Genomic DNA, 50897 nt, shown 5'->3' with positions numbered 1-50897 from the left:
TGAACAAAAGTGTCCAGAAGCAACTCTAGGACCCAACAGTAAGAGGTTAGAAACCCCATGAGAAGCTAGGCATGTGGGGGGGGGGGCGGGGCACGGCATGACAATAACCCCAGCACTCAGGAGGCTGAGGCAGGAGCAAGATTTTGTCTCAAAGGAAGGAAGGAGAGGAAAGGACAGGAGAGGAGGGGCTGGCAGAGAAAGGAGAGGGGAGGGCAAGGATTTCATAAGAGCAAAGACTACAGCTGCCTTGTTCACCATTATATCCCCAGTGCCTAAGGCAATCTCTGGCACACAGTAGGTGCTCAGGAAAAATCTGTGGAAGAGAGAGAGGGAAAAGGGGAGGGGGGGGAAAAACTTGAGAAGTTTTCTCCAGAAGCCCAGAAAGCAAAGCTTTTTCCTCTTTAGCTGAGCTGGAGAAGATATACATTGGGGGGGGAGGGGCTGTTATTGTTCATTTCATTTTTTAAACTTTCATCAAATGACTCCAAAATTCAATTCCACCCTGAATGTTTTTCTTATTTCATTTCCATCTTCCACCGCCTTTTGAACACTGTGTTGAGTTTCCCGTTCAGAGAGGCTGATTGAATCGCGGCTCCCAGGACTTGCCACCGTCATGTTAGACACTTAAGAGTTCCAATCACGCAGCTGCCACCCTGCTCTTGGAGAGAGAGAAACCATCTCTTATGAGAGCAGATTACATCTTTACAGCCCAGATCGTTACTCTCTAAAACATGGACTGTAAAAATCAGAATTCTCTAGGACTAATGTAAATCATGGAGATAATATAAAATGCCTCAAACTGCCTATTTAATGGGCAAAGGCTGATTAGAAAATTCCATGCAAAGCCAGATGCTGGTGGCTAATGCTTCTTATCCTAGTTACTCAGGAGAATGAGACCTGAGAATCCTCAGTTCAAAGCCAGCCCAAGCAGGAAAGTCCATGAGATTATCTCCAATTAACCACCAGAAAACTGGAAGTGGCACTGTGTCTCAAAGTGGTAGAGTGCTAACCTTGAGCAAAAGAGCTCAGGGACAGTGCCTAGGCCCTGAATTCAAGCCTTGGGCTGGTTTTGAACTGTGATCTTTAGATCTCAGCCCCCTGAGTAGCTAGGATAATAGGCATGAGCCACCAGTACCCAGTTTTCATGGAATCCTTTGACCAACCCAGGTGGGTATAACTATTTTCATCCTTTTGTTTTCTGTAGGCGTCTCAAAAGATGAAGAGTTAGACAGGAGAAGTGGAGGGTGCTGGAAGGACATTGCATGACAAAGGCACGGCATGTGCAAACTCACGAGATGAGACGCAAAACAAGAAGTTCTCGCATTGCTGCAGCTTCAGATGCCAAGAGGGAGGAATTAAGAACTAGCTCTAGAAAAGTGTACAGAAGTTAAGTCACTAGGGTTTGTGAACCTTAGCCCAAACCTGGAGGCAGGAGAGGTAAGAGTAGCTCACAGTCATGGGGAAAAGAAGATAGAGACTGGAGAAATGGGTCCTGGGGACAAAGTTAGCAGGATTGGGTGGCCAATAAGATGCCCATGGAGGCAGAGGGGAAGAGAAGCCCCAAGGGTGGTATCAAGGGTCCAGGGGAAGCCAAGGGAGGCCTTGGGAGGCAGAGGGGACCCAGGGAGGCCAAGGTGCTGTTGTACATGGGAAGCTGTGGGTGGGGGGCCTTGGGGTGTCCTTTCACTGGCCCAATACACAGGATCAATGTGGCCTGCCCAGTGTTTCATCAATTTCCCAGTCACGATCACTTAATAATGCAGACCTCTGGCATGGAAAACTGGAAGATCTGATGATCAAACCCTTAGGACAACCATCAGGGAAGAGGGAGCCCTCAGACAGGCCCCGTGCTCTGCTGCTCACCACAATCCGCACCCCTCCCCATCACCTCTGGAAGCCGGAGCCAAGTCCTGAGTGGGTGACCACTGCCCTTGCCACGACTCCTGGAATCCCTGGGACATGCAATGTGGCTTTGGGAACACCAAGTTGCATGTTTCAAGCAATATGCAGAAAGCATGTACCTTCACAGAGGCCAAGACAAGTCCTTTGCCTTTAACATGCAAAATAAACCTGAGTCCAAAGCCTGGGCCAGGCCTGGCCCTCTACTGTGACTCCCGGGACGGGATGTGCTGCCCTAGTCTTAGAGATGCGAGTGGGACACACAGAGATGAGATGGGAGGAGGGTGACATGGAAGGCTGCCAGGGACTTTGCAGGGATATCAGGAACAGCTAAGAAGTTAAATTAGGTGAGGGAGCAAGGTTTGGGACATGCAAGTACACTCTAGGCCATGTGTATCCTGACAGAGCGCAGACACACGTGCACACCCATGCACAAAACACACATGCAAGCTGGGTGCTGGTGGCTCACATCTGTAATCCTAGCTACTCAGGAGGCTGAGATCTGAGGACAGTGGTTCAAAGCCAGCCTGGGCAGAAAAGTCCATGAGACTCTTATCTCCAAGTAAGCACCAAGAAGCCAAAAGTGGAGTTATGGCTCAAGTGGTAGAGGGCTAGCCTGGAGCAAAAAAAAAAAAAAAGAGCCCAGGCTCTGATCTCCAGCTCTAGGACCGGTACCCTCCCCCCCAAAAAGTACAGGCCCAATTACGCTCATGTGTGTGCATGCCTTTGCACATACAGAGGTACATGTGTGAGACCAAGAAGAGGGGAGACAGGTGTGTGCACTCACAAACACACAGACTCATCCAAACACATTGCTGAGACAAGGCATACAGGTCTGAGACCACCAATGTGTGTGTGTGTGTGCACGCGTGCGTGCGCGCGCACGCCTCCCAGGGAACCCACTCACCAACTCTGCCTGTTCCAACCCAGCAACTCGTAACTAAATAAATATTATAAACAGCCCCTCCAGATGGCTCTGCACGCACCCTCACTCCTCATGCTCCGAGAGATGGCACATTCTATGCCAATAAATCCTTCTGTTTGAAAACATTTGCCTTCTTAATTGGCCCGTTTATGGGTAAAATATGTTTCTAGAGAGTGCTCTGCCGGAGAGGATGCTGAGCACGGGCTGTGGCGGTGCCCTGTCCTCTGCCCAGGGAGCCAAACCTGAGCCACAGCCACAGCCCAGGCCTCAGCAGGAGTGCCCAGCATGGCCAGGGAAGACGCCCCCAGCGCCTCCTCCCCATGCCTCTGTGTCTCTCTGAGGGTTCATTTGCTGAGCTGTGTGTGGCACTGTCTCCGGTCCTGGAAGGTTCCTTTAGCCCTCACAGTGGTGACTCTGAGAGGCATAGATGATTGGGACACCCCTGGAGTGGGTTGAAGGGCGTCTCCCCCCAAAATACATAGCCACATGCCTGCACCTGTGAATGCACTGTTCCTGGGAAAAAGGCTCTTTGCAGACAGAACTGAAGATTTCATCATCCTGGATTGCCCAGTAGTCATAAAAAACTAGAGCAGCCGGGCACTGGTGACTCGTGCTTATCATCCTAGCTACTCAGAAGGCCAAGATCTGGAGGACTGAGCTTCAAAGATAGCCCAGGCAGAAATATCCGTGAGACTCTTATATCCAATTAACCAGCAAAAAGCCAGAAGCAGAAGTGTGGCTTAAGTGACAGAGCACCAGCTTTGAGGAAAGAAAAAAAAAAAGTCAAATGAAAGTATGAGGCCTGAATTCAAGCCCCAGTACCAGCACAGAAGTAAACATAAAGAGTAAGAGCTGGGAGGGGTTGTTGTGGGGACTGATGAAGTGCAAGCCAGAAAGCCCCGTGTAGCATGCTGGGCACCCAGGAAGTGCTTAATAAGTGCTGGCTGGTCTTAACGGGCCTTTAGAGGCCAATGGCCGGGGAGCACATAGCCTCTGACCTTCAGAAGGTCACTTGGCCAAAGGGAGGCCAGAATGACCACGGAGTGGGGGTCAGGCTGGCTGTGCTGACAAGGCTGGGTGCAGCAGGACCTTAAATCCCCTGCTGTGACTCAGCTCAGACATTGCTGGTGGCCAATGGTGGCCAAGGGTGACCTGCGGAAGGGAGGGGAGCACCAGCTGCATTCGAAAGTTTCAAGGTTGGTTGATACGAACACAAATTACTTCTAACATTAGCCAGGAGGAAATGGAACTGGGAAAGGGGCAATTTTGTCCCCAAACCTTTCAGTTTTGAGTGTGTATGGTATTAGATATGAACTTGAGATTGCTAGGCAAGCATTTTACCACCTGAGCCAAGTCCCCAGTCTTTTTGCTTTTTTTAGTTTCGTTTTTGAGATGAGGGTTTCTCTAACTTCTGGCTGGCCTTGAACCACAAACCCCATCTCTATCTCCCAAACAGCTGGGATTTCTGGTGTGAGTCATCATAGCTGGTTCTGAAAACTTTTCCAGGTCTACAGAGGCACTGACTCCATGGGGTCAGAGGTCCAGACTCTCGTTCCCCCAGCCTAATGACAGGCTACACCCATTTATGTCCCCAGATTTCCTGTAAGACTCAGCTGACCAAAAAGGTCTCTCTCTTGGTCTGATTGTCCTTTTCATTGTTTTCTTCTCAGTAGGTACTAAGTGAGGCTCACACTGCTGCTAAACGCAAGAACATAATGGCTGTTGCTCTCCTGTAACTTAAGGTCTGCAAGGAGAGATAACTATTTGAGAAAAGTTAAGTTTTAGCCTGGAATTGGTGGCTCATGCCTGTAATTCTAGCCATTCAGGAGGCTGAGAGCTGAGGATCGTGGTTCAAAGCCAGCCTGGGTAGGAAAAAAAATCTATGAGACCCTTATCACTAATGAACCATCAAAAAGCCACAAAACAAGCTGTGGCTCAAGTGATAGAAAATGAGCCTTGAGCAAAAAGGCTTAAGGAACAGCACCTAGGCCCTGTGTTTAAGCCCTAGTATTGGCACATGTACACACACACACATACAGGCTGCTTGGCTGCTCAAAATAGCTTGTAAGAATCTGGGACACGTTTAGGGAATAGGTCATAACTTTCACGACCAGGAAATAATGCTGGTGCACTGGTCTAGAGCTAAAGCATGTGGCAAGGGTATACAAACTATGCCACAACAGTCACTCAGGACTCATACTTGGTTTAAGACTCTAGGATCATTGTCTTGAAACTCTTTTGTGCTGATCCTAGGGCTTGAACTCAGGGCCTGGGCACTGTCCCTGAGCTTTTGTGCTCAAGGCTAGTGCTCTACCACATTGAGCCACAGCTCCGCTACTGTTTTTTAAGTGGTTAATTGGAGATGAGTCTCATGGACTTTCCTGCCCAGGCTGGCTTTGAACCACGATCCTGAGATCTTGGCCCCCTGAGTTGCTATGTCCAGCTTTGAAATTCTTAATCATGTTTGAACGCAGGGGCTGTTTTCATTGTGGACTGGGTCTTTCAAGTGAGGTGGCTTCAGCCCATGATCTTAACTAAAGCAGAGGGGTCTCATTTCAACAAAAGTTGCAAGCAGACCTTTTTCCATTCCCTGACCTAACAGCTCCACTTTGAGGAGCTTCGATGACATCTTGGTGGTCTGTCCATGTGGGAGTATTTTCCCTTCAGTATGCCAAGGCAAGGCACACATTGGCTGTTTATCTGGGCACTCTGTCCTGGCCTGCCGAGTTTGCCTGTAGGATGCAGGCAGGGGGAAGGGGCAAAGTAGGAAGGTCAAGGCTCAACCCTGGGCCCATAGACTTTACAAGAGAAAGTGGTTTTGTAGGTTTGGAAAAGCACATTGTCTGAGGTATGGAAAACAGAGAGCAGCAGTTTGGGGTCTATACCTTTGGGGACCCAGCCCCAAGGCACAGCCTCAGTCCTGACAGGAGCTAGGGCAGTGATCCTCCCTCCGCTCTTGGGGGCCATTATGTGTGAGTACGCAGAAGTGAGGGTAGAGGAACAGGGAGGAGGGATCCTGAATAGATACCCTGCTCCTGCTCCAGTCACAAGCAGATGGGAGAAGCCACCCTCTACCCTCCCCCACCTGGCACAGCCAGGGCCTCACTGCCTGGGCGATGGCGCCACCTTCGGGACTCCTGCAGTACTGCAGCCTTGACCGCTCAAGTCCTGGCCCTCCCTTGCTGGACCACACACATCCAAAAGGCAGTTTGGGAAATGCCTGGCTTGAGTTAACCCTTCAGTTCTCTGAATTCAACCTCCTGAGTAGTTAGGATTATAAACCTGACCTACAATGCCTGGCCAAGGATTGGCATTAACATATATATTTACTTAATATTATATTAATAATATGTTAATATATTTAAGTCATTGTACAAAGGATTACTATTCAACAGTTTATAAGTACAAGGCATCTTGATCGATGTCACCCCTCTCATTATTCTCCCTCATCCCTCCTAACTCAACCCTTCCCCTCAACTGTCCTACTTTCATAGGCTGACATCTTGTGAAAGGGAAACGGCTGTGGCTCTGTGAACCTGCCTCTCCCCCCATCATGGTAGCAGGGAAGCACTAAACAGGAGAAGCTGGATTATTTTTATTTTTTAATCCTTGCCAGTCCTGGGGCCTGAACTCAGTCTGGGCACTGTCCCTAAGCTTCTTTTTTGCTCAAGGCTAGCACTCTACCACTTGAGGCACAGTGCTACTTCTGGCCTTTCCTGTTTATGTGGTGCTGAGGAATTGAACCCAGGGCTTTATGCATGCTAGGCAAGCACTCTACCACTAAGCCAAACTCCTGGCCCAAGGCAGGTGCCCAGATTCAAGGTGAAAATCAAGGCAGCCCATAAGAGGACTCGAGGTCTCCTCTGCATCTTCCACACAAAGGATGCTTGGGTACCATGCCACCAAAGGCAGAGAAGGTAGAGGTTATCAAGCACTGGCACTAAATCTCAGAGTTGGAAAGAACTGAAATTAACCAGACCCAATCTCCACTCAAGTCATGAACTTTCAGACCACTGTCACTGAGTCCCAATTCTGAGTGCAACAGCCTGGGGAAGAGCCACGGGTAAGGAATGGGACCCGAGTTGTTTGACATGGACAGGACCCCTAGTTTTGTAGATGGGAACATGAGACCCTTCCTGCCCCAAACATCTAGTGAGCAATGACAGTATCCCACTGTCAACTGGGATGGGGGTTATCTTGAGGTTTGGGGTGAAACTGCAGACATGGCTGTCTTCTCAATACTGCGAGTTTGCAGGTGGAATTGGGGATGAACATATGGAGATCAACATGGCTGAGGACAGGGTCCAAGGCACCCCTCAGGCTATCCAGGGGGCAAGAGTGAAGTGGAAAGAGGAAGGGGCCTCTCAGTCACATGGAGCCTTGGGAGATGAGAAACAAGTACTTGTGTTCCCGGTTCTCAGTCATTGCCTTCCACCTCCTCCCTGTGCTGGGCGGGGACCTTGTCCAGTGGTGGCACTGTGATGTCCATCCGACGGAGGATCCCAATGGTACTGCTGTGGGCACTGACAGAGAGGAAGACCTGGACGGCATAGCAATCAACTCACCGGAACTGGGCCTAGAGGACAGTATCCCCAAGCAAGATCTGCAGTAAAGAGGCTTCTAGTAAGGCAGGCTCCGCTCTTCCTTGAGACTGTCCATGTGTGTCATGTACGTCTTCCATGTGTCCCCAGACACCACTGGACCCTGCGGGCCTGGACAGCGCCAGCCTCCAAGGCAAATGACAGACTGATTAAACACAACGGCAAGTATGAAAATTAATCGAGATATTTAATAGACAGTGCAAACCATAATTTCATCTGAATATAAATGTATGCACATGTTTCCAATGAGTTATCTATCAGTTATCACAAACAGCAACAAGGACCTTAGAGCTATGTTAGAAAACTGTATAGCTGGAATTTCATTCTAACAATCTCACTTGCTCTCTAGAGAACACATCCATTTCAAATCAGTGTCACAAACTCCAAAAGACAGGGCGGGGGGGTTGAGGAGGGCCAGAGTGGAAGACACAAGGAGCCAGTACACAGATGATGGATAGAAACACAGCTCTGGATGGAACCAAAACGCAGTATTATAGCTAAGAACAAGGAAAAGCCTATGGCTTTTAAAAAACGACTTTTCTGCCAGTACCATACACGTCTTACAAAGAGATGTGCGACAAGTCAGCTGACTTCAAGGACAGAGGTGACATCTTCAGACCAGCTCTACTTTCCACAGAGGATTCAGCAGTGGAGTTAGCATAGTCCAGAAGCTCAATGTTGGATTTGCAAATACAGTTTATTTTACAGAAATTCAACATTATAAACAGCAGGCACCTCCCACCCGCCCACCCGTCCCTCCCCCCACCCGCCCCGCTGGGCGCAGACCATGCTATGCGAGTGAGCGGTGATGCTGCCTACTGCTTTGGAGTGAGAGTAGAGCGATGGAGGCTGCCTGCCCCTCGCAGCGTCCTGCCTGCCCTGAGCACGCACACGCACACGCACACACACACGCCTGCCCACCACACAGGCCACCAGAGTCTGTCTGGGCCCAGCTTGTGCTGACCCAGTTACATGGATCCGGCCCAGTTCTCCAATTCCTTCATGTCGTCGTCTTCCTCTTCCTTCTTCTTGGCTGTGTGAAAACAGAAAAGGCAAATGAAGAGGGCGGGCTGGGGGAGGGGGTACCAGGACAGTGTTCAAGGTGTGGGCAGAGCCCGCACCACAGCCAGCCTCAGGATAGCAGTGGGCCACTCCTCTGGGGCCTACAAGCTGCCATAGAAAAGCCAAGAAAACACACACACACACACACACACACACACACACACACACGCGCGCGCGCGCGCGCGCGTCCTGCAGCACCTCCTCCTGGTAGGTGCAGACCAACCAGGGTTCCCACTTGGCCTCAGCCCACAGCACTCAAGGTAGGGACCAGGGGAAAGAAGCAAGCTCTGGTGACTTGAACAGCCTGTGTACCTGCCAGCCCGCTTGCTGATGGCTCCCATGCCCTCCACTGCTCCAGGCAGCTGACCAAGTCCATGCCCTCATTACACTCAGGAGAGGGAGTGGACGCAACCCTGCTGCCTACAACTCCCTGGGCTCCCTCCCCAAACCTTGGCTCTTTCCTTTGCTAGAAGTGCTGCATGGAATACAGTTAGCAGGAGAGTGAGAGGGAATAGGGAGAAGGGAATGGTAGTTTTATGAAAACAGATTTTGAGAATAGCCACAGCTGCTTTCTTCCCCCTGGAGCTGTTCTATGGCCTGGGTTTACAGGTATGCACAGCACATGGTACCAGATGGGGCCAGAGACATCTTAGACCCAAATCTTCATACCTTTCACAATACCTGAAAGGCACGCACGCATGCACGCACGCAGCACACACACACACACACATACACACACGGACATTTGGCAGTGACACATTTGGTTCTCACAGCTCAAGGGGTTGGCTGCTCTGGGTAGCTAGTGGGAAGAGGCCAGGGCTGCTGCTAAGCCCCACAGTGCACAGGGAAGCCCTCCAGGGTCATCCTTCCATGTCAGTAGTGCTGAGGTTATAAAACTTTGTTCCAGAGAAAACTAGGGAAGGACAGATGACATTGTCACTGTGGCTACTCCAGACATCCCACGTAGGCAGAATTGGCCCTGGGTGTGTGCCAAGTAAGCAGAGTCTGCAGGAAGAACTCACCGGGCTTGGATGGTAGGGCTATAGAGGGAACATTTGGTAGTGGGACTGTTTCAGGTCCACTGATATCCAGCAAATTCTTGTCTAGCTCCTCCTGTTCTAGTTCTTCTAATTCCGCCATGAGCTCATCCTGTAAAAGGAAACAATGAGAAGAAGGTATCTTTCCAGTCCTATTTCTTTATCTCAGTGCTGGATAGCTGAGGGAATGCTCGGGAATTCTCGCTGAACTGAAGTTAATGTGATCAGCCCATCTAACTTGTCTGAAACCACGAAAAGCATGCAGTGGGGAGCTGAGAGTAAGGGTACGTGCTGACTCCGCAGCTGCCCGATGGGAGCCAGCACAGAATGCAGTCAGTGGAGCGGATCTGGCATTCAGGGCTCACATCTAACGTTTGCTAACAAGTACCTTCGCTAGGGGCTGCTCTTGTATTTCAAAAGCCCAAGAGGTTTGAGGTCTCAAATCACAACAGTGGCAACTGGTAGTGGCCAAGGTCTAGAAGGATCCCTCAGAGCAGAGTTATAAGTGCTCCTTCCTTGGCTTCTCCTTTACCTTACACAGAGCTTCTGAGGGAAAATCATGCAAATGTCTCCAGGGCATGGCCAGCTCTGGGCCCGGGACCCACATGGGAAGAAGGCACAGGGCCACTGCTTGTTGACCTGAAGGTTCCTTTAATTGATCTGCCCTCAAAATCTAGAACTCAGGGAGGTGAATGCCAGGCCCTGTGGACATGCAAATCTGGAGGGGTATTAATTGATGGCAGCATCTTCCCACCTGAGACCCTTCAGTCATATATCAAGGGACAGCCTGGGTGCCACTGGTGAGGCATATATCATCTATATGAAGCCACTCACCTCATCAAACTCCTCTCCAAAGCCTACAGGTTTGGAAATAGCTGTGGAAATCTCTTCTGCAAGTTCCTGCTGGTCGGCAATGTCCTGCATTAACTCATCGACTTTATCGATATCCCTGGAAATGAAACAAACAAGACTGTCATATCCGTTGATTGGTCTGTGTAACAGTCTTCGAGGTGGTGGCAGCCCCTCCACACAATCAGCTTCCTAGCCCCACCTCTACTGTGACAAATCAATTGTCATTACTGCTTAATCCTCCCCTTAAAAATAAAGAATCACAGATGCAAACGGATGGCAGTGTCCTTCAGATACTACCCTGAGGAAGTAAGACTTAGCAAAGTTAGGCGCCTAGTCAAAGTCCTACAGGAAAACAAATACATGTCAGATGAGACTATAGGATTTGTATTGCACAAATGTAATTCTGTACAGGGATATAAAAATCAAAAAGCACACCTGAAATGCTCTTCCCCTCTTTCAATTCACTGGGGTTTCTAGGAGGCCCCAAAGGAAAAGCACTAGGCAACTTTTTAAGACAGTGTCAATCATACGAATGTACAACTGCTCATCATAATCTGCACACATAGGCTGTGAACCACGTGTGGGACTTACTGTGCTCTGTGCTAGGGGTCTGGAAGGAGACAGAAATGAAGCAGATGCAGCCCTCGCCCAGGCTGCTCAGTCCAATGAACATCCCTCTCAGCCAAGAGTGCCCCCCACACCCGTGTGAAGGCAGCTCTTCCTGCAACCCTAATTTTCTACAGCAGGAAGCAACTTTTTCTGTAATTATTTTAGAACTTGAGGTCTATACAGTCTTTGTTATAAATACTCAACCCTGCTTCGTAGCACAAAAGTAGCTACAGACAACAGTAAATTAAGGCCGTGACTGTTTCAACAGAAGTTTATTTATAAAAACTAGTGGCAGCCCCACAGGCTGTATTTTTGCCAACCCCTGTTCTATAGCACAGCCTTGGTACCTAAAAAAGAATCAAGATGGTCTCTAGGCACCCCTAAATACAGGCTACCTAGTTGAAGAACTACAGCAAACAAACACTTTGTTTATGGGAAAGTACTCATTTACAACCCAGTTGCTTACCTTGGCCATGAATTCCAATCACAACTAGTATGGGAATATAGGCCTGAGGCCACTACCATTAGAAGTAGCCACACAGAGGAGGGACAAGTGCTGAGGGCACCAAAGGCACAGTCAATAGGACAGCCAGGGAGTGGGAGTATGGCTTAGTGGTAGAGTGCTTGCCTGGCATGCATGAAGCCCCTCAGTTCCTCAGTACCACATAAACCAAAATGGCTCAAGTGGTAGAGTGCTAGCCTTGAGCAAAAAAAGTTTAGGGACAGTGCCCAGGCCCTGAGTTCAAGCCCCAGGACTAACAACAACAACAACAACAAAAAAAGACAGCCATAGCCGGAAAGCAAAGGCAAAGGCAGAAACTTCCATCAAAAACAGTACTCAGGGGGCTGGGGATATAGCCTAGTGGCAAGAGTGCCTGCCTCGGATACACGAGGCCCTAGGTTCGATTCCCCAGCACCACATATACAGAAAACGGCCAGAAGCGGCGCTGTGGCTCAAGTGGCAGAGTGCAAGCCTTGAGCAGGAAGAAGCCAGGGACAGTGCTCAGGCCCTGAGTCCAAGGCCCAGGACTGGCCAAAAAAAAAAAAACAGTACTCAGGCAGCTGAGGCAGGACTGTGACTTCAAAACCAGCCTGGGCTATAAGTAAGACCCTGTCTCAAAAACCAAAACCTGCTGGGCATTGGTGGCTCACACCTATAATCCTAGCTATTTAGGAGACTGAAATCTGAGGATCATGGTTCCAAGTCATCCTATAAGCCTTTTACCTTTGAACTCCACTTAACCACCAGAAAACTGAAGAGGCACTGTGGTTCAAAGTGATGAGTGCTAAGCCTTGAGCAAATGCACTCAGAGACAGCGTCCAGGCCCTGAGTTCAAGCCCCATGACCAACAAAAACAAAGCCATCTTAAAAAAAAATAAAAAGGCCAGAGAAGTTCCAGAGCCCTAGGATACAGAGCATACACCAGGGCCCAGGCAGCATTGGGAAAGCCAAAACCATTGGTTACATAAACCTAGCCCTATCTCGCTCACAGTAAGCCAGGGAAGATCAGTCCCCTCCCTGGGACACAGGCCTCTACTACCAGAGGCCTGAGTGAGAGGACCTTCAACTGACCTTCCCAACTTGAAATTATGCCCATCACAATAACCTGGAATCCCTGAAATATGCTTGGAAATAAGAGGCAGCAAGGGGCTGGGGATATGGCCTAGTGGCAAGAGTGCTTGTCTCGTATACATGAGGCCCTGGGTTCAATTCCCCAGCACCACATATATAGAAAATGGCCAGAAGTGGCGCTGTGGCTCAAGTGGCAGAGTGCTAGCCTTGAGCGGGAAGAAGCCAGGGACAGTGCTCAGGCCCTGAGTCCAAGCCCCAGGACTGGCCAAAAAAAAAAAAAAAAAAAAAGAGGCAGCAAGTACATAATCCCGTTTAGATAGAGTTCAAAGAAGGCAAGTTAGAAGAAAGGTACAAAGGACCTGGCCAGGCCATGCTGAGCACACGCTGTGCCTGCCCTGTGCCAGCAGTGACACATACATGTTGTCGTGGGCGGCCTTCATGGCTTTGGCGGCGTAGCCCATGTTCTTGAGCACCTCGGTGTTGGTGTTGGCATTTTCCAGGGCCTCACGCTGGAACTCGATGGTCGACAGGGTGCCATCAATCTGCGCTAGCTGCTTCTCATACCTCTTCTTGCGCTTCAGCGCCTGGAGGGCGGCTGTGGGGGGACAAAAGACGTTCAGCAAGCCCAGGTACAGGGCGAGGTCCCAGTGGTCACTGAGCCTCCCCTCCTCCCATGGCACCCATGTTACTTCCACTCCCACAGAGCGTTACTGAGCATCTACACGATAACACACTCAGTTTTCTAAGATATAAAGAATTAGCGTGCCTCAAAGTGTGGCCAGGAAGCAATCACACAATTTGTCTCTGGTAGCCCCACTCTCCCAAATTAAAGAAGTCACCCAGAGAAAGAATGTGCTCTGAGGTCCAGTCATGGTTCACAGACATAGATAAGTTACTTGAGATTCCCAGACACGTTCCTTGTAAGGAAGGAATGAGATAATGTAAAGAAACACGCGGCACATTAAGTGAAGTAGAAACCCAAAGCACCCTGGAAGCTCTAAGGACTACAGTGCATCATTAAAGCGCCATTTACCCATTTAGGGTAAATAGGAGAAGCCGATGCCCAGGTCATGTGCTGGTAAGTGTGGAGGGACCAGATAAGCTGCTGGGCCCTGTAACCTCAGCCTCTCCTTTTCCCATCAGAGGCTCAGGATGACTGCACCAGCACGTGATCCCGGGGTGGTTCTCCAGGAACACTAGGATGACAGACTGGACTTGCTCTTTAGTATCTTGACTGTGATCTTTTTTTTTTTGGCCAGTCCTGGGCCTTGGACTCAGGGCCTGAGCACTGTCCCTGGCTTCTTCCCGCTCAAGGCTAGCACTCTGCCACTTGAGCCACAGCGCCGCTTCTGGCCGTTTTCTGTATATGTGGTGCTGGGGAATTGAACCTAGGGCCTCGTGTATCCGAGGCAGGCACTCTTGCCACTAGGCTATATCCCCAGCCCGTGATCTTCTTATTAAATGGATTTTACATAGTCGGCAATATGTTCATTTTGTAAATTAAAGTTATCATTTCCTATTACCATATTACTGCTTCTTTTTCTCTAAGATATTTTTGACTGGCAGTCACTCTTTGTCTGCCAATACAAAATTTCTCTGATGTCCATCTCTATGTCTAAACTCCCTAGGCAAGAAATTATCTGGAGCTAGGTATGAGCAGCTCACACCTATAATCCTAGCTACTCAGGAGACCTGAAACTCTTATCTCCAATTAGCCAGAAAAAAGGCAGAAGTGGAGCTGTGACTCAAGTGGTAGAGTGCCAGATTTGAGTGAAAAAGCCAAGTCAAAGCACAAGGCCCTGAGTTTAAAAGCCTCAGGGAAGGGGAGGCAGATGAGGGAGGGAGAGAAGAGGAGGAGGAAGAAGAGAAGGAAGAAAAGGAGGAGGAAGGGGAGGAGGAGGGGGACACAACAACAACAGCAGCAACAACAACAACAACAAGAAAAGTTATCTGGAAGCAAAAACCTAGATACGCCAAGGATGTAGCAAGAGACTCATAAATGAAATAATAATTACAATACTCATTTTCCCAGATCAACATATAATTACAGGTACACAAGAAAAGTGTTTTAGGGGCTAGGAATATGGCCTGGTGGCAAGAGTGCTTGCCTTGCATACATGAGGCCCTGGGTTCAATTCCTCAGCATCACATATACAGAAAAGGCCAGAAGTGGTGCTGTGGCTCAAGTTGGCAGAGTGCTAGCCTTGAGCAAAAAGAAGCCAGGAACAGTGCTCAGGCCCTGAGTTCAAGCCCCAGGACTGGCAAAAAAAAATAGAAAGAAAGAGAAAAAGAAAAAGAAAAAGAAAAGTACTTTAATATATGTTAAGTTGAATTCCTAATTCCATAGTTTTTTGTTTGTTTCTTTCTTTTTTGATTTGGTGCCAGACCTGGGACTTAAACTCAGGGCCTAGGTGCTGTCTCTGAATATTTCTGTTCAAGGCTAATGCTCTACTACTTGAGCCATAGCCCCACTTTTGGCTTTTTTTGGTGGCTAATTGGAGATATAAGAGTCTCACTGACTTGTCTGCCAGGGCTGACTTTGACCTGTAATCCTCAGATCTCAGCCTCCTGTGTAACTAGGATTTCAGGCATGAGTCACTGGTGCTCAATTTCAACCATAGGTTTGACAACTGATTTGCTTCTGTATGTAGCCAAAGTCCAAAGGGCCAAACCTAATGTTTACATAAATACATACTGGTTCGTAATGTCTTGCCTAGCTTTTCCAAATTCCTAATGTTTGGATTACAAAAATGGCTGGGTTAGTGAGGAGCTAATCCAAATATCCAAAGAGGGGCTGGGGATATGGCCTAGTGGCAAGAGCGCTTGCCTCTTATACTTGAAGCCCTGGGTTCGATTCCCCAGCACCACATATACAGAAAATGGCCAGAAGTGGCGCTGTGGCTCAAGTGGCAGAGTGCTAGCCTTGAGCAAAGAGAAGCCAGGGACAGTGCTCAGGCCCTGAGTCCAAGGCCCAGGACTGGCAAAAAAAAAAAAAAAAAAAAAAAAAAAGAATGTACCAAATATCCAAAGAGACACCTGGAATAAATAAATACCTTGCCTGCCAAGGAAGGCTCAATGTCATTTGTAAACACACAGCTTTGATAATAGAACTCTAACCCAGGCTGGTAGAAGTTTAAGAGGTTGCTTTTGGATGGGAAAAAAACAGTCTTTGGAATCTCCATATTTAATTATGCCTTTGCTGGTTCCAAGAGAGTAATTACAGCAGCAATTACAGAATCTAATAACCAGCTTTATTGGCTCTGAAAGCTGATGCAAAAACAACACCAACCATGTTGAAATAAACATTGCTTTCCAGACAGTTGCTTCATTAGACCCTCCCACAGCTACTGGGAAGAGAGCGACAGAAGAGCTACCCCATAAGCAGAGACCAGAGAAGAGACAGTTACTCAGGGCCAGAGACCCCTTTGGCAAGGCATCTATTAGTGAGAATAGAAACCATCTTTACAGAACACGCCAATTTAATACAACACAGGACATGCCTTTGTCCTAGACAGAGGTCAACTGGACTTCTCTTTGAGAAGGCTCTGGGGAGGAAAGCAAGTCTTTCTGAAATCTGCTCTGTATTCAGTATGAGTGAAGACCAGCCCAGAGCCACCCAACAGATGCTAAGTAGTGACTATACACTCCCTACTAGCATAGAGAGCATGGAGGAGGGCCCGAGCCTGCTCTCACTAATGGGAGTGCTGTCTGTAGTCCTTTCAAAAACCAAGACCCCCACTCGGTTACCACCTAGCAGAAGGCTCAGATCTGGGAGGGAAGCAACACATGCTTCCTTCCCACTCTCAGCTTGAATGACACAGTGAGCAAAGACACCTTCCAGAATACACCTTCCACACAAGCGCAACCCCGGCCTCCAGCCAGAGTAAGAAACTGAAGAGCCTCAACAGCCTGGGTGTGCACAGCAGGGCTACTGGCAGGCAGTGAGGCTGGGGGATCCCACTTTACCTCCCGCTATGGCTCGGATGCTCCTGACTCATCCTGCCCATGGATCAACCTCAGATGCTTAGGAAGCCCTGAAGCTCCTAGCCCGGAGAACCACATCTGGCTCTCAAGACACCAGTCACTTTGCTGACAGTTTGCGGGGGATGGGGTTGGGTGGGTGGGGGTATCATCTGTCCTTTGTCCTGCGTATGCCAAAATTCACAAAGTTCACCACTGTCAAAGAAGCTCATCCTTCTGTAGGGACAGTAGCAACCATCCTTGCACCAGGTAGCATCATTGATCCCATCAAACCATAACCAGTAAAAAGTTAAAGCCAGGTGCTGGTGGCTCACACCTATAATCCTAGCTACTCAGGAGGCTAAGATCTGAGGACCACAGTTCAGCCTAGGCAAAAAAAGCCCATGAGACTCTATTTCCAAAGAACCACCAAAAAAGGCCAGAAGTGGAGCTGTGGCTCAACTGGTAGAAAACTAGCATTGAGCAAAAAAGCTCAGGGACAGCGCCCAAACCCCTGTGTTCAAAGCCCCAGAACTGGCACCCAAATGAAAAAAAAAACAAAAAAGTTAAAATCTTGCTGGGTGCTAGTGGCTCATGCCTGCCATTTCAGCTATAAAGGATGAGGTTGGGAGATCTTGGTTCTAGGCCAGTATGGACAAAAGAGTTGGTAAAACCCTACCTTGACAGGAAAAAAACCAAAACCAAACCAAACAAAAACCCTAGGCATGGAGGGTACCTGATAAGTGTGCCTTTCGTCCCAGCTACTAAAGGAGTATAAAATAGGAAGACTGAGGTCCAGGCTAGCCTGGACAAAAGGTGAAATTCTATCTCAAAAATAGCCAAAGCAAAAGGGGCTAGGATGGCTCAAACAGTAGAACACCTGCTTAGCAAGCACAAAGCCCTGAGTTTAAACCTCAGAATAGCAAGACAGAGAGAAAGAGAAAGAGAAGGAAGGAAGCAAGCGAGGGAGGGAGAAAGGCAAGAAGATAGAGAAAGTTATAATACTGACATCAAGAACAGAGAGAGGGGCTGGGGATATAGCCTAGTGGCAAGAGTGCCTGCCTCGGATACACGAGGCCCTAGGTTCGATTCCCCAGCACCACATATACAGAAAACGGCCAGAAGCGGCGCTGTGGCTCAAGTGGCAGAGTGCTAGCCTTGAGCAGGAAGAAGCCAAGGACAGTGCTCAGGCCCTGAGTCCAAGGCCCAGGACTGGCCAAAAAAAAAAAAAAAAAGAACAGAGAGAGGGACTGGGAGTATGGCTTAGTGGTAGAGTGCTTGCCTAGCATGCATGAAGCTCTGGGTTCAATTCCTTAGTACCACATAAACAAAAAAAGCTAGAAGTGGCACTGTGGCTCAAGTGGTAGAGTGCTAACCCTGAGCAAAAAAGAAGCTTAGGGACAATGCCCAGGCCCTGAGTTCAAGCCCCAGGACTGGCAGAAGAAAAAAAACACAAAACAACAGAGAGGGCTGGAAAACTCTTGGAAGTATTATATCCAACTCTGGTCGGTCATCAGTAGATGACTAAGAAAAATGACGCCCATAGAGGGGGCCACATATTCCTCTCTGGGGACCTTCTTGGAATGGAGAATCTCTTGTTACTTTTTTTCATAGCTTTTTTTCACTTTCAAATAAACTTATTGGGGGGGTGGGGTGGAAGGGCCACAAGCTACCAAGACCCAGTCTACAGCGAATCAGAGGAAGAATGAAGACGAAAGCTCAGGTCTCCAGTCCAGTGTTTTTTCCAGCAGTTGGACCGAGTTACCTTTAATGTTGCTAGAAATACATCACGGGTCCTCCTGCTATAGGAAAAACTGTTTGACTAACACTCTCTCACCTACTTCCCAACTTCCCTTTGTCAACCTTCTTCAATAGTTCAGGCTGCGCATAAACTGGAAAGCCATGTGGCTTTCTCTCCTAAGCCCCAGTTAGAAGAAAAAGAACAAAGACTAGAGAAAGGTGCTTGTGGGCCTGGGTCAAGGCTATTTTCTCCAATTGGGTGCTGCGGAAGTTTCAGAAGATGGGGATAAGATGGGGCTGTCATTTCTCTCCCCCATATGAAGGTTGCAGGAACAACATGGGTTCTCAGAAACCAAACTCCAAACTTGGTTTCCAATACTGAGGCAGTTTTGTGTGTCCGGCTCACCTGGGGAAAAGAAGGCCTTATTCTTGGAATGCTATCCTTGACACTGCTGTATTTATTCCCACACAGCCAGGAGCTCAGGCTGAAGCACAGATACCTTCCTCAGAGAATGCTCATCAGCTCTGTGATGTGTTTCCCTGTTCCCCTAATTTGCTCTCCATAGCCTGGGGCTAATGCACTCCATTTAGAGATGGTAAAATAAGTACTTGTTTATGAACAGGAAATTGGGAGTCTGAAACCTTGCTGACTTCATCAGCAAACACACAGGGAGTACAGTACTCGCTGCAAAAGAAAGTCCTAGAAAGGAAGAAACAAGACCTTTATCTGTTTAACACGGACAAAGATGAAAGAAAAAAAAACATAATTAAGCACTTAAACGGCCCCAGAAACATTTTAGAAGCACATACAGAGCATGCTCTATACAAAACCTCATCGGATGAACACCTGCGTGGCCAGACAAGCTTGGAAAATGCTGGCTCACCTCAAATTACCAAGGTGATCTAGGGTGTCCAGCTGTCCAGCTTCAACTTACAGCTCCATAATCAAGTCACCCTACGCCAGTTACTCACTCTTCCCCTCACTAGTAGTTGGGGTTCTGTGTGGACTGGAATGAGGTATGTGAGTGACATGCTTGGCACACCACTGCCACGTAGTAAGTGTTCAGAAAAAGTCTGTTACTGATAGCTGGACATGGTGGTACACATCTGCAAATCCCAGCTACTGAGAGGTGAATTAGGAGTTCAAGACCACCCTAAACAAAGGTAGCAAGACACCGTCCCCAAAACAAAAGTGTAGGGGCACAGCTCAAATGGCAGAGTGCTTGCTTTGCCTGGTGTGTGGCAAGCCCCCAAGTCAATCCCCAGTCAGTACTAGAAAAGAAAATGAATAAATAGTCTATCACTGGTAACTGTAACTGCAGGATTCACTTCTTTTTTCCCGTGGGCCTTGGCTGAAGTCGGCCAGCACTGGGACACAGAGAAAGGCACATGAGCTCAGTGTGGAGAAACTGGGTCAAAATCTTGGCCCCAAAGCTGGGTGTGTGTCAGCTAAGTTACTTCGCCTCTCTGAATGTGGTTCAGCAAAGGGAGTGCACAGCAGTGCAAATGGGAGTGACAGTAGCAGCCCCTGGAGAGATGACAGAGGTAATCTGTGAAAATAGCTCGTGAATGTGGTGTTTTCTCCACCTGGCCTCTCATGTCCAACATGATCTAGCTCTCTGAGGATCTCCATGTTCTTGTCCCTGGCTTGCCCTCTCCCCTAGCCCAGTGTGTCTCCCCAAGCAAGCGGGAGTGGCAAGCAGTAGAGTGGGAAAGGAACAGTTGCTAGGAAGATGTTCCAAGATCCCTCCGTGCATTCCTGAAACCTTAAAACAGATCCTGGGATCAAGTTCAATTTACAAATTAGGCACAGCAAAAAGCTGAGAATAATAAGCCAGAACAATTGTAACATTTAAATTTTATGAACCACTTCTTTCTGAAATTTTCCACTTATCATTTTCATGCAGGCCACAGATGACCCCACGGGTAATTAACAGTACAAAAGTGAGACTACAGATAAAGCGAGAGCCTCTTGTATGTGACAGCAGCTAACACTGATGAGGGCCTTTAGAGACCCAGGAACCAAGACTGACACTTTACTTGCTCCATCTCACCGCCACCAGGGGTAGACACTATTATCGTCCTATTTGACAGATTAGGATCTTAGAAGAGTTTATCACCTGCTCAACTCATAGTCAGACAATGGCAGGCCTGGGATCAAAGCCAGGCTGCCTGTCTGCAAAGGGCACATATTTTCTCTGAGGACAAACATCATCCTGCCTAAGCAAACAGATGGCCTGCTTCTGCCTGAGTCTAGCCCCCTGACGGCCTCTGCTGCCTTCCTCTGTACTCTGTTACTACAAGCCAGCAGTCTGGCTCCAAGAGCACCCAGACGTGGCTCAATCTGTCTAGAAACTCTAACTGACATTCCATGTGGTAAAAACCGCTGATTGGGCAAAACTTTTCTTCCCAGGGGATTTGTATTTGGTAAAGTCCAACCCTATGACCATCCTTCTGCAGTTAGGTTGATGACTACAAAGCCAAGGCAGTGAGGTTCGTTCCCCTTCCCCGAGCCTATCTCGTGTCTCCCCTACACCAGAAGCTCTTCAAGGGCAGAGCCACCTGTGTGTCACCAATGGCACTGAACACAGAGGAAGGGCAGGTACCCAGAGCACCCAGTTGTGTCTGCACCTGACAGTGCCCTCCATCCTCTCACCCCAAAATGGACTCCAGATCTTGGCCCAGGACCTAGAATAACCTTTCCTCTATGTTCTAGAAAAGCTAAGGCCCCTGGTAAGAAGTTGGTAAGGTTTCTCAAACTTCTGTCACATGCCCACATTTTTTTTCTATGTCAAACCCCCCCTTCCCACCTGTGGGATGTGGGGGCTGGCTTTTATAGGGTACAGTAAACTCGGGACCTCCTCTGTGACTACACCTGGAGGTAGGGACAGAGGTGGAGAATCAGCAGTGGACTGTTCGGACTACCCAACAGGAAAGGTCCAGCTCACAGGAAGAGGAAAAAAGATGGTTAAGGGAAGTTAGGTTCAACAAAGGGAACCATGCATAGGACAAGGTGGCTGCCACGTCCTGCTCCAAAAGGGCAGCTAATGGCTTCCTGTGGCAGTGCTAGCGCATGGTTCCACATGGGCAGGAAGAAGGAAGTGGAGGTGGGATCTTTTGTGGTTGTTTTCACCATGCTGAGGATGGAGCCCAGGGCCTTAGGCCAGGCAAGCTCTCCCAGAGCCACACCCCCAGCCCTAACAGGAAGTTCACTTCCCAACCCAGGAGGCAGCTAGGAAGAAGCTCGGGGTGACAAGGATAACTCAGAGCTACATGGGGAAGTAGGATCCTGGGAAGAAAGTGACATGCTCCTGTGTTCTGGAATCCAAGGCCAAGTTCCATTCCCGTGCATCAGCCAGGCTGCAGAATTCCATCTAAACAGCTTTCAGAAAACAGTATCTATACAGCCCACAGATAAGTCTCAACATGTACAATGGAATGTTTTGTAGTCCACACACAAGCCCAGGTTTGGGATTCTTCTGCAAATGCAATGCATCCGGCAACAATCACTGGAGCTGAGTAGCAGTCATCCTTTTATTTACTTTTCAAGACAGGGCTGGCTGTGTAACTCAGGCTATCCTTGAATTCACAATTCTCCTGTCTCAGCCTCCCAAGAGCTGGGATTACACACTTTCTACTCACTTCAGAGCCCTTGGAGGCTATCTGACCGCACCTTATAACTAGAATTAATCTCATGCTTCTAGTAATTAATTGGCTCTAGGTAGTTAAGGTTATGTTCAGATGAAACTGAGGAAACTAAAGTTCCAGTTTCAACAACCTGCTCAAGGTCACAGAAGTACTGAAATGAATGCAGAAGAATTCAAGCCAGATATCCTGAATGGACAGGACTCCTCCCACTACTGCTGAGAGCCTGTGTCTAGATACACCTCAGCACAGTTCCTATCACACTATATTGGAATTGTATTCCCTTCTGACATTTTACTAGGAACAAAAATGCTATGTACAGTCTTATGGCAGAAGCAGCTCACAGGCCAGGAGATGGGAGAAAGCAAGCACAGGACACTGGAGGAGGAAGGGACCCTATCTATGGAGTTGTCTCACACTAAAACTAAAAAGAATGGCTAAGAACAGAGCACTGGTGGTTCATGTCTATAATACTAGCCACTTAGGAAGCTGAGACCTGGAAGATCAAGGTCAGCCTCGTGCCAGCCAGATCACAGAAGTCCATGAGGTTCTATCGCCAGTGAATGAGCAAAATGTCAGACAGAGGGCATGGCTCAAGTGGTAGAGCACCAGCTGTGAGCAAAAAAGCTGAGCAAGGGCATAAAGGCCTGAGTTCAAGTCTTGATACCCACTCCACAAACAAAAAGAATGGTTAAGAAACGGTTTGGTGCAGGGCACAGGTGGCTCATGCTTGCAATCCTAGCGACTCAGGAGGCTGAGATCTGAGGACTACAGTTCAGAGCCATCTTGGACAGGAAAGTCCATGATACTCTACCAAAAAATATGGCTCAAAGTAGTAGCACTCTAGACTTTAGCAGGAAAGCTCTTTAGCTCAAGGCTTGTACTCTACCACTTGAGCCACAGCTCCACTTCCAGTTTTCTGGACTTAAATTGGAGATGAGAGTCTCACAGACTTTCCTGCCTAGGCTGCTTTGAACTGTGATCCTAAGATCTCAACCTCCTGAGTAGCTATGATTACAGGCATGAGCCACCAATGCCCAGCTGAATTTATATTCTCTAATTCCATACAATGGAAGATGGAGCACAAGTGGGTTAAATCTAAATTATTTATCATAAAACTACAGAGGCACAGGATTCAAAGGTAACCAAAGTGTTGTGATTTCTGCATACCTATATGTACTTATGTTTGTACCTGCAGAAACTATACTGGGTGCTATAACTACTTATCTCTAAGAAGGTACAAAGTGACTAGGGCAGGAGAAGTACTTTCCAAATTACATACCAGCTGGGCGCCAGTGAGTGGCTCATGCCTATAATCCTCGCTACTCAAGAGACTACAACCTGAGGATCGTGGTCCAGGGTAAAACCAAGCAGAGAAGTCCACAATACTCTTGTCTCCAATTAATGACCAACAAGATGAAGTACAGCTGTGGCTCAAGTGGTAGAGCACTAGCCTTGAGCAAGAAAAGCTTAGGGATAGCACTTAGGTCCTGAGTTCAAGCCCCAGGACTGGCACAAAAACACAAACTATGTACCATTTATACAACTATCTAAAGTACAAACAAAAAGATAACAGCCAATTTCTTCCCCTGTTTAGACATGGAAAGGCAACTATATTAAAGCCATAACCAGATGAGTGCCAGTGGTTCACACCTGTAACCCTAGATACTGAGGAGGCTGAGATCTGAGGATCAAGGTTCAAAGCCAGCCCGGGCAGAAAAGTCCATAAGACTCTTACCTCCAACTAACCACCAGAAAGTGGTGGAAGTGGCACTGTGGCTCAAACTGGTAGAGCACTAGCCTTGAACAAAAAAGCTCAGGGACAGCACACAGCCCTATGTTCAAGCCCAAGGACCACCCCACTCCACCCCCAAATTTAAAACCATAACGATGAACAAAACTCTCCTAACAATGGTATTAGAGGTGTGGGCTGAACCTACCCAGCAAGAGTGAAGGCAGTGACTGGTCCCTTCCCCCCACCTGCCAGGATCCAGGCCGGATACTCTTAGCCTAGGTGACCAACTTCTTGGCTGGGTAAGGGAAACGGCTTGCCCTTGGTTTCCGTTCCCAGGCTGGGATGCACTGTTTCTTTTCCTGCTGGCTTTTCTTCCTCTGCTTCCAGCTGAATCCATGCCAACAAGGGCCCCCTTCTGCCTGAGCCAGCATGAGAGTGCCCTGGCAACTGAGAGGACAACCAAGGACTGGGGGCCGGGGAAGTCTGTGTAGAAGCTGAGAGAGAGAGGAATGTCAGCAGAAATCCACTGCCAGCATGCACACTCATTAGAAAAGCAGAACAAGAGGGAAACCAAACCACCTTGCTCTCCTTTCAGAATCAGGCAAGATGAAGGAGAGGACTACAGAGACCTAACATCCTCCCAGCCCAAACAGAAGCACCAGGTTTAAAAAAAAAAAAAAAAAGACCTAGGAAACAGATTCTTTAGTCCACAAGGAGGTATGGTGGCTCAAGACTATAGCTGAGCTACTTGGGAGGCAGAGATGAAGGGCCAGGATAAGTGCTCAGCAAACCTTTAAAGGACAGCCTAGTAGAGAGGCAGACCTAGGAACTAGAACCCAGTCGTCTGCCTTCCTCACAAGGCCTGCTGGGAAAGAATATTCCAGCAGTATGCTCTCCTAGGGAGGAAGAGAAACAGCATGGAGCAATTTTTTCCTAAGGACCAACTCCCTCAAGCCCAAGCCTCAGCCTGCTGCACCGCTCTGACCACAGGATGGCTTTCAAAGCCATCAGAGCCACAGAACTCTGACTGGATGACAGCAGTTGGCCAGTCATGAACACATGACCATAATAGCCAGTCACAATCCCCCTCTGCAATTGTTCCAACAGAGATAGGAGTAAAATGAAGATGGAGGGATTTACACCCAGAAATCCAAACTACAAGCCAGGACTAGAGGTGTGATAGCTGTGAGCAAGCAAGCAAGCTGAAAGAATAGATACCTCAGAGTTTAAAGCCCAATACCAGCAAAAAATAAAACAAAGAAACAAAACCTCTGTAAGCTACTGGCCTAAAGCCATGAAAAGACTTAGAAGGAAGTCAGTAAAACTGTAGTCTAGTGGCAGAAAGAGACGCAGCCCCACCCTACCCTTTCCCACAGTCCTGTGAGTTAATAAATGCCCTTTCCACAAAGTAAGATGACGCCTGTAACTAAAAAACTGCACTTAACAAGTGTGGTGCCTGATTCAAACTCAGTCTGTCTCATTCCTTGGCCCATAACACTACTAAATTTCCATTTTACAGTAGACATAGGCTCCAAGAGATCAGATATTAACCATTTGATCTCTTAGCGTATATTAACTTCACAAAACCAGGTAATTTTTATTGGCTTACACTAGTTATGGGGGTTACATGTTCGCAATGACTTCCAATTAATCTTGGCCTCTATCACTGTCCCTTTCACTCTTCTCCATTTCCCTGAACACTTTCATAAGGTTTCATTTTCATTTTGGGGTTGTTTTGTGCCAGTACTAAGGCTCAAATTTGGGGCCTTTAGATTTCACTCAGGCCAACATTTTACCCCTTGAGCCATCACTTGAATAGAACCTCCAGTTCCAGCTTTTCGCTGATTAACTGAAGATACGAGTGTCTCTTATTTGCCTGCCTGGGCTGGCTCTGAACCTCCAACCTTAGACCTCAGCCTCCTAAGTAGCTAAAATTATAAGTGTGAGCTACTGGTGCCCAGCTTTCATTGTTCTATTTTTACAGATGCAAACAATCTATTTTGACCATATTCTTCTTTGCATCCAACCTCCCAACTCCTCCACACACACATAGAGCCTATTTCTTTTTCCATCCATCCCACTGAAAATAGCTCATCTAGTGGGTTAGTAGTTTTCTAAGATTAAATACAGGCCAGCAAGGGCTGAGAATGTAGCTTAGTGGAAGAATGCATGCATGAAGCCCTGGGTTTAATTCCACAGTACCACATAAACAGAAAAAGCCAGAAGTGGCTCTGTAGCTCAAGTGATAGAGTGGTAGCTTTGAGCAAAAAAAAAAAACTCAGGGATAGTGCGCAGTCCCTGAGTTCAAGCCCCAGAACTGGCCAAGAAAAAACAAAAAAGCAGGCCAGTACAACAATGAAAGTATATTCACAGAACTGTGAATTTACAAATGGTTAAAATGGCACATTTTTTTGTTTTGTTTGTTTTTTGTTTTTTTTGTGGCAGGTCCTGGGGCTTGAACTCAGGGTCTGGGTGCTGTCCCTGAGGTTCTTTTGCTCAAGGCTAGCACTCTACCATTGATCCACAATGCCACTTCCGTTTTTTTCTGAGTGGTTTATTGCAAATGAGTCTCAAGGACTTTTCTGCCTGAGCTGGCTTCGAACCACAATCCTCAGGTCTCAGCCTCCTAAATAGCCAGGATTACAGGTGTGAGCCACAAGTGCCCAGCTATGTTTTGTATAGTTTAACCACCAGTAAAAAACAAAGATGGGGCAGGGTAGAACATAGAACACATACTTGGCCTACACAAAACCCTAGGTTCAATCCCCAGCGCAGGAAACAAAATTGGCTTGGTTATGAGTTAGCTATCTGGTCTTCCTTACTGAATGAACACTGTGGCTTATAATCACATATGTGACAATAATAAAACTGGAGGACAAGCTACAAGCTGCAGAATTAGCAGAAACAAACAATGGGTAATAATAATCTCTGTTTTCTTGAACAAGTCACAACTCACATTACTGTCAAGTGAGTAGAAAAGAATAAAAGGACAGAAATGTTAGGACCCATGTCCCAGTGGCTCACATATGTAATCCTAGCTACTCAGGAGGCTGAGACCTGAGGATCATGGTTTGAAGCCAGCCTGGTTAGAAAAGTCTGTGATTAATCACCAAAAAAAAAAAACTAGAAATGGGGGCTGGGAATATGGCCTAGTGGCAAGAGTGGTTGCCTCGTATACATGAAGCCCTAGGTTCCATTCCTCAGCACCACATACATAGAAAACGGCCAGAAGTGGCGCTGTGGCTCAAGCGGCAGAGTGCTAGCCTTGAGCAAAAAGAAGCCAGGGACAGTGCTCAGGCCCTGATCCCAAGCCCCAGGACTGGCAAAACAACAACAACAAAAAAAACTAGAAATGGAGGAGTGGGGTGGCTAGAGTGATAGCATTAAGCAAAAGCTCAGGGATAGCACCTAGACACTGAGTTCAAGTCTCCAAGACCGACACATACACATACACACACACACACACACAAACACACACACGCAAAGCTAAAAGACAGCTCCCATGTAGAGTTCAAGCCCATGCGCACCCACACAAGTACACACACACGCGCACACACACTCCAGAAAGCAGGCTTCCTTGGGAAGCATTAGTAATTTTATAAAATGAGAGATCCTTCTTTTTGCCTCCTTACCCTGTACATGTGGGCACTGGCCAAAGCCATTTGAGGACACAGCAAAAGGTGGCCATTTGCAAGCCAAGAAGAAAGCCTCCGCAAAAACCTAGTCACCCACTTTGATCCTGGACTTCTAGTTCCAGAACTATGAGAAAGTCATTTTCTCACAGGCCTCTAGGTCTAGGTATTTTTTAAGGCAGTCTTAGCTAACTAATACAAAGACTGTGGGCACTGAAAATTCTCCAACTATTCAGAATCCTTAATCCTGCCCAGTCTCTATGGGCTTCTAGGCTCCCTCTCCTGGGTGATGGGCAGCCTCTGCTCTGTCTCCCCTTCTTCCTTAGCACCTTTCTATTCCTGACTCCATTCACCTTCCTGCCACCAGAAGGACAAATGCTTCACCAGACAGACTTGGTTCTGGCCCCAGTTCTGGCCAAGCCTTAAGTTTCCTCATCTGGAGCAAGGGAATGAACCCAGGTAAGCTCTGGTCCCGTGTATTCCCAAGATCCAGGAACTTATCAGAACCCAAAGATATAGCCAGGCTGAGCCATCGCCCTTTTCCCTTCCCTATCTACCCTCTACACATGTAGGGCTCTGTAATATTCAGATGTCCTAGGGTGTCATCTCTTCACACAGACCCTACCTTATACACTGGTCTTATCTACCTCAGAAAGCTTTCTTTCTTTCTTTCTTTTTTTTTTTTTTTTTGCCAGTCCTGGGCCTTAGACTCAGGGCCTGAGCACTGTCCTTGGCTTCTTTTTGCTCAAGGCTAGCACTCTACCTCTTGAGCCACAGCGCCACTTCTGGCCATTTTCTATATATGTGGTGCTGAGGAATCGAACCCGGGGCTTCATATATACAAGGCAAGCACTCTTGCCACTAGGCCATATTCCCAGCCCAGAAAGCGTTCTTAAAAAAAAAAAAAAAAAATAGGGATCCAGCCAGGCACCTGTGGCTCACTCCTAACTACTCAAGAGGCTGAGATCTGAGGATCATAATTCAAAGCCAGCCCAGGCAGGAAAGTCCATGAGACTCTTACCAGAAAACCAGAAGTAGCATTGTGGCTCAAGTGGTACAGCACTAGCCTTGAGCGGAAGAGCTAAGAGACAGCATCTAGGCCCAGAGTTCAAGCTACACAACTAACAAAAAGGGGGGGGGATCCCCAAGCACATACTTTGGACATGGTCTTCATTCCTACCCAACCACAGAGCCATATACCTTTATTAGGAATTAAAACCATATGATTCTCATATACTAAAAGGAACAGAAAAGTCATTCTTGGGTCTGTTTATATTTTAAGAAAAAGAAAATTAGGCCAGGCACTGGTGGCTCACTCCTATAATCCTAGCTACATAGGAGACCTGACACCTAGAGGATCAAGGTTCAAAGTCAGCCTGGGCAGAAAAGTCAGGGGGCTCCATCTCCACTTAACCAGCAAAAAAGTTGAACTCAAGGTGTGGTATAGCACCAGCTGAAAGCAGAAAAAGCTGATGGAAAGCCCAAGGCTCTGTTCAAGCCCTGATACCAGCACAAAACAAACAATAACAAAAACTATTTGCCCAAAGATGGTAAAGAAATTCAGGCCAAAATTATTTCACAAGGTGTGGTCTCTGGGGCTGAGAAAGTGGCTAGTGGTAGCGTGCTTGCCTAATATGCATGAAACCCTGGGTTCGATTTCTCAGTACCACAGAAACAGAAAAAGGCAGAAGTGGTGCTGTGGCTCAAGTGTAGAGTGTTAGCCTTGAGCAAAACAAGCTCAGGGGCAGTGCCCAGGTCCTGAGTTCAAGCCCCAGACTGGCATAAAAAAACAATTCTGATCTCACAGACTGAAGTCTCAAGACACAGGGATGTCAGTTCCTGAGAACTGGACCTAACGTAGAAGCGAGAGGGGCCTCTTATTTTTGCTTTCCACTATGCTGCTCCAGCACTGCCTGCTTCCCAGAGAGAAGGCATGGCTGAGAAACAAAGTGCAGATCTTCAGCTAGCTGCTTGTACCTCTCCTACACCAATATAATCAGCAAAGAATGGGCTGGATGAGGGTGAGGTTCCTATGTGTTTACAATGTGGAAAGGAATGTAGAAATACCCACATCCTCTTTTCCTAGCAAGAGGCAGCTCTTTCTACTAGAAGCTTCCTCTCCTAATGTATCTGGCCTTTTTCCTTTGGATTCTAGTCAGAACTCTGCAGGCTACAGGCTAGAAGCCTGAGACAGAAGATGACCATTCTTGGTTTCTGGACTCTCAGAAATATCTAGCAGGTGTCCTGAACTACAAGGTGTTTAGGAAACACATGGAATGAGTAACAGAAGGCCTCTGAGATTCTTAAAGGGACCAGAGTAAATAAATACTGTTCTCTTCCCAAGTCCTAAGCTGCTATAAAATCACCAGGATTTCCAGTGCCTGTCCTGGAGAGTAGGTGTATACATTTGTAAAAATCTACTGTTCTGTACACTTAAAGACATCTGCCTTACTGTAAATTAAGTTACAACTTAATTTTTTTTTAAGTACCAAAAAATTGCTATTTATGTATTACTAACTTTTCCAAATCTCTAGAGAGCTCCAGTCTTGAAGAACAGGCTGAGAAGTACAATTAGTTTGGTCCATGGCCGGGGAGGAAGCTGTGACACAGGGAAAGATGGTGCTTTGTCAGCACCAGACATACAGCGTCAAAAACAAGACCCTAAGGTTTGTGATCCTCCACCTATACTATACCAGCTGGCCCAACCTGACAGCCAGTTACAACTCCAAAGAAAACGATTCCTGAAAATAGCAACTGTTTGCTCCACCTCTCCTGTCAGCTGGCTTTGATTTGAGTGTGGCAACTTCCACTTTATTTTCAAAAGCAGGCTGAGAGCACGCTGCAGCAGCACCAGAGTCAGACCCTTTATAGGACTGCAGAAGGCACTGCAATCCAGAGACAGGGGATCCACTCCCAGTTTCGTCTTTCTTTAGCTGATCACCTCAGGTTTTGGGATCTGGCATTTCCCTGTGTCTGGGCAGGAAGACCTCTGAAGTGTGATTTCCCAAAGCTTCTTAGGAGACAAGAAGGTACTGTGCAAGTTAATAAATGGGAGAGAGAGATTTAGTGAGCACCAGTACAGACTTGAGGTTTTACAAGGTCTTAATTTAGAACCAGGTGGGTAAATGTTTTCCATATTCCTAAGAGGCTTAGTGGGGTGATGTTACAGTAAGCACACAGGCATCTGCACAGGCTGCTGTTACCCAGATACCCCAGTACCATCTCTGGAGATAGAGGATGCTCCAGTCATAACCTCAATCAGAGAAGATTTCATGAAACGCACTCAAGCCAGGGCCTTTTCTAGACTGTCCTCACAAAGGAGCTGAATCCTCTCCATCAGGGGGTCCCACAGATAGATAGGAAGTGAGGTCTTTCCTGTCCAAGGTTGCACTGCTGAGTTTTTGTCCAACAGGGCTTTAGGCTTCTCAGCCCCCAAAGAGTTCTGTGCCTGGTTCACCAAAAGGGCAGCCATAAAGTCAGAAGTATGCCACAGTCCAAACAAGGCTCAGGCAACTAGGATCTATACCCTTGGGCACCTATACTGCTTACCAAGATGAAAGCTCAGGAGAACAGCTAAAAGCCACTTACCAGCTAGGGCCTTAGAACCAGGGAATCAAAATGGAAAAATGTCCATAATGTCTACAAAACAGACTGTGGCTGCCCTCAACTTTTACCATGAAAAGGGACATACTGAACTGTGAACACAGAAAATAATCTATCACGTGTATGTGCGTGTGTGCGTGTGTGCGTGTGTGTGTGTGTATGCGCATGCCAAGATTTAACTCAAGGCCTGAGAGTTATCCCTGAACTTTTCTTTCTTTCTTTTTCTTAACCAGTCCTGGGCCTTGGACTCAAGGCCTGAGCACTGTCCCTGGCTTCTTTCTGCTCAAGGCTAGCACCTCTGCCACTTGAGCCACAGCACCACTCCTGGCCATTTTCTATATATGTGGTGCTGGGGAATCAAGCTCAGGGCTTCATGTATAAAAGGCAAGCACTCTTGCCACTAGGCCATATTCCCAGCCCATCCCTGAACTTTTCTGCTCAAGGCTAGAGCTCCACCACTTGAACCACAACTCTACTTCTGGCTTTTTGGTGTTTATTTAAAAAGTCTCATAGACTTTCCTGCCCAGGCTGCCTTTGAACTGTTATCCTCAAATCTCAGCTTCCAGAGTTGCTAAGATTACTGGTGTGAGCCATGGGAACCCATCCCTATGATTTATTTGGCTCAAGGCTAGTGCTCTACCATTTAAGCCATGGCTCCACTTCCAGAGGTAAAAGTCTTAGGAAGCTGGGTACTGATGGCTCACACATGTAATCCTAGCTACCCAGAAGGCTGAGATCTCAGGATCCTGCCTGGGCAGGAAAGTGAGAATCTTATCTTCAATTAACCACCAGAAAACTGGAAGTGGAGCTGTGGATCAAAGTGGTATAGCCTTGAGCACAAAGGCTCAAGAACAGTGCCCAAACTCTGACTTGAGTTCAAGCCCCACACCTGACAAAAATAAAAAGTCTTAGGGACATTTCTGCCCAGGTTGGCTTTGAACTGCCATCCTCAGATCTCAGCCTTCTGGGTAGCAAGAATTGCAGGTACAAGCCACCAGTCCAGTACCCCCACTATTCTATTATTAAATCTTTTTTTATTTTTTTGTCATTTGTGGGACTTGAACTCTGGGCCTGGGTGCCGTCCCTGAGCTCTCCAGCTCAAGGTTAGCACTCTACCATTTGAGCTACAGCGCCACTTCCTCTATTATTCTACCTTTTTATGCAGCAAAACTATTTGGATCAACATCTGGCTCCCCTGGAGGGTTACTGTAATATGACTCAGAGAATGGGTAAAGCAGGAAAGGAGTCTTAGTTCTCAGGGCAATGATTGACCATCCTGGGTAATATAGGGAGCACTAAGAAACAGGAACACTCATAGGAGGCCGGGAATTTGGGGGATGGAAAGGGGTCAGGTAGGAATTGTTTTCAGATTTTGTGAATGAGCTAGAAGAGAGTCCAGGCTGAACTTGAAATGTATGACCTCAGAAACGAGGTCATCATTATAAACAATAACTAGCTAGCTCTGCTTTGGATCAAAGATAATACTAAAAGGAAGACTAATCCTGAAGATGACAAGTAATGGAGTGAATCACCAGACATCTGGGAGTGTAGCACACAAAAGGAGCCTAGCAAGGTCCTGTTTACTGAGACTGAGTCATGACAGTTTCAGCAGCTATTTGCCTGCTTACCTATAAGAGTGGAGAAAACTTGCTGCTCTGCTTCTACCCATCTGAGCAGAAGGGGAACCAGGGACAAGTCTTAAGAGAAAGGATGGTGACCCATGGGACTTCCCCTCTGAAGTCCTCATTCCCCCAAGCAGTAATGGTAAAAACCCTAACAGAGTGAGCCAGCTGCTGGGACCCACACACTGCTCTCTAGGTACAGCAAGTGTCCCTTCTAGATCCAACCTAACACCATTGTTCACTTTGGCCCCCAGGGCCTCCTCCACCGGCATAGCCTACTTTTTTCAGGCTCTAACTCTACTCACTGGAGTTCCCCCAACCTGTCCCCCATCACACACACAGCCTACACTGACCTGTGCACTCCGCTCCCATAACTCCTCTCTCTGCCAGAATGGTCCTACCCCTTCCTTTATCCCAAATCCTGCTCATCTATCAAGTCCCAACTCAGATTCTTCCCCTCCCTGGCAGTGTCATACCAGAGTCAACCATTTAGAGTTAATTCTCCCTTTGGCGTCTCCTGCCATACTTTGACAGAATACCAATGACAGTGTGCCTTATTTTAGAGATAGCTGTGTGCTTTTTTTTCCTCCCAAGCACTCACCAGACTGAGGTTGCTGAAAAGTAAGAACTGTGTCCCAGCTGGCACCCCACATGCAGTTTCACAGTGAATGCTCAAGATGTTTGCCAAACTGGGTGGAACTTTATCTACCAACCTTTTTCTTTTTGCCATCAACATCTGACAGAAACAAACAGCCCATCCTGGGAAGGCAATCAAGAGCCCTAACACCCAAACCTGGAAGGAGCTAGTTGTTTTTCAGGGACCATTTGTATGGCTTGGCCTCCTTGCTTCTTACCTCTGAAGCAAGAACAATGTTCTCGGCAGAGGAGCCGAGTGCTTTGGGATGAGAGGCTCTGGAAACAAATTCTCAAGTTCAAGGCCAGTATTCTAAACTCCCTTTAGACCCATGCACCATTTACCAATTAACACTAGAAACTTAAGCTTGTTTCTGGCCAAATGTTCTTGTTTGATCACAAATGCCCTAGTGTGTAACTGTTGAGAGTGCTGCATTGAAGACGCTGGGTAGCCTGTTGGCTTTCTATTTCCAGAGTGTGGAGATTTCCATCTCAAGTGTGATGAGAGTTCACAGTTTCAGGGCCCAGAGTTTCAAGCCTGCTGTTCATTCCATTCTCTACTATAATGCAGTTCCCAACCTGTGGGTTGTAAGCCCATGGGGTTATCACTCCAGTGCTCTGTGGCTTGGCTCACAAGCACTGCCAAAACACTAAATCACACAGAATTACATACAAGCGTCTACCTCTGACCACTCTCTACCATTACATTAGATAGTCAGACATAGTCATAGGACACAGAAAGAATCATGGGTGCTTAGTGAATACTGGCTGAAAAGAATTATGTATCTGGGCTGGGAATATGGCCTAGTGGCAAGAGTGCTTGCCTCCCATATGAAGGCCTGGGTTCAATTCCCCAGCACCACATATACAGAAAACGGCCATAAGTGGCGCTGTGGCTCAAGTTGGCAGAGTGCTAGCCTTAAGCAAAAAGAAGCCAGGCCCTGAGTGCTCAGGCCCTGAGTCCAAGCCCCAGGACTGGCAAAAAAAAAAAAAAAAAAAAAGAATTATGTATCTGTATTTTCTTATTAATGAATACAAAAAGCAAAACTATCACGAAACACTGCTCCAAACTGAAAAGACTGAGGTCCTTGGGATTGATGACAGAGCCCTGGGTCGAAGGGACTCAAGTCTGGACTCTAGCCCAAGCCAGATTCCCAGAAAACAAGCCATGTGCCCCTGCATTAAGGCTCTCCACATTGGTTTCCTCAGCAGAACAAAAGAATAGGACTAAAAAGCCCCCTCCCCCACTGGCTCCTCCTTCCCTTCTCCCCCCCAGTTCGGCTCTTCATGAGCCTCTCAGCTGGGGCCAGCTTCTGATGCTCTAGAACTATCTCTGCTAAGGCCTGATGAGTCCTACAGCAATGGTGCTTAATTGAGTAGCTTTGGCCCCGCCAGGGCCATTCAGCTATATTTGGAAACATTTTAGATGGCACAACTGGAGGGGATGCTGTAGACATCTAGTGGCAAGAGACCAAAGATGCTGCTAAACATCCTACAATGCACAGGACAAGCCCCCATAACAAGAACTATCCAGTCCAGGCTAATAAACACTGACTTAGAGGAGCTTATGGTGGGAAAAGATAGATTGGTGTATCACAGATATTGTAGCAGACAGTGGGTAGATGAATGAATGGAAGGATGGATATAGATGGATGGTATAGTGAATAAGTTTTCAAACCATACCAGACATATCTCCTCTTCTCTCTGACCCTAGCTAGCCCCACTGTGTATAGCCCAATCTAGTCACTCTGCCCCAACTGTCCTACCTCACCCACTCCCACTAGCTACCTGAGCCATGTACAGGCTAACAGGGGAATCTGAGATGGAGCATTTAATAGGAAGGAACCAACGAGATCTGGTAGGAAGCACTAGACTTAGAACTTAAAGAGGGCTCTAACTTTGACTCTGCCCTTAGGGAAACCACTAATCACTAATCTTCTTCTGTAATGGAACTAAAAATCATTATCTAGGGGTTGTGGGCACAACACTTGCCTGGCATATGCCAGGCACATACTGGGAGTTGAACTAAAGGCCTGGTGCTCTCAAATGGATTTTTCTACTCACAGTTGGCACTCTACCACTTCGGTTACATCTCCATTTCTAGCTTTTTGCTACTGAATTGGAGATAAAAGTCTCTGGGATTTGTCTGCCAGGGTTGGCTTTGAATGATGATTCTCAGATCTGAGTTTCCTAGGTATTTAGGATTATAGGCATGAGCCATCAGTGCCTGGCAAAGTCTTGTAGGACCCAATGTCTTTATTTTATTTTTTTAATAGTATTGGGATATGAATAGGAGCTTGGTGCTTATTGGGCAGGCAGTCTGCTTGAGTGACACCATCAGCCCCCCTCAAACTTTAGTGAGCATAAAAACAAAGGTTCTCCTCTGAGACTCCACATTTCTAGCAGATCTTTCCCCAGACCTCACTGAGTACCAAGACTACATCCTGTTTTTTGCAATTGAAGACAATGATGCTCAGAGTATGAGGAAACTTGCCCAGGATCATAGAACTGCAAAGTAGCAGAAGTAGAATGTAAACTCAGGTCTTCTGGCTCCAATCCCAGCACTTTTTCCACTATATCATACCATTAATTTTTTAGCTAAACAGCCATAACCAAACAGATGTACAGGTTTTCTTCATCCCTCAAATAAGCCCCCTTGAATAGCTGGCCTATATAGGACAAGGGTGAAATTGTTCACATAAACTTCAGTCATCAAACCTTCTGCTAAGAAGTGTGTGTGTGTGTGTGTGTGTGTGTGTGTGTGTGTGTGTGTGTGTGTGTGTGTGTGTGTTGGTCCTGGGCCTTGAACTCAGGGCCTGGGCACTGTCCTTGAGCATCTTTGTGCTCAAGGCTAGCACTCTACCATCTGAGCTACAGCACCACTTCCAGTTTTTTTGAGTAGTTTATCAGAGATTAAGTGTCTCACAGACATTTCCTACCCAGCTGGCTTCAAATAGTGATCCTCAGATGTCACTCTCCTGAGTAGATGGGAGCTGGCTTCAAATAGTGATCCTCAGATGTCAGTCTCCTGAGTAGCTGGGATTATAGGTGTGAGCCCCTGGCGCCCAACTTAGCTAAGACTTCTTAAGAAGAGCTGAACCAAGGGGCTGACAGTCTAGTTTAGTGGTTAGAGCACAAGTTCAGTATACAAGGCCTTGGGTTTGACCCCCAGCATCAGAGGTGGGGGAAGCTAAAGTTTTAGGGTTCACTTGCTAAAGGCCACAGGAAAATATGACTGCCTCTTGGAGGGAATGGGATCTTGCCTCAGTGATGCAGGAATTACCAGGCCCAAAAAGCGCAAAGAATCAAACTAATTCCTAAACAAATGGTATATAACCCTGCATGTTCTGGGCTGTGGTGCTTACACCTTGGCTAGAATATTCGGAGTACTCAATTCTGTCCACTAACCAACCATCCAGAGGGGGGTAACCAGGAAAGAGCATCCTAGAGAAGCAGAGGCTTGAAACAGAAGCCTCATCATTCTCCATGAGTCATGGCAAAGGCCAGTCCTGTGCTATGTGGTCCCAGGATACAGAATTAACAACTTGCTTTCCAGTCTACAGTTGTCTAAGAGTCAGAGCTGGAGTTTGGCTCCAAGCTTTTTGTATTCCATATTCTTTCCACCTCCCCAGACTGCTTTCCTACAGAACTCCTACCCAACCATAACTGAAGTACGCCCTGTCAAGAAGACAGTTCTCAATTCCAAGTAAGAAAAGTGATCTCACCATCAGAGCTATCCAAAAATCAAGTGGGCTATGGCACATGAGAACAGAACACCTAGCAGAAATCCTATTAGCAGAAGCATTCGTCTGAAGGCTAATCCCTTGGCAGGAACACTGCAAAAGTAATCTGGGCACTGGCTGGGTAGCTCAGTGAACCCATCAACCCAAAGAATTAATCTCTTCCTGGTGTGTCTTCTGCTAACAGTTCATTTGTATGCTTGTTATAGTTTGTCTTTCATCATAATTACTTGGACCTGTGTGTCTTCCTTGCTGAGTTATGATATACTTAACTGTGTTGAAGATTACACAAGAAAAAAGGAAACACGCTTTATGTGCCTGGCATTCTGCTAGATACATTGACACACATCGACTTACTCCATAACCTCTCAAGGACCCCACGAAGGGAGTGGTAGTGTTTCTACTTCCAGATGGGAAAATGAGACCCAGAAATGGTAAAAACCAGCAAGCCCTGCTGGAGTGAAAATGCTGCACACAAACTAGGGGTCTTTGGCCTACATCATCATGCTGCCCTCCTCCTGCTGACTTTAGCCCAACACCTAAGAAGCAGGCCAGTGCTATATCCGATTAAGTCTGTTGTTTCCTGTTGCTGTGCTCAAATTTTTCTTCCACGTGTAATCATCCTTCCTCAAAATAACTAACCTCAAGATGCTTTTGAATATCATTCCCCTACCCTCCTCAGCCTTTTTTTTCCCAGGTCCTGAGGCCTGAACTTTGAGCCTGAGTGCTCTCCTTGGCTCTTTTTTGCTCAAACCTAACACTCTACCACTTGAGCCACAGGGCCACTTCTGGCTTTTCCTGTGATTAATTGGAGCTAAGAGTCTCACAGACTTTCCTGTCTAGTCTGGCTTCCAGAAGAGATTCTCAGATCTCAGCCTCCTGAGTAACTAGGATTACAGGTGGGAGCCACCAGTGCCAGGCCCTTAGCCTTTTTTAAGGGTGGGTCTCCTTAGCCCAGACTGACCTTAAATTCTTGATCCTCAGGCTTTATTCCTTTCCCAGTTCTGGAATTACAGGAGTGCACCACCATGCCTAACCCCCTCTCACTCTTTTAAAAAGACAAGGCACATGAGCAAAAATAAGCCAGGGACAGTGCTCAGGCCCTGAGTCCACACCCCAGGACTGGCAACAAAAACAAAACAAAACAAAAAAGACAAGGCACAGCACAGAACAATTTGGAGCAAGAAAACCAAGTTTTCATAGACCTTTCTTCTTCCTAGTGAGCTCTGGATCCACATCAGGGTTCTGGATTACTAAAAACAAATCAGATCCTAGTTTGCTGTCTGCACATATCTGTACAGACTACACTAAAAAAAACCTGGCTCCCCACTCTCAATCCCAATTCTAAAAAACTCAACATTTCCTCCAGTACAACAGGCCAGCTCAGAAGTCCACACATTTAGTTCAACTTCCATGCAAAACCTATCTTCAATTTCAAATCACATTATAAACCTACTGTGTCAGGAACTTAAAAAAGTATTTAATCTCTTTGCCAAATAGGGCAAAAGGAGATTTTTGTCATTAGAATGGAAGATGCCAGCCAACACACAAGGCCTCTCTCACACTCCATCTGTCTTAGGAAGTAAACCAAACTCAATAGGGCAACCATTTCTTTAAACAAGAATCTTAAGTGTCACCAAGAGAAATTCCAACTGCTCATCTCCCTGGGTGGGTTTCAGGTTTTCCATCCTAAGGGCCTCAAGGACAGAAGATCCAGCTGGCATATGCACCATTAAGACACTGTAGTTTTCATCCAAGTGTCTTCATATTCCAGAGCACCAAAAGGCCAGACTCGATATAAATTTAACTTATTAAGATGTCTTCCCACATGAAAATATTTCAGAATAATTTTATTAAATATGAGAACCCCACCCTTGTTCCAGCAATGAGCAGAACTTAATGAAGATATATTTCCCAAGAGTTCCTGGCCTCTGCATATACCCAGCATCCCGAACCAAAATTAACCTGTAAATTTGCATCCAGAAATCAACTACTATAGGGAGTCTGGGAGGTGCAGTCCCCATTGCATGCAATTTTCTTGTTAAACTAAAATATGGTCCTTTCTATTTATTAAAAACAGAAAGAAAAAAAGCAGAACTCTAAACCACAAAGGGTAGCTATTTCCTTAACTAGTTACCATGCTACAAAAGAAGTCTTTGATCTGCAATCATCTTTCTTAGGGAGAAAAGGAGAAAAGCAACACTGTCCACAAAGGTATGAAAAATATCTTTGGGTGGTCCTGGTTTCCATCCAAATCTCAGTGAAAGACTGTTTCCTTTTTTTTTTTTTTTTTGCTGGTCCTGGGTGCTGTCCCTGAGGTATTTTTTGGTTTTTGTTTTGTTTTGCTCAGGGCTAGCGCTCTACCACTTGAGCCACAGCTCCACTTTTTTGGTGCTTAATTAGAAATTAGAGTCTCATGGACTTACCTGGCCAGCTGGCTTCAAACCACAATCCTTACATCCTAGCCTCCTGAGTAACTAGGATGACAGGCATGAGCCCACTTGGTGCCCAGATGACCTTTACCATTTTGATAACTAAACCCTAGAAATCTGCTTGAAGAAAACTTTCTAAAGGGCTGGGGATATGGCCTAGTGGCAAGAGTGCTTGCCTCCCATACATGATGCCCTGGGTTCAATTCCCCAGCACGACATATACAGAAAACGACCAGAAGTGGCGCTGTGGCTCAAGTGGCCGAGTGCTAGCCTTGAGCAAAAAGAAGCCAGGGACAGTGCTCAGCCCCTGAGTCCAAGCCCCAGGACTGGCCAAAAAAAAAAAAAAACTTTCTAAAAACAGAAGGAAAAGTATATATACTTACTTGGTCTCCACAAGGTGCTACATTTTTATACATTATCTGAGCTAATCCTCACTTTGGCATCCATTAAGCATGGAGAAGACTCAGAGAGCCTGCCACATGCCCAAGGATCAGTAGAACAAAAGAAAGGTAAAGAAAAGTGTGGGGGGGAAAACATACAATCCAATTTTTGTTCTAGGCTTCTAACTGAAATCACTTCTTAGAATACATTGCAAAGAATCCAATCAAGCTTCTGGGGTTTATCATCTTTCCTACGTATACACCACCAGGAAAGAATCCACATTTGGCTACACACACTGAAGGACCGGACTCAGTCCTGCCTCACCAGACCTTGCATAGGTGGGGTCCTTAATGAGATCAGCAATGATGAAGGCCATGACGATGCCTCTGAGGATTGTGGGAGTAAACAGAGCACAAGGTGCCCATTGCCACCCAATGAACAGGTCTCTGGGTTGAGTTACAACCCCTCTTACGCCTCAGCCTCCTCTTTCTCCCTATACGACAGGAATAATAGAACATGCCTCCAAAATTGTTTTATACGTTTCATAAATACTTATCCAGTCATCAGTACCTACTGAACATTAAGCATTCACTGGCCACTGTGCTGAGCAGCACAGCAGTGAACATGACTGTAAAGTCCTGGCTCATGGAGCCACAATGGAACTGTAAGGCTGTAAGACAAACTTCAAAGGACTAAGGACTATACTGCTATGAAGTATGGCTCCCCCCACTTGCCAGCTTGGTCAGTGGTACCACCATCCACCAGTTGCCAAAGCTGTAAACTCCGGAACTGTCCTCCACCTGTCTCTCCTTTATCCTGCCCATTCCCATTAGTTCAATAAATCACCAAGTCTCTTCTGATTCTCCTGTGGTCTCTATCATATTATTTCCCCTCCTGTTTTCCATGCTTCCTTTAGGCCCCTTTAGGCCCCTTTGCTCCCACCCAAATAACAGCAATTCTCCTGTAATATTGATAATGGCTAGCCAAGCAGTTATTGATCTCTCACCATATGGCAGGCACTGTGTTAAGGGCTTTGTGTGGGTAACATACTTTAATCCTGTAATGCTAATACTAGGACCCTGATTCACACAGAAGGAACTCGAGGTGCAGAGTAACCTACCTGTGGCACACAGCTAGTAGGTGATGAAGCTATACCTCCAACCAAGCCAAGGAAGATTCTACCTTTATTCTTTACTGCCTTGTCCTCTCCTTAGTCAGCTACACACCTTGGTTTATGCTGTTGCTGGAATGTTTTTTCAAACACCCATACAGATAGGGCAGCCAGCTCAAGGATTGGGTCCAAAAGCTAGAGGCCACTCTCTAGTTATATCCATCTCTCACCATATAGCAGGCCCTGTGTTAAGGGCTTTGTGTGGGTAACATACTTTAACCCCAACTAGGAAATACTTTCACTGCTTTCCAAACACACCAAACTCTGCTAACCCACCTCTCCCTCCTTCTTCTGCAGAGCCACCTTCCTCCTTTCTCCTCCCCTCTGTGAACTCAGCCACAAACACACACCCTACTACTATAATTAGTCCTCCCCTCCCCTCCCCGTCCTTCCAATCGTGACTTCCTGGAAAGCAGACCCAATGTTTTCTCATCGCTGATGCCCAGGGTCTCAGTACAGTGGCAGGTTAAGTAGAGTAAACAAATGGCACACAGGTGGTGGGTAGCAGCTCATAGCACCATCCTGGGAAGCAGGTAGGAGACTTTTCCCAGAGGACAACAACAAGGGCAGCTTACAGCAGCAGCTCCTATCCTCACAGGCAAACTCAAGAAGACAGACTATTCTGAGCTGCTATAATAACTGAGATTGGCCAACCACAGTGTGCCAGCACTTCTCTCCAAGACTCCTGAAAGGCAATTCTATCACCTCTAAACTGCAGAACCTTAGCAAGCCCCAGACCAGTAGACCATGGAGAACTGCCTTCTGGGATGGAAGCAAATGGAAGGTACAATGACCCCTCCCCCTACCACCACCCTGCAAAGGGGCAAAGCTTCCCCAAATGTACACTAGTAAAAATCAGGACTCTGATTACTCCCAGTGAGTAACAGAGGAGCTTGAATGAGGGAGAGAAAGAAAGCAGACAAAAAGACTAGAGACATCAAAATACAGCATATTCCCTATCTCCAAAGCTACAACTCGAGTCCACCACAGATGGACACCTGCAACTGACTGCTTGCTGACCTCCCTGCCTGCCCCCTGCCCACTTTCCAAAGAGCAACCAGAGCCAGACATGTTTTATAAACTGCACCAATACTGAGGACACACTCCAGTGTAATGCCCTCCAAAAGCTTTCCATCCACTCAGAATCCAAATTTCCGTTCTTCTTTTTCCCCCAGTCCCGGGGCTTGAACTCAGTACCTGGGCACTGTCCCCGAGCTTCTTTTGCTCAAGGCTAGCACTCTACCACTTGAGCCACAGAGCCACTTCTTTTTCTGTGTATGTGGTATTGAGGAATGGAACCCAGGGCTTCATACATGCTAGGCAAGCACTCTACCACTAAGCCACATTCCCAGCCCAGAATCCAAACTTTCTATAGGGAAGTTCAAGGTCTAAAACACTCTCCCTCCCCCTTCCCCTCCTGACTTCATACTCTTCCTTCAATCTCTGTATTCCAGACACAGAGATCCTCTCGGTTTCTTTTTTCGGGGCAAGCACTCTTGCCACTAGGCCATATTCCTAGCCCCCTCTTCGTTTCTTAAATTCAGTCTTTTCCTACATGGTAAAGTTCTCCCTGCCTGGAAGACTCCTCCCCCAGATTTTTACAGCATTCTTTCTTCTCAAGGCTCAGTTTAAACTTTACCTTTTAAAGAGGCCCCCGCCTACCCAGAACTTCCTATCATGTTGTCTTTTTTCTTGTTTAGTATTTATCACCACCATCTCTAAAATGATTAACTTCTTCAAGAACTTCCCTGTTGGTTTCGGTCTACAAACACACATGAAGGTAGAGACTGTTTTGTTCAAGCTATGAATTCAGCTGAATGCATTAAGCCCTCAGAAAGAATTTCCAACATGTTCGTTGACATATCAGAGGAGCATCCTCAAGATAGGATATTTTGTTCTCCTTTAAAATAAAGAATATATCAAATAGAGATTTAGTATGCTAGATAAGCCCTAATTATGTGCTGGGCAATGTAAATGAACTCATTTTCTGAGTTGAACACTTGTTTGCTTGTTTGTATAACTCCTAAAGGCCTCCCTCCCTTGGCTGGTCCTTCTGGAGAAAGAATTGTCACTATGATTCAAGCTCACATGGGCCAAAACAAGGAAAATCACGCATTTATACAGTTGCTTTCCAGTCAACTGAAGCACTGTCATATCCATCGCACTTGAGGAAAAACAAACCAACAAGCACTTGCCCAGGAAAACTAGACAACAGGACGCAAAGTAAGGATGTCTCAAGAATCAACTCGAAAGATGCGAGACTGGGGGGGGGGGGGGGGGGGGGGAGTGTCCCAGCCTGGAAGCATGGAGTCCATATTTCTGGTTCAAGAGAGATGAGGGAAGCGTTGAGTCACACGGTAAAACCTTGCAACATGAGACACCCCAGGATATGAGGCAACCAAAAGTGAATCACAAGGCACTATGGACACCTTAGGCCTCGCGGAAGCGGAACCCTAGCTTAGTGGGTAGGAAAACTGAGGCCTTAAAGGGGAAAACTTGTTCAAGTTCGCACAGTGTGGGAATCAGGGGGGCCTCTTCTCCCTACTCATTTCTTTCGGGCAAGGAGAACTCCGATTCAAGGGGAAAAGGGAGAGAGGCCACGGGTGGCTCACAGGCTCCAAGGGGTTGAGAGAGGGGAGGGGTGGGACTAGGAAGCACATAAACAAACGACAGGATGGAGGCAGAAGAGAGGCTCAGAAGGCGCGTGAGGGCACAGGAGGAGGAGAAGGCAGCAGAGAAAGGAGCAGAAACGGGGGAGGGGGAGCGCGGTGTGCTCGGAGCCTGAAGGGGCTTGGCAGGGTGAGGGGACCCCAAGTGGAGAGGGGTGGGATGAATCAGATGGTGGAAGGCACTGAAGGCCTCGGCGAGACACTGGAGGGAGTCAGGCTTGGAAGGAAGTGTCACGGGGAAGAAGAGTTCGAGGGTCAGAGCAGACCCCGGGACAAGTCAGAGGAAGATGGAGTCTGGGCCCCAGGAGCCCGAGAGGCGCCAGTGGGGAGGCTGATGGGGCCGGGCCGCCTCACCGCGCTTGTTCTTGGTGCCGTGCTTCTTGGCGGCCGTCAGCTCCTGGTCGATCTTCTTCTCCAGGAACTCCTGTTTCTTGCTCAGCATCTCCTCCGTGTCCCGCAGCCGCTGGATGGCCTCCTGGGGGGTCGGGCCGCCCTTGCCGGCCTTACCCCCTCCGGCCCCGAACAGCTTCCCGAACACCGACATGGTTGCTGCTCGCCGCGCCGGCCTTCGCCGCCCGCTCCGGCTCGGCTCCGGCGCCCACTCCCGGCCCCGCCGCTCCCAGCCGCCGCAGGCCTCTCCTCCGCCTCCGCCCCGCAGCTGGGCCCGGCCGCGCCACCTCCCTCAGGCCCCCACGCCCGGCCCGGCCGGCGTCAGGGCAACGCGCCGCTGACTACAACTCCCAAGGTCCAACGCGCCGTACGCGCCTTGAGTCTAAGGGAAAGAGGCTCGCTGCATGCCGGGAGTCTATAGTCTTCCGGCTTCAGGCGATCCGCGGCGCACCTTTTTGGTCTCACTGAAGTCAAAGGGCAAGATGACATGCTGGGAAATGTAGTCTTCTTGAATTGTGTTCTATAGGGATGGAAGAAAAGGAGTAGTGATAACATTGTCAAAAAGATCAGTATTGGGAGTGGCAGAGCCCTGGGTTCAGGTCCCAGCACCCAAAGTTATAACCACAATAGTAATTGACATTGTGCATCTGTAATCCAGATGTGCAAAGTGCCATATACATTATCACCTTTATTTCTCAGCCTATAACAGATAATTCTGTTCTTTTTTTTTTTAATATATATGAAAGTAAACCAAGAACTCAGGGAAATCGAGTGATTGGCTTAACTTTGCCACGTCTTTGAAAAAACGTTCCTCTACCACTCTATCCACAACAGGCTTTCTGAAACAAGAAAGAACTTCAACTAAGAAGAATGAACTTCAACTGCAAAGCTTCAAACCTGCCTTGAGCCAGGTGGCATCAGTGACTCACGCCTGTAATACTAGCTGGTCACTCAGAAGGATGAAATCAGAGGCTCCCGGTTCAAAGATAGCCCTGGCCGACAAATCCTTGAGACTCTTAACTCCAATTAGCCAGCTGGAAGAGGAGGTGTGGTTTAAGTGTTACAGTGCCAGTTTTGAGTGAAAAAGTCCAAGCCCCAGTACTGTCATCATTAAAAAGAAAAACAAAAGTCAGGCACAAAAAGCCAGGTGCTGGTGGCTCACACCTATAATCCTAGCTACTCAGAAGGCTAAGATCTAAGGATCATGTTTTTGAAGCCAGCCTGGGCAGGAAAGTCTGTGAGACACTTTTCTCCAATTAATAACTTTTATTTATTTATTTTTTTTTTGGCCAGTCCTGGGCCTTGGACTCAGGGCCTGAGCACTGTCCCTGGCTTTCTTTTTGCTCAAGGCTAGCACTCCGCCACTTGAGCCACAGCGCCGCTTCTGGCCGTTTTCTGTATATGTGGTGCTGGGGAATCGAACCTAGGGCCTCGTGTATCCGAGGCAGGCACTCTTGCCACTAGGCTATATCCCCAGCCCAATTAATAACTTTTAAAAAACCAAAAGTAGAGCTGTGTCTCAAGTGGTAGAGTGTTAACCTTTAACAAAAAAAGCTCAGGGACAGTGCCCAGGCCCCAAGACTAACACATACACATACACACACGCGCGCACACACACACACACACACACACACACACACACACACAATGAACCCAATGGATTTTTCTTCTATTGCATTACATAAGTCTCCTCTCCCCCAGGCTATGATCTTATATAGACAAAAGCTATGCCTTGGACATTGCTGTTGACACAGCCTCCTATGTGTATTTATAGGATGCAATTCCCAGGAGATCAGTTTGTTTCACTCAACTTTACATATTGGATGAAATTTTCAAATGTGAGAGACACACTATGACTGTGAGGAACTTGTAGCAGCATGAATTGTGAAACATACAGTCGTACCTGTGACTGTTCTGTAACTGAGAATCTGGATGTTTTTGTCAATCAATATAAAAATTAATCATAAAAGCTGGGAATATGGCTTAGGGAGTGCTTGCCTAGCATGCATAAAGTCTTGGGTTTGATTCCTTAGTACCACAAAAACAGGAAAAGCTAGAAGTGGTGCTGTGTCTCAAGTGGTAGAGTGCTAGCCTTGAGCAAAAGAAGCACATAGACAGTGTCCAGGCCCTGAGTTCAAGCCCCAGGACTGGCAGAAAAAAAAATCATAAGAGCCAGGCACCAGTGCTCATGCCTGTAATCCTAACTACTCAGGAGGCTGAGATCTGAGGGTTGCAGTTCAAAGGTAGCTTGGGCAGGAAAGTCTGTGAGATTTTTTTTTTTTTGTCCTGTGGCTTGAACTCTGGGCCTGGGAGCTGTCCCTGAGCCCTTCAGCTCAAGGCTTGTGCTCTACTACTTGAGCCATAGTGCCCCTCCAGTTTTCTGGTGATTAATTGGAGATAAGAGTCTCACGGACTTTCCTGTCCCAACTGGCTTGGAACCATGATCCTCAGATCTCAGCCTCCTGAGCAGCTAGGATTACAGGCATGAGCCACTGGCTCTGTGAGGCTCTTATCTTCAATAAACTACCCTCCTCCACCCCCACTCCCCCAAAAAAGCCAGAAGTAGAGTTGTGGCTCAAGTGGTAGAGTGCTAGCTTTGAGCAAAAGAAGCTAAGAGACAGTGCCCAGGTCTTGAGTTCAAACCCCAGGACCCCACCCCAAACAAACAAACAAACAAACAAAAAACCTACCATGATCAAAATAGTGCAGTAGTGACATAAAAATAGATACGCTGGTGGGCTCATACCTATAATCCTAGCTACTCAGAATGTTACAATCTGAGGATCGTGCTTCAAAGGCAGCCTGAGCAGACCAAAGCAACACTCATAGCATCAATTAACAATTCTGGCAAGAAGCCAGAAGTGGAGACATAGCTCAAGTGGTAAAGCACCAGCCTTGAATTTATAAAAAAAAAAAAAAAAAAAAAAAAAAAGACAGTTTGAGGCTTTGAGTTCAAGCCCCTGTATCAGCACAAAGAGAGAGAGAGAGAAAAGAAATTCACAGTGCCACAATAAGACACTTCATACCCACTAAGACAGCTATAATTAGGAGTCAAAACAAAACAGAAACCAGCAAGTATTGGCAAGAACATGGAGAAAGAGAATTGTAAGGCACTGTTGATGAGAGTGTAAAAACGGTGCTGTGGAAATAACCTGGCAGCAGCTTGAAGAGTTCTGCACAGCCTTACCATATGACTGAGCAATTCACTGATAGGTCTGTACCCCAGAAACGTATGTTCACATGAAATCTGGTCTAGACACCAGTGTTCATTGCAACTTTATTCATCATAGCCAAAAACTGGAAACTGCCAAGCATGGTGGTGCATGCCTGTGAGCCAAAGTGCTGGAAGCTGAGGCACAAGGATTATGAATTTGAGACCAGCCTGGGCAATATAGCAAGACTCTCTCAAAAAAAATAATAAATGACTATGACTATGATAGCCTAGGTACAGGTGAGGCTTTTCCGGGGAATAGGCAGGCAGTCTGACCCAGCAGAACCTGACAGGGGTGAGCAGGAAATAGGGGAGCTGGTGCTGGAGGAACCTGCATTTGAGCTTCGGCAGGCTCATTTGAACTGATGCAGACCAAGAGGCAGAGACTATGCCTCAAGGCCCACAGGGGTTCCACTAGATGACCTTGGCTTTGCCCCTGAGACATACCCTTCCTCATCCAAGCCCAAGCCCAAGACAGAGGACTAGCTGTTCTCCATGAGGAAGGAAAGGCCCAAGCAGCCAGTTCTTAGAACACACCATTTATCACTTCCTTCACGGCTATGACTCAGGACAAACCACAAAATCCCATGCTTGGTCTACTTCAGTCATCTCCTGTGGCCAGCAGAATCATGGCTCTCCAAGGATGTAGAAGCTCAGTACCCATAAGGTCCCTTTTAAATGGACTTTGCAAGTCTTTGAATGGGAAGAGTGTTCTAGATTATGCTGGATGTGTGAAATCACCAGAAGGAAGAAGAGGGTCAGACTGCAGGGTTCTATCCTTAGGGCTGTGAAGACGGAGAAAGTGGCCACAAGCTAAGGAATGCAGGCTAGCTTCTAAAATCTGGAAAAGGTAATGAAACAGATCTTCCCTCTCCTGGCATCTCCTGGAGAAGTGTAGCCTTGCTACACTTTTAGTCCTGTGAGAAGCACACCAGACTTCTGTGGTGTGTGTGTGTGTGTGTGCGCGCGCACGCGTGTGTGTGTATCTTGGATACAGCATTGCACTACTTATACCCTCCATGTCCCTCAGATTAAAGGCCAAAGACTTGGGCCAGGTGTGGTGGTAGCTCCAACTGCAATCCCAGTAACTTGGGAGGTAGTGATCTGGGCTATCAAGATCCAAGACTAGCCTGAGCAAAAAGATAGCAAGATACCATCTCAATAAATAAACTGGGTGTGGTGGTTCATGCCTATCTCAGCTACTTACGAGACATAGGCAAGAAATTCAGAGTCCAAGGTGTGTGTGTGGGGGGGGGGACTGGGGGAGATAACTAAAGCAAAAGAAGGCTAGAGTACAGGTTAAACAAGCATAGGCCCCCAGTGCTAACCCCAGAGTCAATCAAACCAACCAACAAGAGGGGCTGGGAATGTGGCTGAGTGGTTAGAGTGCTTGCCTAGCACTCTGCAGCCCTGAGTTTAATTTCTTGGTACCACATAAACAAAAACAAATAAATAAAACAATGTTTTTAAAGTGCCAAAGTCCTTTCAATGTCCCTTAGTGATCACACACACACACACACCAGCCCCTCTCTGTCTTCTTCATTTCTGGTCTCTCCACCACACTGGCCTTTGCTGTTCTTTAAACATACTAGCTCCCCAATGTCCCTCTAGGCCCCCTGTACCCCAAGTCTCTCCATTCCTGTTTCTTTTCTAAGGCATAAAGCATAATTTACTTCACAAATTACTTATTTGCTTTGCTGGCATTTATGCCCTCCACAAGGAATCACCACAGGTAGTTTTGTTGTTGTTTGTTTTGTGACAATCCTGGAGCTCAAACTCAGGGCCTGGGTGCTGTCCTGATTTTTTTTTTATTTTTGCTAAAGGCTAGTACTCTACCACTGGAGTCACAGCTCTATGTCTGGAGTGTGTGTGTGTGTGTGCGTGTGTGTGCGCGCATGTGTGTGTGTTTAATTGGAGAACAGAGTCTCAGGGACTTTCCTGTCAGATCTCAGCCTCCTGAGTAGCTAGGATCCAGGTGTGAGCCATGGGTTCCAGGAAATTGTTGGTTCTATTTACCATACAACCTCAAGCTGTCAGGTACAGTGATCTGTGTATTGCTAGGAAGGAGTACAGTGGCTAAAAGGTCATCTTCCCTCCCTCGAGCCCCCTCATAAACCTAGGAGAGCAAAGACCTTTAATCCTGAGGTACAGCCAGCCAACCTCTAGACTCCCACCCTTCCAGACCTGAGAATCTTGGGATCATGAGCTGAAACTGTGGGGGTGGGGAGCTCTGGCAGCTGCTGCCCCTCCTTCCTCCTCAGGGAAGGCAAAACTGGTCCAACCTGTTCAACTGGGATTTCTCAGTGCGTGGCCTCAGCCCTCCGTCCCAGATACTCCTGTTCTAGCTTCAAAGGAAGCTTTACCAGCTCACAGGGGAGATTGGTCTGGCCCTAAGAAACAGGACAGATTCTTAGCTTCTTCCTGGGGACAACTCCCTTGCACTCTTGGGGTGGGAGGACAGAATATGCATGTGCTGTCAAAAGAATATCAAACATTGACTGAATAATCCTGAATAGTGTGGACACTAGATATTTCTATAGGCAAGAAAGGAAAGTCTTAGCCTTGGCCTTTGTGGACCTTTGGAGGTTTTTTCTTTTTTGGCCAGTCCTGGGCCTTGGACTCAGGGCCTGAGCACTGTCCCTGGCTTCTTCCCGCTCAAGGCTAGCACTCTGCCACCTGAGCCACAGCGCCCCTTCTGGCCTTTTTCCATATATGTGGTGCTGGGGAATCGAACCGAGAGCTTCATGTGTAGGAGGCAAGCACTCTAGCCACTAGGCCATATTCCCAGCCCCTGGAGGTATTTTTAATCTTCTTTTAAAAAAAAATTTTTTTTTGACACTTGTTCTGTGGCTTGAACTCAGGGCCTAGGCACTGTACCTGAACTTTTATGCTAATGGCTAGTGCTCTACTACTTGAGCTTAGGGCAATTTCACGCTCCGGTCAGAGCTTGTGAATCCAAGGGACTGGGGTGAGACCTGGTGCCCTAAGTTTTCACATTTCTTTCCCAGCACATTTGTAGGGACTACATTCTGTTATAATTGTCCAAGGAGACCCCTCTTAACTCTCCCGTATGACCAAAGGATGCTTCAGCCCCCATGCTTCAGTGCTGTCACCTAGAGGCTAAGAAAGGAAACTGTTGGAGCTATCTGGGACTCATGATTTTTAAAACACACACACACACACACACACCATTTTCTTTTTGGCCAGTTACAAATGGCTCATGCCTGTAATGTAGCTACTCAGGAGGCTGAAATTTGAGGATCACAGTTCAAAGCCAAGCAGGAACTCTGTGAGACTCTTATCTCCAATTAATCACCAGAAAACTGAAGTGACACTGTGGTTCTAAGTGGTAGAACCCTAGCCTTGAGAAAAAAAAAAAAAAAAAAAAAAGCTCAGGGACAGCTCCCAGGCCCTGATTTCAAGCTTGAGTGACCAAAAAAAAAAAAAAAAAAAAAAAAATTCCTTGATCTATCTATTCACACATTGAATGGCTTCTGGGTTGATTCCATATCTTGGCTCCAGCCCCCAGTGCTGCAATGAACACTATTGTGCTGGTGGCTTTACTGTAAACCTGGTTTGTGTTCTACTGGATAAATACCCAGGGGTAGAACTGCTGGGTCCTCATAGAGCTCTATGTTTAGTTTTTTTGAGGAACCTCCATACCATTTTCCAGAGTGACTGGACAAGTTTACATTCCCATCAGCAGTGAATTAGAGATAATGTGGTATATATACCACACTGGGATGGAATTCTACCCATCTATTAGAAAGAATGA

General features: G+C 47.1%; 1 protein-coding gene across 1 annotated transcript; it reads right to left on the bottom strand.

Moving 5' to 3' along the window:
- Positions 1-7593: 7593 nt before the first annotated feature.
- Chmp4b (charged multivesicular body protein 4B) lies at positions 7594-44205 on the bottom strand. The gene is made up of 5 exons (XM_048349023.1): positions 43876-44205; positions 12976-13153; positions 10359-10473; positions 9510-9636; positions 7594-8458 (listed from the first exon to the last, which is right to left on the bottom strand). The coding sequence occupies exons 1-5, from the start codon at positions 44063-44065 to the stop codon at positions 8394-8396; spliced, it is 675 nt and encodes a 224-aa protein (XP_048204980.1). The 5' UTR covers positions 44066-44205; the 3' UTR covers positions 7594-8393.
- Between the last annotated feature and the right edge of the window lie 6692 nt (positions 44206-50897).

The sequence above is a fragment of the Perognathus longimembris genome, chromosome 6, assembly GCF_023159225.1.
Source record: "Perognathus longimembris pacificus isolate PPM17 chromosome 6, ASM2315922v1, whole genome shotgun sequence".
Lineage (NCBI taxonomy): Eukaryota > Metazoa > Chordata > Mammalia > Rodentia > Heteromyidae > Perognathus > Perognathus longimembris.
Note: the sequence above shows the minus strand (reverse complement) of the source record. Positions and strands in the feature narration are given on the sequence as shown.

Coding starts and splice junctions, on each gene's coding strand:
- Chmp4b (XM_048349023.1), bottom strand. CDS start 44,065: ATGTCGGTGTTCGGGAAGCTGTTCGGGGCCGGAGGGGGTAAGGCCGGC. Junction 13,154..43,875: donor CGGCACCAAGAACAAGCGCG/GTGAGGCGGCCC, acceptor GTCCCCCCACAG/CCGCCCTCCAGGCGCTGAAG. Junction 9,637..10,358: donor TTGGAGAGGAGTTTGATGAG/GTGAGTGGCTTC, acceptor TTCCTTTTACAG/GATGAGCTCATGGCGGAATT.